Source organism: Cetorhinus maximus, chromosome 8 (assembly GCF_964194155.1).
Source record: "Cetorhinus maximus chromosome 8, sCetMax3.hap1.1, whole genome shotgun sequence".
NCBI lineage: Eukaryota > Metazoa > Chordata > Chondrichthyes > Lamniformes > Cetorhinidae > Cetorhinus > Cetorhinus maximus.
This window is the reverse complement of record NC_135886.1, coordinates 110753007-110825095: the sequence shown is the minus strand read 5'-3', so window position 1 is coordinate 110825095 and position 72089 is coordinate 110753007. Positions and strand designations below refer to the sequence as shown.

At 41.1% G+C, this 72089-nt stretch overlaps 1 protein-coding gene across 3 annotated transcripts; it reads right to left on the bottom strand.

Moving 5' to 3' along the window:
• Window positions 1-14350: 14350 nt before the first annotated feature.
• mtmr8 (myotubularin related protein 8) lies at window positions 14351-69947 on the bottom strand. Of its 3 annotated transcripts, XM_078547434.1 has the most exons (14): window positions 69786-69947; window positions 63986-64108; window positions 62523-62685; window positions 53982-54139; window positions 52493-52621; window positions 47280-47414; window positions 44613-44745; window positions 36822-36931; window positions 36070-36195; window positions 28342-28391; window positions 26225-26425; window positions 25350-25478; window positions 23538-23664; window positions 14351-16372 (listed from the first exon to the last, which is right to left on the bottom strand). In XM_078547434.1, exons 1-14 carry the CDS (start codon window positions 69807-69809, stop codon window positions 16049-16051), a joined length of 1932 nt encoding a protein of 643 aa, XP_078403560.1. In that variant the 5' UTR covers window positions 69810-69947; the 3' UTR covers window positions 14351-16048. The 3 variants fall into 3 exon arrangements, with proteins under 3 accessions (XP_078403560.1, XP_078403561.1, XP_078403562.1); XM_078547435.1 differs by lacking the exon at window positions 69786-69947 and having other exon boundaries at window positions 62523-62663; window positions 63986-64110; XM_078547436.1 differs by lacking the exons at window positions 62523-62685; window positions 69786-69947 and having other exon boundaries at window positions 63986-64081.
• Window positions 69948-72089: the final 2142 nt, after the last annotated feature.

Genomic DNA, 72089 nt, shown 5'->3' with positions numbered 1-72089 from the left:
AGGCGGCCAACAAAGCAATCATTCCAGACAACTATCCACTTCCTATGTTTCAAGAACCATTGGTATCATTTCATGACTCCACAGTTTTCACGAAGCTTGACATGTAACGGAACTAACTTCATATACTACTAGCAGAGCAAAGCCAATATCTTACAGCTTTTATTATTCACCGCAAAATGACCTATGGACAAAGCTCAACAACTACCGTATTCCAGAAGATCGTTTCTTCAGTCTTGTCAGATGTTGAGGGGATGCTCAACCTACTCGATGATGTAGTTGTCCATAGAAGGGACAAAACAGAACATGGTCAGCGGTTATCAGTGGTGCTCACTCAACTCACACAACACAAGGACAAGGTGCTTTACCCTCCGTGATGGTATATACATGCCGCTGCTATACCTCACTCTTGGGAATAGATTCCTCCATGAGTTGAACTGATGAAACCTTCTTCTTCAATCACCTACATTCCTTTGTGAAGCGATTCCACCTTAAACACGAGTTATGCTTTTTCCCTCAAACTGGGCATGGTGTGGTGAATCGTTCAACAAGGACAAATGCACATTCGCGGCATCCAAGATTGACTTTCTAGGGTACAGACTGACAGCAACTGGAGTACACAAGACAACATCAAAGCCATTTATGCACTTCCAAATCTGTCTAATGTGGAAAAGTTGGTATCATTCCTCAGTACTACAAACTTTGATCACAAATTCACCCCTAAGTATGCAGAGGTCACAGACCCTCTTTGAAAGCTGTGTAAAGATGCACAATGGGACTGGACAATCGCACAGCAAACAGCATTTGACACGTTAAAGGTGAAGGTAGCATCTCTGCCAGCACTTGAGTATTTCAACGCACATGTGGAAATGTATGTCACAACAGATGCATCAGAAAATGTGATTGGAGGTGTACTCTCAAAGTACATTGAAGGAAGCGAATGAACAATCGTTTATGCATCACACCCATTGTTTGAGTTTGAAGGCAAAAACTTGACTGGTGAGCAGGAAGCACTAACATCTATCTACATTTGTGAACACTGGTACTTGTATCTCTATGGTAGAACATTCACTCTCAGCAATGATCACCTTGCACTGACTACATTGTTAGCCACATCAGGATCTGATCATTGACCTCTACACATCTACAGATGGTCAGATTGCCTTCATCAGTACAACTTCAAGGTCAGATATCTCACAGGTTCACTGCATGGTTATCCTGAAAGTACTACAGCAACGTACATTACATGTTGCCCATGAAGGACATCTATGTGTTATTAAGATGAAACAACAATCCTGTGAAGCAGTCTGGTGGCCGACAATTGATTGTCACACAGAAGAGTCACTAGAAACTGTGTAGCATGTACACTCAAAAAAATCTGTTAAACCGTGTCCCTCAAATCTACAACTAACCCCATGGACAACAAAAGCATGGCAACAGCTCCAAGTAGACATTTTAGAAGAAGTGCAAGCAGCCCCTAGAAATCAACATTTTTTGCTTGTTGTTCATGATTTACAAAGCAAGTGGCTGGAAATTGCTACAACAAATTTCATAATTACCACTTCAGTCATTGACATTTTAGACAAATTGTTTACAAGATGGGATTTGTTGGAGACTTTCACAACAGAAAATGGATTGCAGTTTGTTTCCAGTCAGTTCGTGGAGTTCCTAGCAAGTTACAGAATTCACCACCATCTGACATTGCAATACAACCGGCAATCAAATGGTGGCATTGAATAATTCAACAGGGTGATAAAGGACAATGGGGGATCTAGTATGTGAGAGGGGAAAGCGTTTGAACAGTCCATTCATAACCTAATTCATACATATCGATCCACCCCACACACTCTGATCGGAAAGATACTGGCTGAACTTATGACTGGTCATAACTTTTGCATACCGCCGACCATGCTTAAGCTTTAACCGTTAACCAATGAGAATGCAGGGCAAAAGCAGAAGAAATCACAGTGACGCGGTAAAACCAAAACATATTTTGATAAGTGAACATGCACAAGGAAACCATGATTTGAAGTTGGAGTTTGGGTTTGCATCAAATGGCCAAATCGTAACCACAAACTCGTATCATCTCTATCAGGACCGAAGCAGATTAAGCAGTTGCTCGGTACCAACATTTTTCTGTTGGATGACAACACACTTGATAGTGAGCAGATGAGGATATTTCAAAGACATTGATTATGAGGATACATGACCTTTTCCGATGAGCGACCGCAGTGTTGATCATCCACATCATTGAGCTGATTGCACAGAACCACAACCTCAAGTTTGTAGATCGCAATGCCATCAACAACCTTCATATCTCAAAGACTATTTCTGTACTTAGAGTTCAGAGTGTCTGTTTACTCTAAGAAATAACTTGATGTATGTATGTTTGTTGTTTATAGTTTAATTTAAAATAAGGTCCTTCAACTTTACAAGGGGAAAATGATGTAGTAGTCAATTGTTCAACTGTTTGGTGTTTGATTGTGTCTGCCTGTTGACTGTTCTCTTTGTTGTTAGTCAAATGTGGGGCATGGTTAGAGAAACAGAAACTAAACAAAGCTAGAAGCTGCAAGCATGAGGGCAGATATTTTAAAAAGCACTTGTAAATAAAGCCACTGTCCAGACATAGAAACTGGTGTGTCATCTCTGTTTATCTCCGAGGCATAAAACACAAAAAGTGGGTCGGGGAAGGATGAGATAAAATGCACTCAATAGGGGAGGGGAAGGAGAAGCGACCCAAAACAAAGAATAGGGAGAACTGGAAGGGTGGGGGAAAAGAGGAAAAATTTGGAACAGGGAATCAGGGAGTTACCCAATAGGAGAAAACAGCTATAACAGTAGGGAACAGCATGGGAACATTATCACCTTGCATCAATTCTAATTTAGGGAAAATAAATACTAATCCTTAATTGCCATTCATCAGAATCCTTTTAATTTCTTATCTACAACAACTTATATTTATATAGCCCTTTTAATGTAATGAAACATCCCAAGTGCATCACAAGGAGCATTATAAAACAAAGTATGACAGCCAGCTACATAAGGAGATATTAGGTCAGATGACCAAAATCTTAGTCAAAGAGGTAGGTTTCAAGGAGTGTCTTAAAGGAGGAAAACAACATAGAGAGGCGGAAAGGCGTTGGGAGGGAATTCCAGAACTTGGGGCCTAGGCAACTGAAGGCATGGCCACCAATGGTGGAGCAATTAAAATTGGGGATGCACAAGAGGCTAGAATTAGGCAAGTGCAGAGATCTCAGAGGGCATAGTTTGGAAGAGATTCCAGAGCTAGGAAGGGTTAGGCCATGGAGGGATTTGAAAACAAGGGTGAGAATTTTAAAATCAAGATGTTGCTTGACCAATGTAAGTCAGGGGTGACAGGGGAACAGGACTTGCCACAAGCTAAGACACGGGCAACAGAATTTTGGATGGTCTCATGTTTATGGAGGGTAGAATGTGTCTAGAACGGTAGAATGTCCAGTGAAAAATGTGTGTTGTAATAGTTGAGTCTATAGGTAATGAAGGCATGAAGGCTGTGTTTCAGTTCAGGATTAGGTGAGACAGGGTGAAGTGAGACAATGTTATGGAGGTGGAAACATCTACTCTAACATCATTGTGGGCTACTATCACCACAAAGATTATAATGTTCAAGAGAAAGACCCACCACCGTTTTACAGCAACTAGCACGTGTAATAAATGTGACTTTGCTGACATTGCCCACGTAAGAAATATATAAGAGCAAATGCAAAACTTTGAAAAAGGATAGCCAGAAGTCATGGTTCATGTTTGAACTAATGACATATAAAAAAACAACAATGGGTGGTAGATGCAATTTTGTGCTGTGTTAAACGATGCCTTTTGGAACAAGTGTGTTGCCTGGAATTGGACATAATACTCAAGCTGAGGCCCAACCAGTAATTTATAGGGGTTTACCATAACTTACTTTCTTTTCTACTCTATTCCTGCTTTAATAAATCAAGGATCCCATTATTTTTTAAACAGCCTTACATTTAAGATTATGAAGGAATTTGATGGGATGAACAGAGAAATATTATTTCCCAATTGAAAATTCAGAGGGGAACTGGGAAAAAATTGTTCTAGTATGGCATGCTTGGCATTGGGGATAAAGACATATACCATTGCGTTTTCAAATTGCAGCATAAACATTTAAAGCAGAGGAAGCCAAACTATTCAGTGAGAGCAAACCAGCGAGATTAATTGTGGATGATTCTGGTAAAGCGAAGGCATAGAGAGCCAAAAGGTATCCTTGTGCACTTTAATCTTCTATAGTTCCAAAAATTTCTCATCAAGCAGAGACACAAATCTATTCCTGGAAAATATTTTTTAAAAATGATCTGAGATTGCTGATATTGCAGCTGTCAAAACAGAGCAGATCTTTGAGGGACAAACCCCTTTATCATTTCCAGTGGTAGCTGACCCTGTTAACTGAGTAATAAATGGTTAAATTGCAGAAGTCTGGATTCATTCATTTAGCATTATCTGCTTTGTAAAAGTGGTTATGTTAACCCTTTTTGCCAATGAGCTAAGCTCTATTTTAAGAAGTGTTCTTATCAAGGTATGAACATTACCTAGGTCACAGCGATGTCTGAAAGGTTTTCCCCTCATTCCAGTATTTCGGCTCAAGCACTTATATGCAATCAAAATAGCACTTTTGTTTAAGTGTGAAACCACCTAGTCTAGAATTAATATTCAAGATTTCTAATGCGTAGAATTTATCCACCAGTTAGTTAATTTGGTATCTAACTTGATATTCATAGAACAATATAGCACTAGAGGTCACCACTCAGGCCATTGTATGTGTGCCAGCTCTGAAAGAGCAAGCCTTGTAAACTTTTTTCCCTTCAACTATTTATCCAATTCGCTTTTGAATGTTTCTATTTAATCTGCATCAATCACCTTTTCAGGTACTGCATTCCAAATCACATAACCATACCGTGTTTAAAAAAGTGTTTCTTCATGTTAACTTTGATTCTTTTGCCAATCACGTCAAATCCATGTTCTTGATTCTGCCACTGGAAGAAGTTTCTCTTCACTTGGTCAAAACCTTTCATGATCTTGAACACCTAACTGAAGTCCCTCATCCCTGGTACCATTCTAGTTATTCTCTCCTGCAGCCTCTCAAAGTCCTTGCTACCCTTCCTAATTGAACATAATACTCCAAGGCTAAGGCTAAACAGTTTGATAAAGGCTTGACATAACTTCCTTGTTTTTGTACTCTGCTCCTCTATTAATAAAGCCAAGGACACCATCTTTCTTTTTTTTAAACATTGCTTTCTCCGCTTGTATTCAAGCTGACATGAAAAATGGTCAAAATGTTATAGCAGGAGAGCTAGAAGATATAGAGAAGTAAGTAAGCACCTTCAGGAGAGTGGGCAGAAATGACTGGACAGAATTTTTCATTGGTATGGATACAATGGGTTGAAAAACCACCTGTGTTTTAAATCTTTGTGTCTAAAAAAGGGTTAATCTGTCAGCCATCACTTAAAATGAGTTATGGTGTGGACAAGAAAAGTTTAATCAAAGAATTCTACACAGATTAGATATGCAACTTTATACTTTTATTACATTCACAAAAAGAACATTTTACCGCTTACAAACGCAAGTACAGGAATCAAAATAGATAATCACATATTGCTGGTACAAAATATTCAATGGCTTGATTCATAAAACATTCTTCAAAAGATATGCACAACTATATAACTTTTTCCCTTTTAGGGCACACAAATAAACAAGTTTGTTTTGTAATGTCAACATACATATTAATTAGATTTTATCTCAATGAGTCAGTTGGTAAAGGCAGTATATCATCCAACCATATACTACAGAAGCTCTAAGTTCCATTGCTGCTTTGCACTGAGTTAGATAATCTTGGCTAGGATTATATGCAGTCCAGTGCCTTTGAATAAGGAGAAACACAGATAAGATTCCCATTTCTGATAGTTATAGTGTTCCCTACTGGGATACAATTATGCAAATGATGACAGTCAGGATTGAGATTGGTTTTATGATTAAATAACCGGCTGAACTTTACTGCATAAAGAATAGTAACTTGGGAAACCAACAGTACATGTGAAACCATGGTTCAGTAAAAAAGGCTCCTTCAATAGGAGAAATTAAAACTAAGAAAAATAAATTATCTATCCGTTGTAGAAATTAGTTTTAAATACAAAATTAGACAGTATTGCATTGTCTTCTAATTAAAGACCAGAGCTAGCTAATTCAGTAGTGCAAAGGGTCAAATATAGTGTGTATGCTTTTTGTCCTAAATACCAGAAGGGCTCTGGCCACCATATGGTTAGAAGTTCTCTGTTGCTATCCAGTGCTGGCACCCGAAACTGACATCAGCCCCACTGTACACAGAAGTTGGGGTCTGTTAGTTTCTAGTCCCTTCGTCAAGTTAGTCTGTGAATTATCACAGCATGGCCCACATGACAATTTCCTCTTGTGAGAGATTTCCTAATAAAAGGGCTGAACTTTAAAATTAGAGCTAGGCCGGTCAAGGTTCACGTCAGAAAGCATTTCTTCACACAAAGGTGGTGGAAATCTGGAACTCTCTACCCCAAAATTTGTTGAGGCTAGCCAGTTTTAAATTTCAAAACTGAGGTCAATTAAGTTTTGTTAGGCAAGGGCATTAAGGGTTATGGAACCAAGTTAGGTAGATGGAGTTAAGATACAGATCAACCATGATTTAGCTGAATGGTAGAACCGGTTCAAGGGGCTGAATGACCTACTTCTGTTTCTATGTCCCAATTATTTGGGAGCGGAAAGGGTGCGGAGGAAAGGGAAGATGGGCAATGAAGGAGTTTACTAATGCCCAGAACAAAGATTTACTGAGTAATTAAATAAAAGGGCATGTGTCCCAGCATATTCAAAATAGATAAAAATATTTTAGAAAGGAAATTTATTTTTTACCAAACCAGGTTTGACAGACAAATATGTTTTCCTTTACTGACATCTTAATTGGCTCCTCACTTTCAAGTAATACCACATTGGACTAATTACATTAATCCCCAAAAAGTTGAGAATTTCTTTTGACTATACCAATCACATTTATAAATGTGACAGGAGATACCAAAACAAAATTCATCCCTATAATTTTGGTGACAGGAAAATTTCTGATGCACTTTATTGCCCTGCAGAAGCTGAAAAACTACTGTTGAAGCAATTTTGATATTAAAAAAAATCAATTCAATCCCATTCACTAAAAACAAGACTCATTTTCATTTTTAAATAAATTATTTAGACGCATTTCACAAGGAAAGTTGATTACTTTAACGGAAAGATAAAATACTATGGATACTGAAAATCTGAAATATAAACAGAATATGCTGGAAATACTCAGAAGCTCATTCATACCTGTAGAGAAAGAAACAGGGTCAACATTTAGGTCAGTGAACTTTCATCAAATATTACAGATTTTAGCCAAGTAGAGAGACAGGGAAAAGAGAAGTGTGGCCAGTGGCAGAGGGGTGGGGGGGGGGGGGGGGGGGGGGGGGAAGAAAGAGAAGGGTTGGAAAGAACAAAAAGGAAGATCTGTGACAGGTTAGAAAGCAGAAATGACAATGTCAAAAACGATGACGGTCAACATATCCTTTAATATTTTTTGGCGTGCATGGACATTTAAGTGTGGAGCTCCATTAAATTATTTTGCGTTGCCACACATGCGCAATAACTGAAAAGGGCCAACTTGTGAACGTCTGCTCAGGAACATTTGGGTTGCTGTGTAACTACCAAAGTTTCTTCTAAACTGTGCAACGGTGGAAGACAAAGAGGTGGTAACAGGACAAATAACCAAAAAATGGGTTTGGAGGTGTAAATAGCAACAGAAACACTGCCAACACCTGCTGTCTGAAATAAATGGGAATGCTTGTTATGATCTCAAATTTTTGAACTCAACGTGAAGCCTGGAAGGTTGCAAGTATCTAAATCGAAAGACAAGATGCTATTCCTTGAGCTTCTTTGGAGTGGCGGAGGCCAAATACAAAAGGTCAGAGTGGGATTGAGGCGGAGAATTAAAATTACAGGCAACCGGAAACTCAATGTCACTCTTGTGGACTAAATGAAGGTGTTCCACGAAGCTATAACCCAATCTGCATTTGGTCTTCCCAATGTAGAGGAGACTACATTGTGACCAAGAATACCATATACTAAATTGAAAGCAGTGCAAGTAAATCCTTGTTTCACCTGGAAGGAGTGTTTGGGGCCCTGGGTAATGGGAAAGGGAGAGGTGAAACAGCTGTCATTGCATTTCCTCCACTTGCATGGGGAAGACACTGTGGGAAGGGGAGCAGGAGTTGGAAGGGAGTTGAGGAGGGAATGATTTCTTTGGAATGCTGAAAGGGGAGGGCAAGATGTGTTGGTGATGACACTGTTAGAGGTGGTGGAAATGGCAGAGGATGATCTGTTGAACGTGGTGGCTAGTGGGGTAGGTGGTGAGGACAAGGGGAACTTTATCATGGTTCTGGGAGGGGTAGGAAGGGATGAAGCATCTATGAGGTTGAAGGTTGTAGGCTGGGAAAGGGGACAATCTCAAGAGGAGAGGAGGTCAGCGACTTTCTGGAAAACTATGATTCGATATTAGAAGATCCAGGGGAAGGTAGGAGACAGTGTCAGTGCTCTATTTCTAAAAGGTAGAGATCAATTTGACCAACAGCACCGCACTTATCAGCAGGACTAATGAAAATGTCAGGATTGGACCCAAGAGAACGGTGGGTCAAAAGTTCAGAGGGAGGTAGGTAAGGGCAACAGAGAAATTGAGACAACCAATATTAGGTCAGCAATTCCCTAGATTCAAGGGAGAGCAAGAGGCCAGAGAGAGGGGTCAAGGTGCAACAATAATTCAGAAGTTGGAAAAAGGGTTCACTGTATGGAAGGGGTATGAAGGGGTCAGAGGTGGATGGAAGGATCCTGGCCAAAGAGGTGGCACATAGGCAAAGGAAGAACAGCTCAGCATTGTGCAGTACTCAAAATTCATTGTGGTGGGAGCATAAGGGAATGAAGCTGAGATCTATCATTAGGGTCAGCGAAGGGAAACTCAGATGGGATAATGAAAAGATAGCAAAATAGTGAGGATGAAGGAAGGATGCGACCAGAGTAAAGTAGGATTCAAAGGATGTCAGTACCAATATATCTTCCTTTACTGTTAAAGCTTTTGGTCCGTGACAACTGAGAAGGAAGAAAAAGATTTTTGTTAAAGCAGAGGGTGAAATAGAACTGAGGACAAGGACAGCTCAAGAGTGAGTTAGTGCTGGAGAGGTTGATCGTATGCATGTGGTCCCACATGGCATTGAGCATGGATCTATGGAAGTGGTGAAAACAGTGACAGGAATGTTGAATGTCATGGAGTTATCTGCAATCATGGGTAGATCTGAAACATTACGGGTGGAGTTGCAGTTGGATTCTATTTGGAATATATCAGAGCCAGAGACAGTTGCTGAGGAAAGAGAGGTGGCTGTAAAAGTGAACTTGATCACACAAAGGAAACAAAAGGCATGAAGGTGAACAACGTAAGAGAGAGGCAAATAGAAATCCTACTGGAGGAAAGAGCAGAACTTCAAGGTGAGAAAGGAAGTGGCGGTGAATTAAATATCAGATAAAGGCAAAATACTGCAGATGGTAGAAATATGAAAAATTCACAGAAAATACTGGAAATACTCAGGTCAGGCAATGCCTGTGGAGAGGGAAACAGCATTAATATCTTAGGTCAGTGATCATTCATCAGAATGGTTTTAAATGATTTCCAATCTGTACCACTTGTCACATGGTGATCACACAAGTGATTGATCATCTTTCATCAGAAATTTCACTAACATTCTCCAAATGCTGACAAGTGATGAATTGATCAAGCTGTATTACGCATTACCTTGGGGTCATGGGGATCCTGGGGGTGTAGGGGTGTCTGGAAGGGCCCTGGTCAAAGAGGTGGTGCAGAGGCAAAGAAAGAACAGCTCAGCATTGTGAAGAACTCAAAATTCATTGAGTTGGGGGTAGAAGGATATGAAGTTGAAAAGTCATCATCATTTGGAGTATCACCATACAAACTTTGGCTGCTGGTAGTGTCACTATTGTTCAGAGACTGAGTTATTGCTGAACACATAATATCTAGCATCACAAAAGGGAGGGGGACTATCTGCAAAATGTATTTAGATGCAGTAGTTTTCCTATCCTCCATCCTGACCGCTAAATGGCCCTTTATCATCTGAAAACAGTGCACTTTAATCTCAGGAATTTCCCCAATGATCTGGTGGGTAAAGCCATCTAACAGGTAGTGCTGAGCACTAAGCCATGCAGGGATGAAAGTTCCAGACATGATTCACAATCTGTACTGTTTACCTGGGTATGAACAGACCTGGGGATAGCTAGAGGATAAAACAAAATCAGTCTGCTTTCCTGTTTGAGATTTCAATCCACTACCAAAGCGTCGAGGCCAGAATAAGACTCTGTTGGTTTGTCACATCTGACGCTTGGGCTAGAAAGGAGGGAATATCAGCTCCTCATCACTACCAATTGAACACTGCTGAACACTTTACCTGTGTAGTGCCATCTGAGGACTACATCCAGTTTGGCTGCAGTTGAATGGTGGAATAGATTGTCAATGATCACTGGCTCAATTGTATGGAGAATGAAACTTAGGGAGGTACTGGAGGGCGTCAGAGGCTTGTAAAAAATGTCCCTGCAAGGCTGTCTTCAAGGAGGGTAGAAAAGCCACAACTGGAGCTAGTGTTTCTAGCTTTTCATAATTTTGTTTAAGGCTACTGAGCAACTGAAAAATTTCAATTTGAGGAAAGCAGATTAAAGTTTATCTATACACACACAGGGGAGACCTGCTCGATGCAGTCTATGCTATTCTCCAATTCAGACAGCAGCAGTAAGGGCTGTGCAAATCTCGTTACCCCCACACCGCACCCCCCCCCATCTTGGATGAGAAGAGGGAAGAAAGAAAAAAATCAGCTGTGGTTCCTCCTCTGATCACTCCAACAGGAAATGCATAAGTATAAACATTAGCAGGGGTCAGGCTGAAGTTTAACTGATGTATCCTTCTCACCAAATGCGGTCAAATAGCATGACAACAAATATGACCAAGACTCTCATAAATAATGAGGATTTGAATAAGATGGCAAAGGACATCTGATGTTTGTGAAACTAAACTCCGCCAAAAATCAACAAGAAAGGAGGAGAAGGGGTAAAATTGGCAAGTGATGAATTGATAAAAATGCACAGGCAACAAATAGCCTCTCAACTACCCTGAACTAATTTTTATGTAGTAATCTCCAAGCTAAAACTTGTATTTATTTCCTTTCGTTCAGTCAGAAACATTTACCCGGCAGTATTGAAAAAATTAGGAAACCTTTTTTAAAAATAAATCTTCCAAAAATTACGACAATTAAGGAATTACACAGATCTTTTGAAGATTGAAACTGAGAAGCTACAGAATAGGAAGTTTTTTTAAAAAATTGTCTGTATATACAGGTGAAACAGATATTAAAAGTAACAAATTCAGCTTTGTGCTAATTAAATATCTCAATGTTCTCTCTAATTTCCCTTCACATTGTGTGGCCCATTTGTTGCACTTTCAGTCCGTTTAAAATTGCAATGCAGCTGCACATCTTAAAGGGGCCGCTTCTAGGCCATGGCCTATTTGTCCCGAGTGTTAAGTTCTGGGCATGGTCGCACATTTGCGCAGTTTGGAGGAAATGTTGATCACAATCATACAAGCAGCAGTAGTCACACTATTAGAAAACTGCTTAGAAAAATTCAATTTGGAGCTGGTCATTAAACATCTATTGATTGATATTACAACATGGAACTGTGGTCAAATCTAAGGCAAATTTTGATCATTTACTGAATAATTGTACAAAGTTTGAACAGCAACAGGATGCCTTCCCTTTTTGGGCAATATTCAATATTAATCCATAGACTAAAATCAAAGGGAAATACTGCAGCTGTTGGAAGTCTGAAATAAAACATTGTTCACTAATGTATTTGGCTCATGCCTTGATCAATACTTCTATGACAGGCATCAGCTATCCAATGGAACTCATACAAAGCAGAAAGCACAAATCAAACAATGATCTGCAAACAAACTACATCATAATAAACTGAATTTTGAAAAGTCCCTTTATTGACGATAGATCAACTTAAAACTATTTTGCTGATCGATTCTGATCTGAAAGATGACTTTTAATAATCGAAAGAAAAATAAATAATTTAGAAAGTTAATTATACAAAATGTCATTGGGTTGCCTTCATTTTGGGTAAAATTTCTAAGTTTCTTAAAATGTACCTAAATACAATTCAAAAATCAACTAAAATCCAATGTGGCACTGTCCATAAAACGATTAAGAAAGGAATAAATGTCAACTGAGCCAGATCAACCAGAAGGTCTCAGGTTCAATTCTTATTCTGTGCTGTTAGTTGATTTAATTTAGAACAAAAGAGAGCTCCAAAGGGCCTCAACACCCTGTCTGAGGAAATGGGAAGTTAGTCACAGTTTTTACTAATTGAAATCCAGGGACCCCATACTAAATTGTGCACACATCTCTGAGAAGAATGTCAAATGAGTAAAGAATCTGGCTTGCTCCCACCACCAGTTAATTAGGCTGTTGGCACTGTGTAGACTCAAATGTAAAAATGCTACATAGGTGATGTATGGGCAGAACAGATGTGTACCCTGGTACTGAACCCAGCACTCATTGGTGCTTTCAGGAAAGAAGGCAAAAAAACTAGATGGTAAAGAAGACAGAATTACAGAATTGTCACAGCTTATACTTTGACATTTTAGCTCCTATAAACTTACCAGGTACCCAATAATCCTATTGACAGAAGGGCCTGAATTTTTCTGCCCGCGATCGGCTTCACACCGCCATTTTACGCAGGCGGGCCAATTAAGGCCTGCCCAGCGTAAGACACGAGCCGTAGCGCTCAGCACTACCCGTGCGGGTCGGGGGCGGAGGGAGAGTTGGGGCCAGCGCTTTCACACGCGCTTCAATCTCCCTGAGGCATGAAGCTGCCTCAGGGTGATTGAAGCAGTTTGTAAAAACATTTTTACAGGGATTAAAAATTTAATGAGACATGTCCCCTCATGTCACATGATATGAGACATGCTTTTATTTTTCATACAAATTTTTATTTAGGTAGTAAAAGCTTTAGGAAACCCCATCCCGCTCGTGGATGAAGTTTCCTAAAAAACATGAAGGCCGCTTGGCCTTTTTGTCTGCCCGCCAACCTGAAGGTTGGACAGGCAGCTTAAACAATGACATTAACTAATTTGTTAATGGCCTTAATAGGCCTATCAGTTATCGGCAGGCGCACAGCCAACTTCAGCGTCCGCCCGCCAAACAAAACATCGATGATGTCGGGACACACGCCCGACGTTGTTGCTCGTTATTTTACGTGTCGGGCCCGGCCCTGCACGCCGACTGAAAAATCCTGGCCAAGGTTTCAAACACAAAAAAACGTAAAATCATATTTTATAATGCAAGGCTCAGTGGGAACGTAAGCTGTGAGGAGGTCCAAAAGAGGTTTCAAAGACATATAGACAGGATTAGAGGGTTGAGTGTCTTTGGAACTCTCTTCCTGAAAAGGTGGTGGAAGCAGAGTCTCTAAATATTTTTAAGGCAGAGGTGGATAGATTCTTGGTAAACAAGGGAGTGATAGGTTATCGGTGGTAGGCGGGATCGAGATTTGAGGTTACTATCAGATCAGCCATGATCTTATTAAATAGCAGAGCAGGCTCGAGGGGCTGAATGGCCTACTCCTGCTCCTTGTCCGTATGTTCATATTAAGTGAGTGGACAACAAAGCGACAAATGAATTGTGAGGTTATTTTGGTAATAAGAACGGAAAAGCAGGATATCTTTTTGAAAGGTGCGAAACTTTTAAATGCTGATGTTCAGAGGACTTGGGTGTACTCATACAAGGAACACAGATATAGGCTGCAATAAAATAGCTGCTTTTCATAGTCTTTAAAAATAAGTTACTAAAAGCAACTTCCCTTCTCCCAAAACACAAATTAATCTGATTTCATTGTTATTTTTAAAAGTCTGATTTAACTCGCTTCAACCGTACATGCACTGACAGTCAGCAATTAAGTGGTGGGAATTCTTCTCATTTGCACCAGTATAGTCCCCTTTTAAGTGGGTGACCTAGAGGCTGAGAGAAGGGAGTGGTGCTATACAATCCAGGGTTTACAAGAGCCGATGAGCAAATATGTGCACTCCCAATGTGAGCTACAGTAATATCAATCACAATGACTTGTGTATAAGCAATTCCCTTACTTTCCAAATGTCTAGTCAAAGAAATGGATCGATGCAGGGTTTAATAAAATCCTAATCATGACAACTTTATGATTTATTTTATAAAATTCTAATCATTATTCAAATATTTTCTTCAGAGAATATGGTCAGACTTTAAGTAGCCTTGAATAAATAGCCATTAGGGAAACTCAAACTCTACAACATTTTACTTACAATTTTTTACTTATTTGCTTTTGGCAAGACCCCAATAAAAAATCTGTACTGTCAGCACATGACATTGTAACAGATGAGAAATTTGCACATCTGATATTATCTAGGACACACATTTTCATAGGTCATGAGAGCTCCTCCCAAAAGAATTGTAAAGCATGGCTTCTTAGCTCTTTTAGTTCCTTAGTGTGCCCAATAAGGATTCGCAAAGAGATAGCACTCTAGCTGAGATTAGGTTAGTTGTTTAGTATCCCAGAAAATGACAAAGAAACTTTGGAAAAGGAAAACCTAGAATTTCACTTTCAGATAATAAATCACAAAATATATCAAACATGTTAGAAAAAAGCAAAGCTTTGACAACCTACATATATAATAGATTAGAAAATAAACTTGAAGGGATGTTTCCATATGATCTCAAAAGAAATCAGCGCTATTATGGCAAATAAAGCACCAAAACTACTTTTAAAGCAGGCAAAATGTGAAGTAATAATGTCTCACAATCACTCAAAGAGCTGGAAAATATTTTGCCATGAGCAATACTGTTCATAAAAAAAATAGAACAGGACAACCCAATGAGAAAAATTGTCTTGCAAAAACAATAAAGTGAAATGCAACCTCTTCCAGTGACGTAGCCCATAAAGGGTCTCCCCAAAGCAGGCTGGTTCTAACCCATGGCCAGAAATCCATGGATCAATCCTCACATCCCCTCTGTGTGCCCAGTTGCTTGATCTCAGTTGAGGCAACAACTGGCCTTAAAAATCTGCCAGAGCTCCTGTCCCTAATTACAATGCAGTGACTCTTGCTGAGAAATGCATGTGGCAGAGAATTATTGTAAACTTAATTAGACTCAAATATCAATGGAGAATAACATGTCTTGTTGGATTATACATCAAATGGGCACTTGGGTAAGATATCAGATGTGGCAGCATGGAGCCATTTCTGAACAAAGGTAATAGAATGGCATGAGGGGAGAAAGCTGGACAAAGAAATTAAATAGGAAAATTCAATCATAATCTGTTTATTCATTAGAAAGTATTTAATCTAAAACTTTAAGAACTTTCAATTTAGAAAACATATGTACAAAGCAGCCAGTTTAGGTTTCTAAACAGTTTACCACACCCAACATTGGTTTCTTCAGCAATAATACTCTCAAACACTACAATTAAGCTACTTATTGAGATTGGTCCTTTAAAGTCTAAGAAATACAGTAAGACAAACTTCCAATAACTGGACAGATTATAGCATCTGAACTTCGCCGCTAGAAGCATGCGAGGAATTCAGGTGGAAAATAACGCAATTTCCCATCCATTATGGACGTGCCCAAATTTCAAAATGGACTTTTGGCAAGTGAGGATCCATACCAGGAGCGTGATTTTGTAAAATGTTCCCTTTGAAGTACATCCTGATATTGAAGCAGTCAGGTTCCCTGACAGATGTTGAGCAATCTTCCCTTTGTTAAAAAGCTATTTGTTGGCATTTTCCCTTTCTGACACTTTTGCAGAGTGATATTTTATATCTAGACGGATACACTTGTGAACAAAGACTTACAAGTTCTTTGGAAATAAGTAATTATTTTTCTATTGCATCTTGGGGTATTTGATGGTTTTCTTCATCGACTTGTACGTTCAACTTGACTAACCCAGGGCAGTCAATGTTATTCAAAGTAGACTGAGGTGTGAAAGATGAGTCTATCACATTGTCCCTCTCTTTGCTCCCATCAGAAATAGTTTCTATTACCTCTTCTGAGCCATTTGCTAACAGAATTTGCTGTTCTTCCATATAGTCCTGAGGAGCACCAAGTACTTGTGGCTGGGAGGAATCTTCCTCAATGGAAAACTTCATAGGTAAGATAAAGGTAGTATCAGAATGTGACTCATCCTGTAGAGTTAGTTTCTGGAACATGAAAAAATAGAACGAGGAATGAGAAAAGTAACAATGCACGTTTACTTAACTCTATACACTAAAATACCAATTATAAATCAACATATAATAATTTACATATTAGTCAAGTGTTCTATCTTTTTCCTAAAATAGCATTAGGGATACAAGCTGGTCAGCATTGATATGATTATTTTTTCTCTCTACTTTAAAGGCATGTCGAGGATACAATTCAAAGTGATCCAAATGGGCAATAGATTTCCCATAGTCAAAGGCTTGGTCTAGAAAATCTAATTTAGCAATTAATAATGAACTTTGTATTTAAACTGATGTGTAACAGGTCAGATTTTCAATAACAGTGTGACAGAGTTCCAAAGGCAGAAGAAACTGTGTGGAGTTTTTTTTTACTGGCAATTTGTGCTCTTTTTTGAATGGCTACTCTTCCTGTGTTCCTGGTGTAATCAGAGAGTCTGGTTGAAGCACTGGCACCAATCCAGCTGCTCACCAGACACGGAAGCAGTCACTGTCAATGACAATAGTTCTTACAGAATTATGCAAATGAGACCAACGTTTTTGACATCCCAATCTGCCACTATGTTTGCTATTTGCCTGTCCATTGCATATTATGTGCAGAAAGGAAGTCTGTAATTGAAAAAGATTGTAACGGTAAGGTGGGCGGGCAAAAAAAAAACTGCATTTTTGATGGTACTGACTTAGCATTCTGTGGTTTGCTTACGCCACTGTCCAATTGTCTCACGGTGTTGCAAAAGGTTAGCATCCATTTACAATTTCATACCACATTCATCTTTCGGATGAGATGTTAAACCCCATCTGCCTGCTTGGGTAGATGTAAAAGATCCTATGGCACTATTTCAAAGAAGAGCAGGGGAACTTTCCCAGTTGCCTTGGCCAGTATTTATTCCTCAATCAACATTACAAAAAACAGAAAATGCTGGAAAAACTCAGCAGGTCTGACAGCATCTGTGGAGAGAGAAACAGAGTTGACATTTCGAGTCCGTATGACTCTTTTCTCTCTCCACAGATGCTGTCAGACCTGCTGAGTTTTTCCAGCATTTTCTGTTTTTGTTTCAGATTTCCAGCATCCGCAATATTTTGCTTTTACAAAAAACAGATTATTTAGTCATTATCACACTGCTGTTTCTGAGAGATTGCAGAATGCCTACTGGCTGCCAGGCTTCCTACATTACAAGTGACTACTTGGGAGGTGCTTGCTGCCTTACAGCGAATAAAGGTAGATAAATCCCCTGGGCCTGACATGATATTCCCTCGGACCTTGAGGGAGACTAGTGTAGAAATTGCAGGGGCCCTGGCAGAAATATTTAAAATGTCCTTAGCCACGGGTGAGGTGCCAGAGGATTGGAGGGTAGCTCATGTTATTCTGTTGTTTAAAAAAGGCTCCAAAAGTAAACCAGGTAATTACAGGCTAGTGAGCCTGACGTCAGTAGTAGGTAAATTATTGGAAGGTGTTCTGAGAGATCGGATATATAATTATTTGGACAGGCAAGGGCTGATTAAGGATAGTCAGCATGGCTTTGTGCGTGGTAGGTCGTGTTTAACGAACCTTGTAGAGTTTTTCGAGGAGGTTACCAAGAAAGTAGATGAAGGAAAGGCTGTGGATGTTGTCTACATGGACTTTAGTAAGGCCTTTGACAAGGTCCCACATGGGAGGTTAGTTCAGAAGGTTCAGACACTTGGTATCCATGGAGAGGTTGTAAACTGGATTCGAAATTGGCTGTGTGGGAGAAGACAGAGGTAGTGGATGATTGCTTCTCAGACTAGAGGTCTGTGACTAGTGGTGTGCCTCAGGGATCTGTACTGGGACCATTGTTGTTGTCTATATCAATGATTTGGATGATAATGTGGTGAATTGGATCAGCAAGTTTGCTGATGACACTAAGATTGGAGGCGTTGTGGACAGCAAGGAAGGCTTTCAAAGCTTGCAGAGAGATCTGGACCAACTGGAAAAATGGGCCAGAAAATGGCAGATGGAATTTAATGCGGAAAAGTGTGAGGTGTTACATTTTGGCAGGTCAAACCAAGGTAGGACATACACAGTAAATGGTAGGGCACTGAGGAGTGCGGAGGAACAAAGGGATCTGGGAGTTCAGATACATAATTCCCTGAAAGTGGCGTCACAGGTGGACAAGGTTGTAAAGAAAGCTTTTGGCATACTGGCCTTCATAAATCCAAGTATTGAGTATAGGAGTTGGGATGTTATGGTGAGGTTGTATAAGACATTGGTGAGGCCAACTTTGGAGTATTGTGTGCAGTTCTGGTCGCCTAACTACGGGAAGGATATCAGTAAGATTGAGAGAGTGCAGAGAAGATTTACTAGGATGTTGCCGGGTCTTAAGGAGTTGAGTTACAGGGAAAGATTAAACAGGTTAGGACTTTATTCCTTGGAGCGTAGAAGAATGAGGGGAGATTTGATAGACGTTTACAAAATTGTGATGGGTATAGACAGAATAAATGCGAGTAGGCTCTTTCCACTTAGATTAGGAGAAATAAACACGAGAGGACTTGGCTTTAGGGTGAAAGGGGAAAGGTTTAGGGGGAACATTAGGGGGAACTTCTTCACTCAGAGTGGTGAGAGTGTGGAACGAGCTACCATCTGACGTGGTAAATGCAGGCTCACTCTTAAGTTTTAAGAATAAATTAGATAGATACATGGATGGGAGAGGTCTGGAGGGTTATGGACTAGGTGCAGGTCAATGGGACTAGCGGAATAATATTTCGGCACAGACTAGAAGGGCCGAATGGCCTGTTTTCTGTGCTGTAGTGTTCTATGGGTTCTATGGTTCTACATTTCAAAAATTACTTCAATGGTTGTAAAGTGCTTTGAGACAGCCAGTGGCCATGAAAAGCACCATGTAAATGCAAGGAGTTCAGGTACTTTAAACAGGGTTATTCTCAATGGAGCTGGAATGTCAAAATACCATAGTTGCTGCTCTAATTTTCTTCATTGCATATGAAAAAAAAACTTCAATTTTTGGAGTGCAAGACTAATTGTCTGTAGCTGCTGACACCCTGTAACAGGATCACATTTGTTATTGTTTCCGTTAACCTTAAGATTGGCAGGATGTTAATTAGTTGTCATCGGGGTTGCACCTCAATTCTGTGAGACAGTTTCCATCAACAGTTTGCTAAGTTTGTTCAGTAAGTACTGAGCCATTCACAGATAGTTAGGGGCACTAGTGACTTTAGGGTTTCCATGCTTCAGGGGAAAAAATTAAGAGTAATGGTTCCCAATTGTGATTCAGCAATAAATCACTGGCAATGTGTGAAAGTGGACATGTACAGAAAGCTGCATAGCTTGCTGAGACATCTTGCGAATATGATAACTTACGTGATTTGAATTTCTGTGGAAAGTACCGTTGTGAATGAAAATTTATTGGACAGAAAAGGATCCTTCAAAAGAAGAGATGAAATTTCTCTCTCAATAGCAAAAACTGTAATGAAAAATGGACTGCCTTTAAAGAGATGGTTCAGGTATTGTCAAGTTATATTCCCACAAGGAGGAAAGTTAGGGCAACCAAAGCCAGAGCTCTCTGAATGACGAAAGAGATAGAGAGCAGGATGAAACAGAAAAAGAGGGCACATGGCAGATGTCAGTTTGATAATAAGTGAAAGACAGGCTGAATATTGAAAGTTCAGAGAGGAAGCGAAAAAGGAAATGAGAGAGGCAAAGAAAAGACCGACAGCTGTCATGATCTGTGACTCCCTGGGTGTTAAATTAACATTCTGTGGAGATTGTAACATTTAAGGCATAGGATGACCAATGCTTGTTACATTAGTTCCTGCCTAGAAACAAGGATGGGACCCTCAGAGTTGATAGGTCACTAGATCAGTTTAAGGATCAGTGAACAGCTCTTCTTGAGGTAGTCAGTTTGAGGCAGACTGCCAGCCAACAAGTGCCACAGAGACAGGGACAGGCAGAGGTCCCAGTTAAGTTGAATTAAAAAGTTAAAGGACTGTGGGGAGCAGACTTTAAGTAAAGGGGGCCATTGGGACAAAGGTACCCCTCTTGGAGCAGTGGTGTTCTGCTTGGCACGGCCATAGATCTGAAAGTGTGCTTGTAAGCTAGTGTTAAGTGCACTCAGGAATCCAGGGAGAAGGAATCTCGGAAGGCGAGACTGAAACCCTGTGAGGTGGGCCATTGTTAAAGCCATCCAAGTGGGAGCGGTGTTTGTAGAGAATTTCAAGGCAGAATCTTCAAAGGTGGAGATTGGCAACCCTCGTGAGAAGGGCGAAGTTTCAGGAGATTGGCTGACTCATAGTGGGACTAACATCTGGGTGGTTTGTTGAGAAATCCATAGAATCTGTTTTGGTTTCGCCTGACATGTACTCTGTAGTGTGGTGTGTCCGACCACAGTTCATCTGTTAATTCACATGTAACTCATCCTTACCCTGAATGTTAGAGTATAAGATACATATTGTAAATTTTCATCTTTCTTAGCTTCAAAACCTGTGGAATCTTGTGGTTTTATTCCAAAAGCAGGTGTCTTGAATCTCAACCTTTATCTATTTTAAACTAAATGTTATTGGTTCCTAAGCAGATTTCCTCCCACGTCCCAGGGTCTGGCCAAGGATCGTAAAGCAATCAACATAAAATAGAATCCAAAAAGTCTTATACAGGCATATAAATAATTAAAGGGGAGTAAGAAAAGGGGTGGGGCTGATTATGGATCAAAAAGGGGATATAAGCATGGAGGCAGAGGGCATAGCTGAGATACTAAAATTAGTACTCTTTGCCTGTCTTTACCAAGGAAGAAGATGCTGTCAAACTCACAGTGAAAGAGGAGGTAGTTGCAATACTAGATGGACTAAAAATTGATAAAGAGGAGCTAGCAGAAAGGCTGGTGGTACTTAAACTTGACAAGTCAAACAGGACTGGGTGGAATGCATCCAAGGCTGCTAAGGGAGGTAAGGGTGGAAATTGTGAAAGTATGGGCCATAATCTTCTACTCCTCCTTACAGACATTGGTGGTGTCAGGGAGATGAGAATTGCAAATGTCACACCATTGCCCAAAAAAAAAAGGATGCGAGAATAAACCCGTCTAAACTATATAATAAACTATAGCCTAGAAACTATAGGCTGGACACTTTAAATGGGAGAGCTTTTAGAAACAACACTCTGGGATAAAATTAACAGTACTTGGACAAATGTGGATTAAATAAGGGAAGCCAGGATGGATTTGTCGAAAGCAAATTGTGCATAATTAACTGGATTGAGTTTTCTGACAAGGTGAACATGGAATTCCAAAAGCATTTGATAAAATTGGGTGGGGTGGGCAGGGGGTGTGGGAGGGAGACAGGAAAGTGGAGTTAAGATCACAATCAGATCAGTCACGGCGTTACGGAATGACGGAGCAGGCTCGAAGGACCGAACAGGGTGACCAACCATCCCGTATTTTATGAGATCCTCCTGTAATTGAGGCAATTGTCCTGCGTCATGGGCTGTATGTTGCCAGGACAATATTTGTCCCATATTTCAGCCCTTTAAATTTAGCGTAAGCACAGTATGCATCTGCACTGCTCTTGATCTGACACGTCCTCTAAGGTTATCACAAGCAACCCCCTCATCTTCACCCACTGCCACAGGTTCATTTCCCCTTATAAGTTTGTCAGCAACCCCTGCCCACTCGTATAGTCCCCATGCCAAAATGTCCCTTAATATTTTCCCTGAGAATTAGTCACCCTGGGGCCAAATGGCCCACGCCTATTTCTTATGTAAGATGCTATTTAATACACTTGGCGACAAAGCTGAAGGCCATGGAAAAAGGGCAGTGGCAGCATGGATATGAAGTTGGTTTAGTGAGAGGAAACAGAGTAGTGATGAATGGTTGTTTTTCAGGCTAGAAGGTGGCATACAGTGGGGTTCCCTGAGGTTGGTACTAGGGCCACTGTTTTTCTGGATATATATTAATGACCTAGACTTAGGAATAAATTTCAAAATTTGCAGATGGCAAAAACTTTGAAAGTATTGTGAACTGTGAGAAGGATAGTGATAGGCTTCAAGAAGACACAAACAAGTTGGTGGAATAGGCGGAAACGGGGCACCACACTTTAGCAAAGATGTGAAGGCTTTAGTGAGAGTGCAGAAAAGATTTGAGAATAAAAGCAAAATATGCAGATGCATTAAAAACAGAAAATGCTGGAAAAACTCAGCAGGCCTGGCAGCATCAAGAGGAGCTGTATTGGACTTGAAATGTTAACTCTTTCTCTCTCCATAGATGCTGCCAGACCTGCAGAGTTTTTCCAGCATTTTCTGTTTTTATTTTTGAGAATAGTTCCAAGGATGAGCGACTTCAGTTATGAGGATAAGTTGGAGAAGTTGAAGTTGTTCGCCTTAGAGAAGAGAATGTTGAAAGGAGACTTGATAGCAGTGTTTAAAATCATGACAGGTCCAGACAGCGTAGATAGGGAGAAACTGTTCCCATTGGAAGAAGGGTTGAGAATCATAGGGCATTGATTTAAGGTAATTGGCAAAAGAACCAATGGAATAAGTGGTTAGGTTCTAGAGTACGCTGCCTGAGTGTGTGGTGGAGGCAGACTCAATTGTGGCTTTCAAAGGGAATTAGATAAGCACCTGAAGAGAGAAACTTTGGAGGGCTACAAGGAAAGAGCAGGCAGTGGGACCAGCTGAATTGCTCTTACAGAGAGCCAACACAAACACAATAGGTCATCCTGATTCTTAGAACAGCATGAATGTGAATCAGACACCAAATGAAGGCAATACTGTACAGACGCAGTAATTAACACAAATGAAGATTTAAAAAAATAATAAAAACCTGTGCTATCACTGTTTGTTCTTTAAGATGCAAAAAACTGCCTTGTGGTAGAAATGTTAGGACAGGGAGTAAGGCTCGTTAGGCTGTACTAGCCAGTTGCTAACAGAAAAGAGGTCAGTGCATGAGACCCCAAGGTTATCTGCACATAGGCAACAGAATGGTCCCACTCAATCACATGATGGAGGGGGATGTACGCAACAGGCGTAGAAACACTGGCTGTAGAACACAAGCACTGTGACCAAATGTAGCACCCTAACTCAGTACAGAATGCAATCTGAATCTAGGGCCTTTGATTTATATGACTTGGTAAGACACCAAGCAGTGCCTTGTATCATGGAGCCCCAATAGAGCAATTTTAAATTTCTTACTTGATTCAGATCTGCTACAGTTCCCTCCAGCTCTATTTTCTGTTTCATTGAAACATGTAGACAATCCAGGACCGACTGTCTTGGATGCATTCCTCTATCAAAACGGTTATACATACCACACCAGAATCTTGATAAGAAAACAGATTAAGTCTTATAAAGATAGTGGCACTTCAGCAAATGGCAGTAAGCTTTTGCAACAAAAACACCATTAACTGCTGCTAAACATGTATTAACGGCTGAGGATTTTCAAAGAATATATAAATAAATAAAAACTTACGAAAAAAGAACCTCAGAAGATAAACTTCTTTTTATTACAAATCAAAAGTATGACAATAAAAAATTAATAGTCAACATATTAGGAGCTCAATAAAAGGAGACTTCATTTTTATGAAATGACTATTAAAGTCACTCAACCCATCACGATTGCATAGTTTGTAGATGGTCCAATGCACCAAACCAGATGTGCTGGACATGTTGACAATAGCCATGGAGTTTGGCATTCCATAAAGGAGAAAATAATATCAGATGATTCACAGAGATACTCTCACAGCATTAGCTTAAAAGCAAAGGAGGAAAATGTTTGCCAATTATTTTAGTTGAAGGACAACATGTGATGCAAGTGATTTTTTTTCCCAAATCCCACATTTGACCCATGTAAAAAAAATAGGGAAAGAAAATGATTTCAATCAGTAGGAAGATAGATGCCATCAAAATAGAACTTCCTTACCAGATGCAAATATGTTATATAAAGTTATCAAAAATGGTGTAGTTTCTTAATTTTCTCCCTTCCTTAAGATGCTGACTAATACTGGATATGGTTTCATAGGTGCTGGTCTCACTCTGGTCAAGTGGCCATTCTTCATGTATGAGTCTTATTAAAATGTGAAGAGCAATATGGCGAAGCCAAAACACAGATACACATATTGACCCCAATATTTACTTTAGGGCCAGGATGAGAGCTGGCAGGTAAGAGCTGGAGTGGAGAGCCAGGAAGGTTATCAGACATCCTGCAGAAAGTCAACCACAGGATCTCTTTCACAGTTTTTTTTTCCCCCCAACAGGTTTTCCACCAGTCAGATCGACAGGGTGGGAAAACAGCCGAGGATCAAACGCTAGGTAAGTCTGACATTGTGATGGGTGAAGAAAACCGGACATCATCTGAGGTAGGGGTGAGCCAATTGTAGCAGTCTTATTTCCTGCAGGAAAGTTTTTTGGGTCTGGAGGAAAGACTATTGTATCTCCTGGTCCACAAGCAGTGCTTTAAAGGCACATACTTTATAGATACAACCTTCTTGGCTCCTCTTATTTGCCAGAATTCCTGAAGACCAGGAATTTCAGTATCCACAAGTTAAACATAAAAATGTTGTTGAAGTGATGGCATGCAGCTTCCTTAAAAGATTCAAGTGATCAATTTGCCTCCTGACAGTAGGTTGGTTGGTTACCCAGCCTTTCCCCTCAGCAACCTGCCTCCATCGGAAGTGGATGGGTTGAAGATAGGTTTGAGATTTTGAAATAATTTGCCTTCCCATCCACCACTCCTTGGGGGTGTTGCTGGAGCATGATCAACTAATTGATAGGCACAAGACCAATTTTAATAACCTTACTTTCTTCTCCATCTATCTCCCAACTCACTCCCAAGTGCAAGTCTGGTTACAATGGGCTAACTCAGCGACAAAATATTTTAGCCAAATGGCCTACTGTTACACAAGATACTGCTTTCAATTAATAATTGATCAAGATATCATTTTCAAATATATTTGAACACTGTTGCAAATACTGAAAAAAAGTTTCAGGTTCCTGAAATACACTTACTTGAAATTAAAAGGTGCAGTATTGGGCTTCAATACAACATTTACTGCACTGGATTTATATAGGGGATTCTGGTAGAGGTATTGCTTCTCCAATAGGAATGGCCACAAGGAATAAGTCTTCTCTTTAAGTCTATAACCACAAAAAAACAATTTCTAAAGTCATACCAGCAATCTAAACATCTAATTGGATTGGACATTTTAAAATTTATAGTGCAATCTCAAGGTTTTCAAATTATTTGAAAACAAACACAGTAACAACTATAAAAATTGACATTTAAGTACTACCTCCAAATCAAATTGACCCCTTTTCTCCTGAAAGCACCGAAATTTTACTGAGAAACAGTTGCCCAAGCTTTGCAGCTCAGTTACTTCATCCAAATTGCCACTTTGCAAATGTGAGCCTAGTCACCAACTATCAACCACTCAATTGTGAGGAGCATCATAGGCACGACCAATCACAACTTCACATGTCATGCATATGGATGCATGTTCAAGGTGAGAAAATTATACAGCATTTAGGAGTGGGAGTTGCTTTCTAGTCAAGGCTGTTGCATTTTCTGTAGCACCCTCATTGACCTGGCTAAGATCAGTTAACTCAGCACATTTCAGGAGTTCTAGTTTTATTTCCTCCTTTAGGTTGTCATTTCAAATTAATTAACGCTAGTCAAGACATTTGTTGTATTGGGATAGGCAGTTTATAACTAGCCATTAAAATATCGAAGCAGGACCCAGAGCCAATTCAAATCACGTTACTTACGACAAGTGATAGCTAAACACAACATTAGTTTAGCAATAAACATAAATTCACTAGGGCTTTCTGTACCATAAAGGCTCTAGGTCTAACTTATTTATAACATGGACAGTCTTAACGCTCACTTTAACTCTTGACGTTCTTTCTGGCAGTTTCCAATGAAGTTGCCAAATTGACAGGAGAAGACATGGTCATGGATCTCCAGCAGGTACTTCTCATTAAACTCAAAAGCACACGGAAACAGTTCCATCAGATGCCAGGTGCATTCAATAAACTGGGTAAATACAGGAGAAACTTCTTTCGGGTCACCCTCTAGATGCCCACATCTGTGAAAGGTAAAAAAGAAACTGAGTGTCTCCAACCTTACATAAAATTAAATCCATGATTGAAATGATACTTATTTTCCCCTCCAACCTACTTCCCTCCTGACCTGAAGGACTGAGAGATGTTTTCACATATGATCTGAGACCTTGCCAAAGTTCATTCTCTTTACATGAAAGCCTACATCACTGTAGGCTGCTCAACTGCCCAAGCTCAATCCTGTCCTCACTCAAAGTACATCCACACATTTTCTTTGCAGGAAACAATGGATTGTGATCAGGAGCAGGGACCTTGGATGCACCACCTCCAACTCCCTCTATCCCCAAAACAGCTTGGGAGTTTAATATATACAGGAAAGACTTATCGAACAGCGCCTCATTGGAGCTATTAGGACAGGTGACCAAAAACTTGGTCAAAGAAGTAGGTTTTAAGCAGTGTCAATAAGGAGAAGCAGCAAGGCAGAGAGGTTTAGGGAATGAATTCCAGCTTGGCAGCTTAAGGCATTGTTGAAATGAAAACTGGCCATTCACAAAAAAGCCAGAATTGGAGGAGCACAGGTATCCTGGCGGGCTGCAGGGTTGGAGGAGGTTACAGAGCTCAGGAGGGATGAGCCATGAAGGCAGTTGGAAACAAGGATGAAAATTTTAAATTTGAGGCTTTTCAAGATTGGCAACCAACAGGAGGGATGGGTAAATGGGACTTGGTGCAAGTTACAGGCAGAAGAGCTTCGGATGAGCTTAAGTTTATGGAAGGTGAGTTACCAGCCAGGAGAGGCTTGGAACGGTCGAGTCTAGAGACAACAAAAGGCATGGATGAGTATTTCAATAGATGTGAAGTAAAACTGATTAAATTAGAAATATCTGAATAGTAAAGAGACCAAATTAGGCCTGACTTTCTGCCCCTGTAACACAGCATTAGGACTCCACCAGGCCCTGCTGAAATACAAATTTACTGGAACAAAAAGAAACATTTGTATTCGTAGAAAGAACACATCATATTACTAAATTCACACAATATATTAATATTAGAGAGTAGTGTACATAAGAAATAGGAATAGGAGTAGGCCATTCTACCCCACAAGCTCTCGAGTAGGCAGGCAATAGTTATTTTATGCCAACAATATATCCCAAACTTCAAGTATTGAGAAAGGAATGGTAAGCAGAGAGCATCTCCCTCTTCTTCAAAATAGTACCGTATCATCTGCCCTTTCAAGTGGACAGGTCCACAAGATCAACAATCTTCATTGCAGTACCTTTTGCACTCAAGTACAGGAGTGGCATTAGAACTTGCACTTCTGACCAGAGCGAGTGTACCACCAAATGAACAAATGTAACACAACATTTGGAATAATTGGCAAAACCCACAAAACTATTAGTCACACAAGCTTGAATTTTCCTTATAGTTACAACTTCTTTTTTGCATCACCTCCAACTCTTACTGAATACAACTTCACAGACATTGTTCACCCATTTCACATGGGAGGCTCAGTAGTTGGAAAGAATGACTGTAAGGTGAGGCGGGGAAAGAAACAGGAAGAATGAGCATGTGAGCAAGAGAGAGAGGAGAGTTGAGAGGAAAGGGTATTACAGCTGAGCGAGATCTCATCCACATTCAACGTCCAACCATCTTTATTTTTCAGCAAGAGTCACTTGACAGCAATCAGGAACAAATTTCTCCTCTAGCCCAAAAGCATTTATGGTACCTCACTACTGCCTTGATTGAGATCAACTAATTAAGCAGGTACCAGAAATTAGACCTGGAATTTTTTGCCTTGTATGACTTTAGTACTAGACTTCTGACTAGACCATGTGATGGACACCTTTATCCACTAGGATATCAAGGGAGCACTACCATTATTTTTCAGGGAAGCTAAATGGATCAATACACAAAACACAATTACCAATGAAAAAGCATTGCTTACCTTTGGGAGAATTTGTGTCCCATTGAGATCCATTCTTTTTCTACAAGAACCTTGAAAAGTGTAAACATATAATTACAATGGTACAATCGCGAGATATGAGTATTTCTTGTTGATAACCTTCCTAATTCACCAGCAATGGAATACACGATTTCCTTTTATATTTCAATCAGCAATTTAAGAGCTGTACCACATTTTTGTATTTACATCAATTTAATATTCCTCGGAAGTATTTTATTTCTTTTTAATTTTTTGCGTAAAAGGCATCCTTTTTAGCTCAGGCTTTGGCTTCAAACTTCCCAGCAGTTCCCTCATTCTAAATCTGGAAATGTCAAAAACTGTTCGATCATGAGCAGAGCTTCCTCCTCAAAAGCTATTCTGTTGCTAAGACCATCTTCTTTTACTCCTAAAACACTGCCAGTCTACAGCCGAAACATTATCAAAACTCTCAACCACACTTAAGGATCAAATTTTCCATGGATAAAAGAGTGTGAGCAGTGGGACACAGGATAAAAGAGCGCAAGGAGAGCGGCGGAGACACAGGATAAAAGAGCGTGGGGAGAGCGGCAGAGACACAGGATAAAAGAGCGCGAGGAGAGCAGCGGAGACACAGGATAAAAGAGCGCAAGGAGAGCAGACCTGCGTGCGAAGGGCAGCGGCAGCGCGAGATAAAAACTAGCAGCAGAGAGCCCCCTCAACCTGTTTATACCTGTCAGAGCCAAAGTGTGACATCACAGGAAAACAGGTAGGTGATTGTTGGGTATCTCTTCCGTGTCTCTTTTGATTGGCCAAGTGGTCTAAATCAGGAGACATCATTACAGCTGAAGAGTACAGTTAAGAAGTTCACGTTTAAAATATTTAACACCCAAATCAATTAACTAAATAGAATAGAGACGGCTGGACAGTTGATGTGTTGCAGCTGTAGTATGTGGGAGCTGGTGGGCGTCAGTGCAATCCATGGTGACCACATCTTTGTGGTTGTGCTGAGGGATTACGAGCAGCTCAGGGCTAAATTAAAAAGCAGAACCACAAAGGTAATAACCTCCGATTACTACCTGAGCTATGTGCAAATTGGCATAGGGTAAATAAGATTAGAGGTAAATGCGTGGCTCAAAGATTGGTGTAGGAAAAATGGGTTCCAATTCATGGGGCACTGGCACCAGTACTGGGGAAGGAGAGAGCTGTTCCGTTGGGATGGGTTTCATTTGAACCACGCTGGGACCAGTGTCCTGGCAAATCGCATAACAGGGTTGTAGATAGGACTTTAAACTAATGGGGGAGGGGTCCATTGAAGGGGAGTTTTAAAAAATCAAAAAGAAACGAGAGAGCAGAGGTGCAGCGAAGTGAAGAGGCGAATGATAATCAAAGTGTGACAGGAAGGGACAGAAAATATAAGTAGAAGAGTACAACAGAAATTAGAACCAGAGTGAGTAATAATGGCAAAACGCTTAAGGCTTTTTATCTGAATGCAGGTAGTATTTGTAACAAGATATATGAGTTGATGGCACAAATATAAATAAATTAATATGACTTGATAGCTATTACAGAGACATGGTTGCAGGGTGAGCAAGACTGGGAACTCAATATTCAAGGGTATTCGTCATTCCAGAAAAATAGGCAAAAAGAAAAACGAGGTGGGGTAACTTTCTTAATAAAGGAAGGTATCAGTGCGGTGGTGAGTAGTGATATAGGTGCAATAGATCATGCTGTGGAATCAGTTTGGGTGGAAACAAGGAATAACAGGGGAAAGAAGTCACAGGTGGGAGTCATCTAAAGGACCCCGAAGAGCTGCCTCACTGTAGGACAAAGTATAAGTCAGGAATTATGGAGGCGTTTAAGAAGGGCATTACAATTGTTAGGGGTGATTTTAATCTGTATATTGACTGGGCAAATCAGATTGACAGGGGTAACATGGAAGGCGAATTTGTAGAGTGTTTCTTAGCACAATACGTTGCAGATTCTACCCAGGAACAGGCTATTTTAGATCTAGTAATGTGTAATGAGGTAGGATTAATAAGAGATCTCGTAGTTAAGGATCCTCTAGGGGGTAGTGGCCACAACATGGTAGAATTTCAAATTCAGCTTGGGGGCGAGCAACTCGTATCTCAAACCAGTGTCCTCAACTTAAATAAGTGCAATTACAGAGGTATTAAGAAAGAGTTGTCTAAAGCAGGCTGGGAAAATAGACTAAGAGGAAGGTCAGTGGATGAGCAGCAGCAGACATTTAAGCAGATTATTTCATAAAGCTCAGCAAAAATTTATCCCGGTAAAAAAGGACTCGATGAGAAGGATGAACCATCCATGGTTAACAAAGGCAGTCAAGGAGAGTATCCAATCAAAAATTAAGGCATACAAAATGGCGAAAACTAGTGGTAGGCCAGAGGATTGGTGAGTTTTTAGGAATCAGCAACGGATGGCTAAAAAGCTAATAAAGAGGGAGAAAATTGATTATGAAAGTAAACTGGCAAGAAATATAAAAACAAACAGCAAGAGATTCTATGGGTATATGAAAAGAAAGAGTGGCTAAAATGAGCATGGGACCCTTGGAGGATGCGACTGAAGAATTGATAACAGGGAACAGGGAAATGGCAGATAACTTAAACCAATATTTCGCGGCAGAGGACACTATAAACGCCCAAAAGTATCAGATAAGCAAGGAACTAATGGGAGACAAGTCGCCAGGATCCGATGGCCTGCATCCAAGGGTTTTAAAGGAAGTGGCTGCAGAGATAGTGGAGGCATTCCACAAAATATTCCAGAACTCACTGGATTCTGGGAGGGTCCCAGCAGATTGGAAAACCGCTAATGTGACGCGCCTGTTCAAGAAGGGAGGGAGACAAAAAGCAGGAAACTACAGACTGTCAACATAACATCTGTGGTTGGGAAAATGCTACAGTCCATTATTAAGAAAGAAATAGCAGGACATTTAGAAAAGTTTAACTCAATCAAACAGTCAACATGGTTTTATGAAAGGGAAGTCATGTTTGACAAATTTGCTAGAGTTCTTTGAGGATATAACAAGCAGATTTGATAAAGGGAAACCGGTAGATGTAGTGTATTTGGATTTCCAGAAGGCATTCAATAAGGTGCCACATAAAAGGTTATTACACAGGATAGGAGCTCACGGTATTGGGGGTAATGTATTAGCATGGATTGAGGATTGGTTAACACACAGAAGACAGAGTCGGGATTAATGGGTCTTTTTCAGGTTGGAAAGACGTAACTAGTGGAGTGCCACAAGGATCAGTCCTAGGGCCTCAATTATTTACTATCTATATTAATGACTTGAAGGAGGGGGCAGAGTGTAATGTATCCAAATTTGCTGAAGATACAAAAATAGGTGAGAAGGCATGTTGTGATGAGGACATAAGGAATCTGCAAGAGGATATATACAGGTTGAGTGAGTGGGCAAAAACTTGGCAGATGGAGTTTAATGTAGGAAAGTGTGAGGTCATGCACTTTGGTAGGAAGAATCAAAAGGCAGACCATTATTTAATTGGAGAAAGACTCCAAAGAAGTGTAGCACAAAGGGATCTGGGTGTTCTTGTGCATGAAACACAACGTTAACATGCAGGTGCAGCAAGTAATTAAGGTGGCAAATTTTGGAATTTTGGCCTGTATTGCTAGGGGGTTGGAGTTTAAAAATAAGGAAGGCTTATTACAGCTGTGCAGGGTGTTGGTGAGGCCTGGAGTACTGTGTACAGTTTTGGTCCCTGTATTTAAGAAATGATATACTGGCATTGGAGGCAGTTCAAAAGAAATTCAGTAAGCTAACTCCTGGGATGAAGGGGTTGACTTAAGAATGGCAAAACTGATTAGGCCTTTTTTCATTAAAGTTTAGAAGAATGAGCGGTGATCTTATTGAAACATAAAAGATTTTGATGAGCTTGACAGGGTAGATGTTGAGAAGATGTTTCCACTAGTGGGGGAACCTCGAACTAGGGGACATAGTTACAGAATAAGGGGACACTCATTTGAAACTGAGATGCGAAGGAATTTCTTCTCTCAGAGGGTAGTGGATGTCTGGAATTCTCAACCCCAGAGAGTTGTGGAGGCTAGAACACTGAAAGAGGAGGTAGATAGGTTTTTGAAATATCATGGAGTTGAGGGCTATGAGGAGCTGGCATGAAAGAGAAGTTGAGGACTGGGGCAGATCAAGCATGATCTTATTGAATGGCAGGCAGGCTTGAGGGGTCGAATGGCCTATTCCTGCTCCTATTTCTTATGTTCCCATGCTTTACTTGCAGTTCTCCGTGCCTCATTACCTAACATTGATACAGCACTTTGAAACCTGCAACCTCACACAATGGGACCCACTCTCATCACTCCACTCGTCATCCTCTCAATCTTACAACCACATCCTCTTCCAGTTTTCGTGATGGTGAATACTGTTCATTCCCCTCCATTCTTGCTTGTCCATTTTTTCTTGTATTATGCCACTTTTCTGGAATTCTCATATCATCACTTCAGCTTGCCATCTTATCCCCAACTACAAAAATCCCTCCATTTTGGCTGTGCCTTTAGCCTCCTCAATTATTTTTCCTAACTGGTGGCTATCCTTTTCTACTTTGAAAAACACCCAACTTATTTTTTATTTAAAAGAAGAAAATGTACTTCCACAATGTAAATTGTTATAGTTTAAAGTGAAGGAAATTGTAGGATGAGTACTTTCTGCTCAAAAGTAATCATCTACTGGTCAGGATCGCACACTCAACCAAAAGCATGGTTCACAAGGGGTGACAAACTCACATGGACTTCTTTATTATTTAAATGTGGTCTTAGAAACTTATATTGAAAAAAATAACATGAAATACACAGACACAAGATTTTTCCCTATACACACACACGCTGCAGTAAATTCCTGTGTCAACATTTATAAATGAAAATTGCTCATATACCTTGTTACACTATAATTACATCCTTCACAAGTGGTAGAGCTGCAGGGTAGGTTGTGGTATAATTAGAGGATAAGTTCACAGCATAGGGCAAAAACATTTACACTAAGCCTAAGCTTTTGAGACAGGGGCCAAGTATAAAAAAAATTCGAAGCATAGGCAATTCAATGCATAATTTTTGTCATGTTAAATTTGTCGTCCTTATCTCAAAAAAATTACATAAGTCACAATAATTTATCAGTCATTAACCCAATTAACCCATGCAAGAACTATGAAAAAACAAAGCTGCCAGGATACAACACAGCTGGAAAGTCACCATGTATTTACTTTAAAACTAATTAAACAATTCCATCAACAATATCTGCTCAAGGAAGTGGTTTGCAAGCTTCTCTGTCGTGACCTCCCTGGGGATCTCCTCTCCAAGCACATGAAAGACAGTGCCAGGTTTTTGCAGTAAAAATAAAAGTGAGGCTGTCAGTGCGCAACATTATTGGAATCAGTCAGAGAGCAAATTCTGGCAACCACACATTTTCATTTAGACGCATAAATCAGGAGGTTACAGTCCAAATTGCTTGCTCTTCCAGAAGCTTCATTATATTAGTAACTCGCCAAGGGACTCAACGTTGAAGCACATGGAACAATTTGAAATTGAGGCATTTACATGATACATACACATCAATGTTCTCTCTAAGCTGCACAGAAACCCAGAAGTTCCCACGCAGGTTGAGCACAACTGAGCCTCTAAGTTACGACAAAAAACAAATCAGGCGGGTTGTTGATACCCACTAAGCATGCCAGAAATGATTAGGACTTATTAAAAATGGAAGTGAATTTTTAAAATAGCAGTCTCAGTCTTTATTACTGTATGACAATCCCTCTGGCACTGAAAATTAACTTTTACATATCTAGAGACACATTCCTTCAGATTTTAATTCTTATTGCAAATTTAAGTTTATTTAACATTGTCTCTTATCTCTCAATAGCATCATTCTTTCCCTCTCTTTCTGTGCATGATTTTATATTCAATTAACTATTCCAACCTACCCTTCCTGAATTATGCTCTGCAATCTGATTGGTTAAGGATTATCTTGTTCAAAAAGGTCATTGATTCCTTGTAGAGGGTACTGTGCTGAAATGGATTTCTATTAATGCTACTCCCAGTGCAAAAGCTCACAAAAAGTCTGTGGGCAAGCATTAAGTATAATTAACAACTAGTGCTGTTTGTTCACCACTGACTGTAAAACTTGGGCCAGTGTAAAATATCCCCCAAATAAAAACTATCTTTGTAGAAAACATTCAGATTAAAACATATATACCAACTGAAATTGCTAGTGCTATTAAGTTAACAAATACAGGGAAAATATAGAAAACAGAAGTGAAGACATTTGCAGTAAAGTAGTTTAAACATTTTCTTTAAAATGGGTAGGTGAGTTATTCAGCGCAAGAAGTTCAAGGAGATTCACCAGGATGTTGCCTGGGCTGGAGCATTTCAACTATGAAGAGAGATTGGATAGGCTGGGATTGTTTTCCTTGGAGCAGAAAAGGCTGATTGGAGACCTGATTGAGGTGTACAAAATTATGAGGGGCATAGATAGGGTAGATAGGAAAAAACTTTTCCCTTTAGTGGAGGGGTCAATAACCAGGGGGCATAGATTTAAGGTAAGGGGCAGGGGGTTTAAGAGGGGATTTGAGGAAAAAAGTTTTCACTCAGGGGGTGGGGGTATTTGGAACTCTCTGCCTGAAAGGGTGGTAGAGGCAGGAACCCTCACAACATTTAGGAAGTATTTAGGTGAACATTTGAAATGCCACAACATACAAGGCCAACAGTTGGAAAATGGGTTTAGAGTAGATAGGAGCTTGATGACAGGTGTGGACATGATGGGCCGAAGGGCTTCTTTCCATGCTGTAAACTCTATAACACTAAGAGTTATTCAGCTCAAGAAGTTCAACTTCAATTTGTGCTGATCTCAGTCAATACATAGCAAGCACGCCACAATTGGCCTTAGTGTCACTGCATCAGGGAGATGGAAGAATTATTTGAGGAGAATACTGTTCATCATTATCCACAAGTGCTGTGGAAATGTATATATGTGGGTGTTGAGCATGGGCAAGATTCCCCAAGGTAACAGCATTTGACACTTGTGGGCTGTGATTTTGAAAGTGTCAATATTTTAAGAAAAGGATAACAAAGAAAGGGTTAAATATGAAGAAAAAATAGGTATTTAAATTCATACCAATTTATTGCAGCTCCCAGAACAAACATTAAAAATAAGTTTCCCCATTATCCTCTCCTGAAGGTGCTAACCTACGCTGGGATATGGTTCCCTGAGTATCATCAGATCTTCAGCACCTCTGCATTGTTTCATATGTGAACCTAGAGTTTTGACAGGTTACTTGATGATGAGGATTTCACAGTGAGAACAGAATTTGGCATTGCTGCGTCTACACATGCACATTTTCCTGCAGAAGTGATGGAATAGCAATGAGAAGGAATCCAATGTAGTTTTCCCCACCACTTCCTCAGGGCACTGAGAAAAATTGTGCAGACCGTGCTACCTCCTCCTACCACCCTCCTCGCCCCACCCCAACTCCACAGTTGATATTAACCAACACAGGACAGATTGATAATTCAACTGGGCATTATCTGATCTGCAAAGCGCAGAGCAATTCTATTAACTATTGGCCCAAAGACTAATTTTGTTAAATTGTAAGATGCGTTTTGATCAGTTAGGAAACAGAATACAGGCTGTAAATCACTTAACCAGGTTAACTCCTTTTGAAATAGCCAAAGTAGCCAAAATCTTTAACACTTTAGTGCATTCATGAACATCCTCACCATAAATCCCTTTATTGTCCTGTAGTAGGAATCCAGGAGAAGAGTAGCCAGTGAGCAAACTTGAGCAGTACGATCCCACCCATCAGAACAGTGAACCAACACACTAGCATTTTCTTCAGCCACTGCCTAACATTAACAATGAACAGAAAAACAAAGTAACTTTAAACAGATAAATTCCTTTATAAATATCATATTATTGCATTTTAACAGAAACACCAATAATTATCAAGTCATCAGCGAAATAAAGTTATCCTACATGACAGCAAATGCACTTCAAAAGTTGTATTAGAGTGTTCTGAAAACTTTATTGCTATACAAATCTGATTCTTTCTAATATACTAATATTCAATTAAAGCAGAACTGCAGCATGGCAGGGAAAGGGGAATGTATATGAAGGACTACTGTCAGATTTAAGAACTTCACAGTCAAAACAATTTGAAAAAAGCTTGTTCATGGGTTAGTGCAACTAGTGGAACCATTTAGGGAAAGCGCCATGGTGCAAGAAAAAAAAGAGACAGACAATAAATTCCACTTTGAAGAAGAGGCTGCGAAGGTATGGCTACAGAAGTTCACTGTAATGCAGCTTTTGAAGATGTGGGAGACTGACCAGGCAGAAGGATTTAGGCAGAGAACTAAGGAGCTCAGGATCATATAAATTGAAGTCTCTACCATTCAGTCAGATTACAATTAAGGATTCAACACCAGCTAGAAAGGGGAAGAAATCTGGCAAAAAAAAAAGCTCTGGCCATTACCTTTACTAGAAAGACACCAGCATCCATGACCGCTTTAATGTGACGAAGCCACCCAGAATTTTCTAAACCAGTGAGAAATTCACTCATTGATGGGGCCTTCAGTTCACATACTAAAAAAAAAACAAGAAGCTATATTTTGTAACTGTTATAAAACCCATGTTTTATATATTAAAAATGACTGTTTATTGGGCTGAAAAAACCAGTTAAGTACAAAGACTGAACAGCAGCATTTTTTTTTAAAGTAACTTAAGCAGCAGCTTCTAAGATGGCCATACATTTGCATAACTGTTCCCTACAAATTCCAAAGCCACTAAAATGGAGTCAGGCGGTCTAGAAGAATCCATCAGAGAAAATCAATTTAGAGAAATGCGAATGACCCATCTCCTGACCTATTCACAAAACATCCAGACAGCACCTGTATATTTAGCTGGGTGTGAAACAAGCTATGAGGCACAATCACTTTGGACAATGGACATTGGCTATTGGCTGAGAAGGGAGTCTTCCAGCCATAATCTGATCATGTCTAAACCATGGACCTGGAATCAACCTGCTACGGCCATGTTTGGGTAACTGGTCAGTTGATGAAAGGGGATCATGTGATGAACCCTCTGTGTTTAAAAAAACTGCTTTTCTCCAGGCCAGTCAGAACAGAAGAGGGGATGCAGAAGAAGGAGGACCATGAGTGGGCATTCTCTTTCTCGATCCCAACCTGTTGTTTGATGGCTGTATGCCTCGGGCAGTGTCTAAAAACCAACCTAGCAGCTGCTGAGTCCAGGAGACCAAATAGAAATTGTCTGCAAATTGTCTTTAAATCATCCTGTCGTAGAATTTTGAAAGACCCCCCGAGCCCAGTCTGAAAACATCCAAGGATTCAATCTACCAAATCTGTACACAACTGACTTTTGACTTTTAAACGACTTAACCTATGCTCCCACTTTGTAACTTACTTGTGTGTGCATGAGAGAGTTGGAACATTTTTTATTTAAGTCGGGTATTAAGTACAATAAATACTAGTCTTTTAAAAAAAACTAGAAAAAAATGTGTCTCACAGCACTTAAACTCTCACGGAATAGGCATGCATTATTTTAAAAACACCAGTTGCAGTCAACTGAGGAGTGAAAGAAGAGGGGAGTCATTCTATCACTTCTCACCTGACTGTAAGAGCAACATTCTTTTTTCCCCTGGAACAATGGAACAAATGAAGATTAAAAAGTACAGATAAAGCTGTTTGAGGTCCCCAAGCTTGGAGGTCAACAGAGAGCTGCATTTTCTGATGTAGGAGCATGCTACTTCAGCTCCTTTATAATATGTTTTGTAATCATAGCATTGCTACCTTCATGGCTCATCAACACAAAATTAGCAGAAGATCCGAGGGCATGTCAACATTTATAGAGGGCTCTCCCATACCGAAAACTTTCAAAAGTACTTAGCAAATATAATGACAGAAGTCCTATAATAATGAGCTATTTGACACAAATTTTGGGCATTTTCCAAGTGTAATCATCGAAGAGGTATACTTAACTGACAAATTGAGAATTGATTGTCTCTATACATTTTATGAAAATGTACTACTGAACATTCCCTGTACTGGGGAAAAGTAGGCAAGAAGGAAATAAAATGTTACGTTAATACTATTTCTGTCTCCACAGATGCTTCCAGACCTGCTGAGTGTTTCCAGCATTTTGTTATTTTATATCAAATAAAATCTGGGTTTCACTTCTGATCAATATCCAGCAATTGCAAATGGAAAATATTACAGTGTGACTCCGTTTTAGCTGCGGGGTTCTTCATAGCCAAATGATCTGTCAGTACCAAGACTGCACAATGTTCAGCACCATTCGCAACTCCTCAGATACTGACGCAGCCCAAATGCAGCAAGACATGGACAATATCTAGGCTTGGACTGACAAGTGGCAAGTAACATTCGTGCCACACAAATGCCAGGCAATGACTATCTCCAGCAAGAGAGAATCTAACCATCGCCTCTTGTTATTCAATGGCATCATCACCGCCGAATCCCTAACCATCAACATCCTGGGGGGGGTTACCATTGACCAGAAACTGAACTGCACTAGCCATATAAAAACCGCGACTACAAGAGCAGGTCAGAGGCTAAGAATCCTGTGGCAAGTAACTCACTCCCGACTCCCCAAAGCCCATCCACCATCTACAAGCAAAGGTCAGGAGCGTGATGGAATTCTATCCACTTGCCTGGATTAGTGCAGCTCCAACAACACTCAAGAAGCTTGACAACATCCAGGACAAAGCAGCCCGCTTGATTGGCACCCCATTCACAAACATTCACTCCCTCCGTTACCAACAGACAGCGGCAACAGTGCGTACCATCTATGAGATGCACCGCAGGAACTCATCAGGGTTCCTTAGGAAGCACCTTCCAAACCCCTAACTACCATCTAGAAGGACAAGGGCAGCAGATACATGGGACCACCACCACCTGGAAGTTCCCCTCCAAGCCACTCGCCACCCTGACTTGGAAATATATCACTGTTCCTTCACTGTCGCTGGGTCAAAATCCTGGAACTCACTCCTTAACAGCACTATGGGTGTATCCATACCACATGACCTGCAGCGGTTCAAGGCGGCAGCTCACCACCACCTTCTCAAGGACGATTAGGGATGGGTAATAAATGCTGGCCTAGCCAGCAAAGCTGACATCCCGTAACTGAATAATAAAAAAAAAGGTGCACCCATGAGGTAGCATTTCAGCACAAATCAGTGCCTGCAGAAAGGGAGAGAATAAAAAGAGATAAAGTCAGGATGAAATAAAAACAGATAATGTTTTGGACAAGCACAGTTGTTTTGACATTACAGATCAGAGTGCATGTAATTTAGTAAAGAGAAGTGCAATCTTCTTCTTAGGAAGTCCCTCAGGGTCAAGGATGACCTGCTTCTACTCTAGTTCAATGGGTTCTGAGATGGCCGAAGAACAATAATAGTCTAAAAATGGCGAGACATTTCTGCACAATTTCAACTATTTTCTAAAATAATTAATTTGCTTCTTTATTTTATGAAAGTTGAGTTTTAATTGAGAGACTGGGGAAACTGGGCCTGTATTCTCTAGAGTTTCAAAAATTGAGAGGTGATCTCATTGAAAAATACAAAATACTCAAGCATATATACCCAATGCACAAATGTTGAGATGACTAAAAGCTAAAATTTCATCGTCACCATTTTGTATCAGGTCTGTCTTTGTGATAATAGGATTAAAGCAGAAAGAAAAGAGGCAAAATACTGAGGTTATAACCCATTCAATAAATTACAGTACAGTGGAAAAACCTATTCTGCACCTCAGTCCACTATACAAACTGCAAGAACATTCCCACAAACCAGCCAATTTCAATCACATATATTCCACATTAACCAGACATGTATTATGTGCTTTGATAGACCTGGAGCTAAGTTTTAAAAATGAATTATATATGCAATATTTAAACATTTTTCAAATGAACAGGATGAAACTTGCATCTTCTCTGATGGCCCAGAGCAAGGCTTCTCAACCTTATTGTTTCCAAAGCCCCCCTCACAGACCCTTGCAACACAAGTATCTCGTCCTGTATAAAAATTATACAATTAAACATATATGTTTTTATTATTGTTTTACTTGACGTGAAATATATGGCATAGCACCAGCAAAAATTCTATCAAGAAATGGAGGCATTTTCAACAAGCACATGCACATGCCATCATAAGTGTTCGTCCTGGTTGCTAAAGTTTTCATGTCGTTGCTGATAAATCCAGTTTTACATAAGTAGGCTGTACTAAACATGACCAACTAGATCACACCTGGAGTGGTGTGTGCAATTTTGGTCCCCTTACCTTCGGAAGGATAATACTGCCATAGAGGGAGTGCAAAGAAGGTTCACCAGACTTGTTCCCAGGATGGCAAGCCTGTCCAATGAAGAGAGACTGGGGAAACTGGGCCGGTATTCTCTAGAGTTTCAAAGATTGAGAGGTGATCTCATTGAATCCTACAAAATACTGAAAGGGATAGACAGGGTAGATGCAGGTAAGATGTTTCCCCTGGTTGGGGAGTCTAGAACCAGGGGACACAATTTCAAATTAAGGGGGAAGCCACTTAGGACTGAGATGAAGGGAATGTTTTTTTTTTACTCAGAGTTGTGAATCTTTGGAATTCTCTATCCAAGAGGGCTATGGAAGCTCAGTCATTGAGTATGTTTAAAGTGGAGATTGACAGATTTCTAAATACCAATGATATAAAGGGACAGGGGGATAGTGTGGGAAAAAGGCATTGAAATGGATGATCAGCCATGATCCAACTGAATAGCCTACTCCTGCTCTTATGTTCCTAGAACACGTTTGGTGCTGCAGAAGCCGTGCTATGTTCAGTTTCACTGATCACAAGACTCAGGGTCATACGATCCTGCTCCATATGATATCTAAATGTAATATCTCCAAATCTGCAGATGACACAAAGCTGGGTGGGAGGGTGAGCTGTGAGGAGGATGCAGAGATGCTTCAGTGTGGTTTGGACAAGCGGGGTGAGTGGGAAAATGCATGGCAGATGCAGTATAATGTGGTTAAATGTGAGGTTATCCACTTTGGTAGCAAAAGCAGGAAGGCAGATTATTATCTGAATGGCTATAAATTGAGAGAGGGGAATGTGCAACGAGACACCAGTCGCTGAAGGTAAGCATGCAGGTGCAGCAGGTGGTAAAGAAGGCAAATGGTATGTTGGCCTTCATAGCCAGAGGATTCAAGTACAGGAGCAATTACTGCAATTATACAGGGCCTTGGTGAGACCACACTTGGAATACCGTGTGCAGTTTTGGTCTCTTTATCCAAGGAAGGATGTTCTTGCTATAGAGGGAGTGCAACGAAGGTTTACCCGACTGATTCCTGGGATGGCAGGACTGACATATGAGGAGAGATTGAGTCGGTTAGGATTATATTCGCTGGAGTTCAGAAGAACGAGGGGGGATCTCATAGAAACCTATAAAATTCTAACTGGACTAGACAGGGTAGATGCAGGAAGAATGTTCCCGATGGTGGGGGAGTCCAGAACCAGGGGTCACAGTCTGAGGATATGGGGTAGACCATTTAGGACTGAGAGGAGGAGAAATTTCTTCACCCAGAGAGTGGTGAGCCTGTGGAATTCGCTACCACAGAAAGTAGTTGAGGCCAAAACATTGTATGTTTTCAAGAAGAAATTAGATATAGCTCTTGGGGCGAAAGGATATGGGGAGAAAATGGGAACAGGCTATTGAGTTGGATGATCAGCCATGTTCATAATGAATGGCGGAGCAGGCTCGAAAGGCCGAATGGCCTACACCTGCTCCTATTTTCTATGTTTCTATGTGCACACAAGCATTTCACAGTAGGGATCAGTGAATGATAATTAGGACTGAGAATCTGGCTGACTTTATTTTACACTTCCGACAAATGTTGGAGGCACTCTTACTGCTGTTTGACTCAGGACAGCTAACTAAGCATGGCCTGGAGGTTTAATTAGGACACTCCTATGCTTGTATACACACATCTACATCTATTACACAACACATTGTCAGTGTAGGCATACTGTGCAACAGGATGCATTGCCAAGCAATACTTTGGTTAGACTGTCACAACAGATCAGCTTCGATTTCTGTTATTAAAATATGCAAAAATAATGTCTAGCCTACACACACCATGTCCATGAAAGTAAACTTATTGAAAACCATTTGTATAGATTCCCAATCAAGCCAGGGGCTCTTATACCACATCTGCCATTGTTTGTACCAATAGTTATGCCTGTTTTTATGCCCTTGCATATATTTTATACATAGTCGACGGTGTTTAATGGATATGCCTTAATGCAAACATAAACTCCGCAAAAATTGTTAATGTTCATTACTCGGATTGCAGTGAAAGAGAAAACCTAATAACAAAAGGGGAGATTGTTTAATCTAGGAAAAGAACAAGCAACTGGATTGAAATTATATACACGTACACATTTTATTTACAATAGATTAACTGTAAATCCGCAATATTTGTTCGGCTTGGTCTGTGTTGAACATTTTCCCCCCATTGGAAGGAAAATTCTGAGAATGTTGTGATTCATAAAAATGTCAAAAAGTGAGCAGTACTAAAATTGTGATCAAAGATTGCTGGACACAAAGATGAAAAGATATGGAAACTGTCGACAGTGAGTTGAATGAATGAATGAAGCAGGGTAAAGTTGTACATTTCCCTACTGAAGAAAATGGCTGAGAAAAACAGGCATATGTTAAAAGCAAGTTTTAGAGTGGTCATAACTAATCTGGCCCTTATTGGTTTTTAAAAGCAGAGGTGAACGAGCTTTCATTAACTTATAGAAAACAATTAAGTAGCATGGGGGCACGGGAAAATGGGGAAAGGTTTGTGTTCGAGTAACAAAAACAATCAGAATAGTTTTGCCGAGGATATTTTTGGTGTTTGGAGAAAGGGAAATAAAGGGTTTGTAAGATTTATTGTAAAAAAATACACTTCCTCTAGCTGGGGATAAATAAAGTCATGGTGTAACTGATTCTGGAACTTTCAGATAAGACTTTCCATTTATAAATTAGGATCTCAATCCAGTAACTATTTTGGGCAGACCCATTGAAACTTTCTTGCAGATCCCCGAGGAGAGCTGCGGAGCCACAGTTAAGAACCCCTGGTATAGGCAATAAAGCCGCCTACCAGTATATTACAAAGCCTGATGAAAGGTCTTTAATCTGAAACATTGGCCTGAATTTTGCACCTGTCGGGCATGTGCGGTTGGCGGGCCTGGAAGTGGACGTGAAATCTGCTCCAGCCCACATTGGTGAAGAAATGCGATTTCGTGCTGGCTGACTAATTAACTGGCGGCCAGTGTGAAACGCGCACCAAGAGAGGCTCAGCGCTGCTTTGGGTGGGGGGAAGAGGAGGAGGAGAGGGAACAGGGCAGGTGCCGAGAGAAGTGAGAGTGCAGATGGACGGTTTACAACGAGCTCCCTGAAGGCTGACAACTGCTGTGGAGCTGCTTCAGGGAGTTGCAGCATAGTTCAAAGGATATTTGCACATAGAAAATGGCACAAACTATCTTCAATGCAACTACAAACAACTGACAACAATACTCCTAATTCCTCAACCTTCGAACATCTTCTGGGCATTGTATCCTGCCCTGAATCGAGAATGACGCAAAAATGTGAAGGTCGCTTAGCCAATTGGCCTGCGCGCCAAGCGTAAAAGCGCACAGGTCACTAAAAATCCCAGTCGACTGGGGGCTTTAATTGGCTTAATTGGAATTTTAGATGTCAATGGGCACGCATCCTATTCCCGCGTGTGCCCGCCGACCGTGATATGGCGTGACATTTCTATGACGGCAGGACGTCCACCCAATGTTTCTCATTCGATTTTGCACTAGTTCGGTTCGGCCATGCATCTGATCACAGCAAGTAAAATTCCAGCCATTAATTCTGTTTCTCTCTCCACACATGGTATCTGTCCTGCTGTATGCTTCCAGCAATTTCTATTTTTCTTTCTGATTTCCATAATCTGCAGTATTTTGCTTTTGTGTCACAAAGTCATACAGATCAAAAAGGCTCAAGATCTGTGCTGAGCTCACTGATATTTGCCAGAGCAGAAGCTGCACATCATAGCTTTAGTTAAGGATACTTCAGCAGTTAAAAGTACCAGTGTAACACTAAGCCCTAAAACCACAATGACTTCTATTTTCTGTTTATTCAAAGAGATTAATTTATGAACCAGCAATTCAAAAACCTGTTTGTTTTTAATAAACAAATAATAGCGGGAGTAGAAAAGGAGCATTACCTTCTAAAAGCTTTTGCAAACTGTTTCTCATCACATGTATGTTCTCAATACCAATAAACTGGAACCTAATGTTGGAATAATAATCTTCATTTTCATATCCCTTCCCAGCAGCTCTGTTTGCCATGGCATTCAGCTATAAAAGAAATCAATACTGTGAACATTTTCCCTGTAATCCTGGCCTATTTGTTTTCCAATATGGATTTTTATTTTCAGCTCTTGCTGAGGCATGTATTCCATAGTTATCTGCTATAGTTATCAATTTGTCTTGCTCCACGGGTTAATACAATTTTTAAAACGGAATTAAAAATTTAGGAAACCATTCTACCTTTTGTCCCATCATCGCAAGTTATAACATCAAATGGCATTTTCAATCACCACTTAAAGGAAGTTTCTAGCTGACTCTTTTAGCAGCATTTCAGCAGTATAATGACTAGTCTTGGAGGGGCCTACAGCTTTGAGCACCCTGAAGAATAAATTTGTACCCCAAAGGTGTATAGCATACGTTTGTGACACCCTTAATTGACATGCTCCTTGGCATTAGAAGGCATCACAGCCGAGTCTCATGCTGTCTTCAACTGTCATCCACACATATGGGATGACAGTGCATCTGCGTGTTTTTGGGTATGGGGTCACACTATGGAGGCAGTTAGCATGCAAACTTGGTGCTGCCTCCTCATTTATCTGTGCATTGTTCTGAGCGGGACCCATGTTTCTGGCCTCAAAGTGCTCAGTAGGGGGCAGAGCAGTGTTCACAGACAGCACTTGATGCAGTCTGCTCCTCGAAAAGAGAAGCTGCATTGAATCATAGGAGCCTGCTGCTGACTACTATGGCTGCAGTTCTAAACAAGGAAAATGGCCCATGGATGAGGCACTGAAGGCCTTAGTGGTGGAGGAGATTTGAGGATCTCAAGGACCACCCTCAAAAGGGAACGGGAGATCAATTCCCAGAGTCTGGCCACAGAGACAGAGCAGTAGTGCCTTAAGTGCAGTGGCCTCACGCAGTGGTCAAGATCAGTGAATACATCTTCAAGTGACATCTCATACCTACCATTCCATCAACTTCTCGTGCTGCTCAATGTATCACACCCCCATTACTCATCCATCAGTAGTCCCAAACACTCAGGCGTAACATCCAGATACTCCACCTCACACTAATTCTAATGAGTCCAGCCTCACACCCAGCTCCCACATACCTCCAGCTATTCAGCTATGGCAGACACATCACCCAAACACAAAGCAACACAATCACTGACATATTTCCCTCTCTAGCAGGGCAAATTGGCCCATAATAGGAAGAAATAGAGCAGAACCAGTGGGGGACAAGGACACCTACATCCACAGAGTTGGCAGCAACAGAGCTTGTGACATCCAGCATCACTGAGAACCTCAAGAATGATGGTATGTTACTGCCTTACGCCCCTTCTCAACTCGCAGCTCCCGCATCCTGCTATCTGGAATGATGAACAAGATGCAGATGATTTGTCTATGGTCCTCTTGTTTTTTCACCCTTTCCTCACCTCAACCTTGCCCTTCCTGATTTCCTTCTCTCAGGTATCTATAAACTGCTGCCCACTAAAGCACACCCAGGAGGAAGAGAGAGAGCATTGATCTGATGAAGATGCCCGTCACTTGACATGACATAGCCATCAGTTCAAACACTGGCACTGTATCTCAGAGGCTAGTATAGGATTTGGATCTGCATGTGCTGAGTCACCAACATAAGTGGGCTGCAGCCAGACCTGGGGGAAAGGACAGTTCATATGCCAGCATACTCTACAGCAAGGTCGCAGATAAGTTCTGCTAGACTGGACTCAGAGGAAGACTTGATAGAGTGGCATACAAAGAAACACTGATGAGGAGGCGAACAAAGATGCTGAGTGCATTAGCTAGCCTCCAAACTGCCTCCTATCACTGTCAAGGAGCACGGAGGAGGCCAGCTTGAACTTGGCTGAGGGCATTGCAGAGCGTATCCTCTCCACAGCCTATACCCCATCTGCCTATCATGTTGCAGACCAAGAGGCAATGCAACTGCAGCTCCCATGTCTGTTGCAGCCTTTTGTAGTATGATCACCAAATCCTCTGCCCTTCCTGTGTGGATGCAGCAACACTTAATGTCCAGTCCAGGAACTCACCACTATACCTCCAAAAATCCAAGGCTTCGCAACAGGAAAAGTTATTCTCAATTGCCTTACCTGAAAGTTGGGTGTCTGGCCCTTTAAATAACACTACTGTTGGCCCCTCCTGCCCTTGAACGCATATCAAGTGGTGTGATCAGTAAATATGTTGAATGAAGCTGTTTGGTTCAAGTTTATAAGGAGAGCATCAAATCAGCCAGCAGGGCTGTTTGATATCATGGCTGCACCTTTATGGACGTGTCCAGTGCAGCACGGGGGTGCCCATGCCATCACTCTTTCTAGCACGGGTCATTGCGCCAGAAGTGGCTGGACTCCATGCTCCACTTGGAAAGCCTCTAGATTCCATAGTACCCTCTTCAGTGTTGTTACGGATTCAAGTTTCACACCTTTACGTCTTCAATCACGAGATATCAATTAGGTGGGAACCGCAGATGATTTTCCTCCACCCCAGTTCAGAAACACTAAAGCAAACCGTAATGGATTTCAGTCCATTGAGTCAATGTCTATTGAATCATTTGGTAAGTAAAAATACCTTTGGTCTTGTGTCTACCACATACATGAAAGAGCTTCCTGGATTGGCCTTGCTGATGGCTTGTAGCATCTGTTCATCCTCCACACACCTGGTACTGAAACCTGACAAGGGCTGACTACATCGACAGATGGCAGCCTGTTGAAACATTGAATTACATTAAAGATGGGGGTGGGAATAGAGAAACAAAATTCAAATTAAACAGTAAATAATGATTTATTAGCAGCTCATTTGGACAAACCCATGTCCTGGTCTGGAATGAAATATAATTTCTATTACTCAGTCTAGCTGATTACTTTTAATTGATCCATGCCACAAGTTATATACAAGCCCAGTCTTATTTTATGAACAAACCAACCTGAAGGACAAAACAAAGTGCAAAACTAAACATATTTTTATCAAGTTTTACAAGAGGAAGTGATTAAGTACTAACCATAGTACTGCAATGGTTAGAAGAATATGCAGTTTTAAAAAAATAAAGGCTTGCTTAAATGTGGAATGCATTACCCTGGGGAGAAAAATGGGCGGAATCATTTGAGGGGTTTACAGGCACAGAAACAGGAGTAGCCCCTCAAACCTGTTCCTCAATTTATTAAGTCATGTTTATGTATATCTTACTCCATCAACAAAAGAAACATTTAATACACATCCCTAACAAAAATTTGTCAAAGTCAATGCTAAAATTGTCAACTGGTCAAGCCTCAACAACTTAATGAGGGAAAGAGGTTCAGATCTCGTCTTTCTATGAAAATAATGCTTCCTAGCATCTCCTGTTAACAGCCCAGGCTCTAATTTCAAGGTTGTGCCCTCTTATTCTGGATTCCCCCCCAAAGCAAATGGTATTGGAGGGTTGGGGGAACTAACTCTTATTTTCTATATATCTCAGATTTTAAGCAAAATGGGTGGAGATCAGAAATAAAAACAAGTGCTGAAAAAAATCAGCAGGCCTGGCAGCATCTGTGGAGGGAGAAACAGAGTTAACGTTTTCAGATCAATATGACTCTTCTTCAGAAGTAGAGTTCTGAAAATTAAATCATATTAGACTCAAAACATGAACTCTGTTTATCTCTCCACAGATGCCGCCAGATCTGCTAGGTTTTTCCAGCACTTGGTTGCCTCCTTGGTTTCAAGGACAGCTGAAGAAAATCAAGGGGGTGGAGGATGAACAGTCAGAGGTTGCAGTCCATATTGGCACAAAGAACAAAGGTAGAAGAAAGAGGGATAAGCTCCTCCAGGCAGAGTTTAGGGAGGTAGAAAAGAAATTAAGATCCAGGACCTCAAAAAAATAGTAATATCTGGATTATGCTCAATGCCGCACAGAAATAGGAGGATAGAACAGATGTATGCTGGAGAGATGGTAAAGGAGAAAGGGTGATAGATTTCTAGGATTGGGCTCAGTTCTGGGGGAGGTAGAAACTGGATAGGCTGAGCAGGTTGAACCTAAACAGAGCCAGAACCAATGTCTTCACAAGGCGGTTTGCTAATGCTGTAAGTGACGGTTTAAACTAATTTGACGGGGGGGTGGAAACTACTGTTAGAAAGGAGAAACAGGGTGTACAAAGGATCGGGAAAGAAAGGTAGCTCTAGAGTAAGAAATAGTATGGTGCAATGTGAGGTCAGAGTAAAAGGAATTACAATAAAGGGCCCTAATCTCCAACTAGTCTTGGAAAGTGTTGGGCTGCAGAAATTAGAAGAAAAAAATGCCTACTTAGCTGCTGTTGAAAGTTACATTATCACTTCCGTTCACCGGAACTACTGCTTCAGGCCTGCATCAAAAGACTCCTCTTAAGAGGTTGCGGGGGGTTAGGTGGGGCGTCCGAGGTCGGGGTTGGGGGGGGGGGGGGGTTGGTTGGAGGGTGGGCAGTGCTAGAGGTCAGGAGGCAGCTGGTCACAGGTCGGGGGGTTGTGGGGGGTGCCGGAGGTCGAGGGTGCTACTCAGAAGTGAGAAGAGGTTTTAATTCTTTGAACTTTTTCTGAATAACTATTGGTACAACCCTGGAGGAACCATCCGAAGTTAATACTGCATTATCGGATGGTTCCCAGCGCAGCGCAATTGTCCAGAGGAAGTGCGCACTTCTGGGCAATTGTTGTGCATACCCTTACCTGGGAACTTCCTAGAGTGATTTCCCCACTGCACCTTTGGGGTACCGCCCAAATCCGACACTGGGGAGCTCGGATGTTACGGGCCAACTGCCAGGTTTACTGTGCATTCATGTATAAGTTTGGTAAATAATATTGATTTGCTGCAGGCAGTAGTATCTACATAGAAATATATCATGGCAATAATGCAGATCTGGATCAAAAAAGGTAGAACTGGGTACTAAATATTTCTGGATTCAAGGTGTTGAAGCAAGACAGGGAAGGAAAGAAAAGATGAGTATAGCAGTATTGATAAAGGAGAATAATGCAGTGCTGGTGATGTCACTACTGGATGTATTCAATAGGCCACCATGTAGTGGGAAAGATATGGAGAAAAAGATTCATTGGGAAATTACAATGAGGTGCAAGAACTATAGTGTAGTGATAATGCAGGGGTGGGGTTCAATTATCCTTATATAGACTCGGATCGTAATAGTGTAAAGGGCAGAGGGGCAGAGGGGGAGAAGGGTTCTGAAGTTTATTCAGGAGATTTTATTTTAGCTATACATTCCAGACAAATGAAGGGGAAAGCATTGCAGGATCTGGTTCTGGAAACGAGGTGAATCCAGTGTCAGTAGTGGAACATTTAGGGAACAACGATCATTGTGTCCCAAGGTTTACGTTAACTACGGAAAAGGACCTGGAGTAATCCAGAGTAAAATTACAATTAGAGGAGGGCCAATTTCAGTGGGTGGAGAACAGGCCTGCTCCTGGCAAATTAGAATCAAAGATTGGCAGGCAAAACTATAATTGAACATTGGTCTGCCTTTAGTGAAGCGATGGCTAAGGTATAGTCGAGACACATTTCCAAGGGGGAAAGATAGGACAACCAAAGCCAGAGATCCCCAGGTGACAAAAAAAGAGCAAGAGAATAAGATAAAACAGAAAAAAGGACATATGAAGGATGTCAGGTCATTAATTAAAGTGAGAACAAGGGGGAATACGGGAAGATCAGCGGGAAAGTGAAAAAGGAAATGAAGAAAAGAAAGAGTATGAGAAGAGATCGGCAGCTAACGTAAGAGCGAATCCAAAAGTCTTCTATAGATTTATAAATTATAAGAGGGTTTTAAGGAGGGATGGTGTTGATTAGGGACCGAAAAGGAGATGTATGTGTATAAGTAGAAGGCTTGGCTGAAGTACTTAATGAGCACTCTGCACCTATCTTTACCACAGAAGAAGATGCTATCAAAGTCAGTGAAAGAGGAGGTAGTTGAGATACTAGATGGGCGAAAACTCAATAAAGCAGAGGTACTAGAAAGTTTTGCTATACTTAAAAGCTAATAAGTCACTAGGATCGAATCAGATGCATCCGAGGATGCTGAGGAAATTAAGGGTGGAACTTGCAGAGTAAATTAATTTGAAAAGGTGGCAGCACCAGTGCACTGGCAGACAACTAATGCAATTCTTGTATATCAAAAGGGAGATAGAACATGTCCAGGGAACTTCAGACTAATTAGTTTAACATCAGTGGTAGAAAGGATAATGGAACAGAAAAGATTAAAAGAGTAAAATTGAACTAAAATTATATTAAGATTACAAATCAATACACCACTCCTACATTACAGGCACTGAAGCACATATAAATTTCATCATTTAAGTACTTCATCGAGGGCCCAAAACATGTGAGGAATAGGGCTACTTGGGTACCTTTCCGTCCTGCATTTTATGGGGCTAAATTTAGTTGAGCTTGAGTTTCCTCGATTGCTCTGGGCATGGTGGAGGTGGCCAGTTCTGAAACTGGGTAGATTGCAGAAGGGATTTTCCAAATTTAGTACAAATATTAACTTTGCTTGTTTGCACTGCCTCCAGTTGGGAAAGTACAGCATGGCAGACACATGACTAAAGGCAGAATATATGGAGATGGAATAAGTAGTAGGATAGATAGCAAGCTGGCTACAAAAAAGAGAAAGAGTGGGGGTGAACAGGTAGTTACGCAGATTGGCAAACTGTGCTAAGTGGGGCTCCAAAACAATTGTTGCTGGGACCACTGTTCCCAGTATTTTCATAAGTATTTGGACACTGGTTCAGAAGAACCACTTCAAAATTTGTAGATAACACCAGATTGGTGTGGAGAGATTTCTATTTAATACAGAGAGGACTGGGACAAAATACACAAAGATATTAATAAACTTGCATAATGGAGTTGTAATTCGCTATTAAACTTCAATACAGATAAGCGCGAGCTTATACATTTTGGTAGGAAGACTAAAGACAGCACATTCCGAAGAAGGATCATATTGAATTCAAAACGTTAACTGTGTTTCTCTCCCACTGATGTTGCCAGAACTGTTGGGAGTTTTTCCAGCACTTTGTTTTTATTAGAGACCACATAGTACTTGGGCCACTCTCTTGAACGGGCATGGTGCGCCATTGGTCATTCTAGTTTTATTGTTTAATCTCTCTGTAGCGGTTTGATACAACCGAGTGGCTTGCTAGGTGATTCACGACTCACCTTGACAAGGACAATAAGGGATGGGTGATAAATGCTGATTTTGCCAGCAACGCACAAATCCCATGAATGAATAAAAAAGCTGGAAGGAAATTACTCTTTATGCTCTGCCTGTTTCCCACATCTCCACTGAACTGAAATCAGATCTCTCTCATCCCTTTGGCTTAGAGAGATTTCATGGCAATAAAATTACCCATCAAGAATCAGGGCATTTAAAAAAAAAGTTACATCACGAAATATTACATTAAGCTGAGTCATCCGAATGACTCTGAAGCAGAGATAGGAAAAGATTGCATGTATATAACACTTTTCATGACCACCAGACATCTCAAAGAGCTTTACAGTGAATGAAGCACTTGTGAAATGTAGTCACTGTTGTAACACAGGAAACGCGGCAGCCAATTTGTGTCCAGTAAGTGCCCACAAACAGCAATGTCATAACAACCAGATAATCTGTTGTGATGTTGACTGAAGGATAAAACATTGGCCAGGCCACGAGGGATAAATACCCTGCTCATCTTTGTTAATAGTGCCATGCAATGTTTTACGTCCATCTGGGGGTAGACGAAGCATCGGTTAAAAGTCCCATACAAACAAAGGAACAAATCAGGAATAGGCAGACACTTACTTTGTTTTCCTTGAAAAAATATGAAAGAACAGGAAATCGCCCTCTACTTCTGAACTTCGAGCTGCCCACTATTATTGGTTTGCTTGCTCCTTTTGGGACACATAGAAATGTCGAATATGTATTACAGGTCTAGAAGGAACCAAAACAATTGTATGGTAGAATTTGTAAAATACATATGGGAGCTTTGCTCAATGATTTTTATAAATAAGCACTTCAAAAGACAGACTTATTTTGCTGTCAAAGTACAAAGCTAAAGAAAATTTGAATATAACTTTTAATTTCAAATGGACAAATTATTTCAACACCAACTTAATATTTATATTGTGCCAACAACATCGTAAAACTTCAAGGTGCTTCATAAAAGCATTATCAGGTAAAATTTGACAGTAAGCCTCATAAGATGATATTAGAGATATTGAGTTGTGCAGCACAGAAGGAAGCCATCTGTCCCATTGTGCCTGCTCTTTAAATGAGCTATCCAATTAGTCCCACTCCCCTGCGTTTTCCCATAGCCTTGCAATTTTTTCCACTTCAATTGGTTACTTAATTTCCCTTTGCAAATTATTGAATTTGTTTCCACCACCCTATAAAGGCAATGCATTCCAGATTAAATACTGTACTACCTCAACTGCAGTACTGGCAGAAATGGGATAGCAAAGCGAGTGTATGGAGAGCAGTCAGACTATCAGTGGAGGTTTTCTTAAAGTTAGCTTCAGTCAGTGCCACCTTGTAGTAGTAGAAAAGTGAAATTCAAGTTGCTCTTTCGAAACACCAAAAATAGGGACTAAAGGGTGTATTGATTCAGCTCCTGTAAACCAGGTGCAAGGCATCAAAAGTCAAGACGCCAGAAAATACAGAACCTTTGCAAAAACAAGTTTTGCAACTCAAATTCCTCAAAGAAACAAAGTAGTCGAGGACAGAGTGAGTTGAAAATGCGATTATCTTTCAGATTTAGGTTTTTTGGGTATCTGGGTTTAAATAACCTAATGATGAAGCAAAAGCCTGGATTTTTCCCCTCGCATTCCAGAGGTACATTACTTGCTGCTTAATAATTTTAGACAATCAGCTTTTGGTACTTAGAAGTAATTGTAATTCTTCCTGTACAAATCTGGACAGTGTGTGCTAGAAAATTATTACAGATGGGCCCAATCTAGTTCTCATCTAATAATCACTCACACACTTTTGATCATGAGTCAACAAATAGGAACTGTCACTGATGCTTTTTTTCATTCTCTACCAAGCCTAGAGATACAGATCAACTAAAGCACTCACTCTGCTGCTCTGGCTGAGATCAGTAAAATCATCAGATCAGGACTCAGCACAGATACTAGGATCTTCTGATATGTAGTTCCAAATCATACAGGGCAGTAAGCTAGACAATGGATTGTAGAGATGCTCTTAGCTAACAATCTGATAACTGTGATCCCACTGAAGTGCACATACACATAAGAAATAAGAATCGTAACAGCAGGGAATCATTATTACTCACCTCATAACTTTCATTTACATCAGTCTGCTCCCAGTGTTCATTTGGTACTCCCATACGCTGAAATTCTTCTCTTATATCTATTATTTTCCAACCCATTCCTCTGTCCATTTCATTCTGCTTAGGGTTGTATGAGAAAGCATAAAGTTCCTCAAACACAACTGAAATGCAATCAAAATTTTTGAGAAAATTATTAGACGCTAAACTGTTGCTGTATAAAAGGAATGGTCTCAACAATCAGCAATAAAGAACTCCTTGTCTACACTATAATTAAAAAATGTTGGGCACCATTCTATTATCTTCCATGTTTTTCTGGTCTGCCATGTCATCTACGTATGTGGAAACCCATCACCATGTTGAAAGTCTCCAATTCAAGTCACCTAGCAATCTACATCTATCTATAGGGTTTCTATCTCAAATATAAAATGCATAATCTCTCTCCATCAGAACACACTCCACTATTCAAATTCAGAGAGCTTTGATGCAGGTTAGCAGATCCAAAGCTTGGAACACAAGTGTGTGCTTTGTGATAGTGAAGCTTAATCAGTTAAAATCATGCAGGTTAAAAAGATCTCTGATTAATGTGCCCCTGAGGGATTACACTAGGACCAAACACCCATTTGGGTTTTCCAGTTGATTACCAGAGAAAGAATTTCTGCCCCCAATGAGAGGTTTATCTGTCTAGCTGTGCGTGAGGTGTTTTAGCAGAGGTCTGCCTCCTTTGTAGCTTCAGGAACTTAGTATCAGGAGTCAATATCTCTGTAACCAGTTCTCTTTTTTGCCATACATCTATCCAACAGGTTGTTTCTAGACATTCTGTGCATCCCTAGGAGTTCTGAATTAAATAGAATTATTCAGATGCATGCCTTAGATGCCACAAATTTAACCTGAATTGAGACTATATTACCACAGAAAAAGGACCTGAGTGCACCACTCAATACTGAAGTGACCAGGTTAAAATTGCCATCCACTGGAATTCCAAGCATTAATATAGTTCAAAGGCTATATGCCCGAATTGTTGAATTTTCCAATCAACACCTCAGATTCCATCTTGAGATATGCAAGACCATCACCGCATTTGAAGCATTCATCATTATATCTCACTGGTTAACCAAATATTCAAAATAGTAAGAATTAGATCACCAGATGAGTCTGCCAGCAGATTTCATTCTAAGGGAATGCCCAATAACTGTTATTTCAAAGGGGTCCCACACCACCCACATACCCTGTACCAACCCCCTGCCAAACTCAGTCTCTAACATTCTCTCCTTTTTTCCTATAAACCCAGATTCTTCTTGAATTCATAGGTGCCAGATGCCCTCAAAACCTTGCCCAAGTATCCATTCTTGAGATAAAAACAAAAAGCTAAAAGCTACTGCGGATGCTGGAAATCCAAAACAAAACAAAAACAGAATTACCTGGAAAAACTCAGCAAGTCTGGCAGCATCGGCGGAGAAGAAATCAGTCAACAATCAGTCAGAAATCAGCCCCCCCCCCCCGCCCCCCACCCACCTTAAACCAATTTATATTTCTCCCTTGTTGAAACTATGCTGCAGTTCTGCCGAAGGGCCATGGAGGCTCGAAACGTTGACTGATTTCTTCTCCGCCGATGCTGCCAGACTTGCTGAGTTTTTCCAGGTAATTCTGTTTTTGTTTTGTTATCCATTCTTGATGTGGTCCTGTTCAAGTCATAAAAGTTATCACACCCAACCCCAGTCGTGTCTTCATCAAACATGGATGATTAGTATCCAATGAGAGGGAAACTCTTTCGAGTTACCAACAGTCACAGATTGCAACTTCTTTCGAGTACAATCACAGTTCTTGGTTTTCTGGGAGTGGGACACGAACCCACAACCCTCTGATTCAAAGGCGAGGGTGCTATGAACTGAGCCACAGCTGACACCTCTCCAATGAGAGGGAATTCTGATTGTAGCCCTTTCCTAGCCAAGTGGTACTGTAGCTAATTAAAGTGCCCCAATTGCTGCCTGTGTTAAATATAACAATTGCTACAGTCACCAATTTCTACTAAGTCAGCATACACGGGGGATTGAGTCCATGACATTCCTTACCATAGAACCATAGAACACTACAGCACAGAAAACAGGCCATTCGGCCCTTCCAGTCTGTGCCGAAATATTATTCCGCTAGTCCCATTGACCTGCACCTAGTCCATAACCCTCCAGACCTTTCCCATCCATGTATCTATCTAATTTATTCTTAAAACTTAAGAGTGAGCCTGCATTTACCACGTCAGATGGTAGCTCGTTCCACACTCTCACCACTCTGAGTGAAGAAGTTCCCCCTAATGTTCCCCCTAAACCTTTCCCCTTTCACCCTAAAGCCATGTCCTCTCGTGTTTATTTCTCCTAATCTAAGTGGAAAGTGCCTGTTTAATTCAGTTACATATTGTTTTTTAGTGGATGCTTATTCTAGAGAGACTTTCTCACTGCTCAGGAACAACCTATTCTTGTATTACTGAACAATCTTATCCAAATATTAGGGGAGGCGGTGGTGTAGTGGTGTTGTCACTAGACTAGTAATTGAGACAGGGTGATGATCTGGGTTCGAATCCCACCACGGCAGGTGGTGAAATTTGAATTCAAAAATCTAATGACGACCATGAAACCATCGATTGTCATAAAAACTCACCTGGTTCACTATGCCCTTTCAGGGAGGAAATCTGCTGTCCTTATCTGGTCTGCCCAACATGTGACTCCAGACCCACAGCAATGGGTTAACTCTTATCTGCCCTCTTAACTGCTAAAAATCCTAAAAGGAACAAAACATTTCAACACACCACCCTGCTCTCATGCCCACATGTCCATCCTTGGCCTGCTGCAATGTTCCAGTGAAGTTCAACGCAAACTGGAAGAACAACACCTCATCTTCCGACTAGGCACTTTACAGTCTTCTGGACTTAATATTGAGTTCAACAATTTCAGATCCTGAACTCTCTCCTCCATCCCCATCCCCTTTTTCCAATAATTTATCATATTTTTTACAAATATATTTTCTTTTCCCTCCTATTTTTAAATTTATTTTGATCTATTATTTCATCTCCATCTTTTAGCTCATTTCGATCTCTTCCCCCCACCCCACCCCCACTAGGGCCATCTGCCACTAGCTTGTCCTGCTTGCTACCCTTAATGTCCCCATTAGAACATTCCTTAGATAATATTACCACCGTCAACACCCCTTTGTCCTTTTGTCTGTGACATCTTTGGCAGTCTCTTCTTGGCCTCCACCTATCACTGTCCCCCTATCGAGCTCTACCTGTCCCACCCCCCTCTACCAGCTTATATTTCATCTCATTTCTCTATGATGAAGGGTCATACTGACTCGAAACGTCAACTATATCCCTCTCCGCAGATGCTGTCAGACCTGCTGAGTTTTTCCAGGTATTTTTGTTTTTGATCACCATCACCATGCCTGTCCCACCTGCAGGACAGACCCAGCAGCAAAGGTGGCGGCAGTCGAGAGGGAGTTGCCCTGGGAGTCCTCAACATCAACTCTGGAGCCCATGAAGTCTCTTGGTAGCAGGTCAAACATGGGCAAAGAAACCTCCTGCTGATTTCTACTAACCATGCTGTTGACTCTTAAATGTCCTCTGAACAAAGGGTAATTAGGGAAGGCCAATAAATGCTGGCCTAGCCAGTGATGCCCATATGCCATGAATTAATTTAAAAAAATTACCACATGCAGCTTCCCCTCAGCTGTTGAATCAGTGCTCCTCCATGTTGAACACCACTTGGAGGAAGCACTGAGGGAGGCAAGGGTGCAGAATGTACTCTGAGTGGGGGATTTCAATGTCCATCACCAAGAGTGGCTCGGTAGCACCATGACAGACAAAGCTGGCTGAGTCCTATAGGACATAGCTGCTAGACTGGGTCTGCAGTGGGTAGTGAGGAAACTAACAAGAGGGAAAACGAGTGACCTCATCCTCACCAACCTGCCTGCTGCAGATGCATCTGTCCATGACAATGTTGGTAGGAGTGACCACCACACAGTCCTTGTGGAGACCAAGTCCCATCTTCACACTCAGGATACCTTCCATTGGGTTGTGTGGCACTAACATTGTGTTAAATGGGATAGATTTTGAACAGATCTAGCAACTCAAGACTGGGCATCCATGAGGTGCTGTGGGCCAACACAGTCTGTAGCCTCATGGCCCAGCATATCCCCCACTCTACCATTACCACCAAACCAGGGGATCAACCCTGCTTCAAAGAAGAGTGCAGGAGGGTCTGCCAGGTGCAGCACCAAGCATACCTAAAAACGAGGTGTCAACCTGGTGAAGCTACAACAGAGGACTATTTGCATGCCAAACAGTATAAGCAGCAAGTGATAAACAGAGCTAAGCGATTCCACAACCAAAAGGATCAGGTCTATGCTCTGCAGTCCCGCCACCTCCAGTCGTGAATGGTGGTGGATGATTAAAACTCACTGGAGGAGGAGGCTCCACAAATATCCCCATCCTCAATGATGGGGGACCCAGTACATCAGTGCAAAAGATAAGGCTGAAGTATTTGGAACAATCTTCAGCCAGAAGTGCCAAGTGGATGAACCATCTCGGCCTCCTTCAGAGGTCCCCAGCATTAGAGATGCCAGTCTTCAGCCAATTCGATTAACTCCACATGATATCAAGAAACGGCTAAAGGCACTGAATCCTGCAAAGGCTATGGGCCTTGACAATATTCCAGCAATAGTACTGAAGACTTGTGCTCCAGAACTTGCCACTCCCATAGCCAAGCTGTTCCAGCACAGCTACAGCACTGGCATCTACATGGCAATGTGGAAAACTGCCCAGCCATGTCCTGTACACAAAAAGCAGGACAAATCCAACCTTGGCCAATTACTGCCCCATCAGTCTACTCTCAATCATCAGTAAAGTGATGGAAGGGGTCATCAACAGTGCTATGAAGCAGCACTTGCTTAGCAATAACTTGCTCACTGATGCTCAGTTTGGGTTCCGTCAGGGTCACTCAGCTCCTGACCTCATTACAGCCTTGGTTCAAATGTGGACCAAAGAGCTGGACGCCAGAGGTGAAGTAAGAGTGACTTGCCAGCAAGGCAGTATTTGACCGAGTATGGCATCAAGAAGCCCTAACAAAATTGTGGTCAATGGGAATCAGGGGGCAAACTCTTCGCTGGTTGGAGTCATACCTAGCACAAAGGAAGATGATTGTGGTTGTTGAAGATCAATCATCTCAGTTCCAGGACATCACTGCAGGAGTTCCTCAGGGTAATGTCCTAGGCCCAACCATGTTCAGCTGCTTCATCAATGACCTTCCTTGCATCATAAGGTCAGAAGTGGGGATGTTCACTGATAATTGCACAATGTTCAGCACCATTCGCAATTCCTCAAATACTGAAGCAGTCCACATTCTAATGCAGCAAGACCTGGACAATATTCAGGCTTGGGCTGACGTGGCAAGCAACATTCGCGCCACACAAGTGCCAGGCAATAACCATCACCAACAAGAGGGAATCTAGCCATCGTCCCTTGATGTTCAATGGCATTACCATCGCTGAATCCCCCACTGTCAACATCTTGGGGGTTACCATTGGCCAGAAACTGAATTGGACTAGCCATATAAATACTGTGGCTACAAGAGATCAGAGGCTAGGAATCCTGTGGCGAGTAACTCACTTCCTGACTCCCCAAAGCCCGTCCACCATCTACAAGGCACCGTCAGGAGTCTGATGGAATGCTCTCCACTTGCCTGGTTGAGTGCAGCTCCATCGACACTCAAGAAGCTTGACACCATCCAGGACAAAGCAGATGGCTTGATTGGCACCCCAGCTACAAACATTCCCTCCCTCCACCACCGAAGCACAGTGGCAGCATTGTGTACCATCTACAAGATGCATGGCAGGAACTCACCAAGGATCCTTAGACAGCACCTTCCAAACCCACAACCGCTACCATCTAGAAGGACAAGCATAGCACACACATGGGAACACCACCATCTGGAAGTTCTCTTCTAAGCCAGCCACCATCCTGACTTGGAAATATATTCTCATTCCATTATTGTCGATGGGTCAAGATCCTGGAACTCCATCCCTAACCGCACTATGGGTTTACCTACACCACATGGACTGCAGAGGTTCAAGAAGGCAGCTCACCACCACCTTCTCAAGGGCAATTAGGGATGGGCAATAAACATGACCTAGCCAGCGATGCCCACATCCAAAGAATGGGAGTAAAAAACAAAATCATCTTCGAGTTCTCTGCCGAAGGAATCTACAGCGCCACAACCACCACAGGTAGGACAAAGAGGCAGGTTCCAAATCCACCCAAGTCAGAACCTGGATTGAAGCCGGTGGTGTTGGCACCAACCTGATCCACACCAGCTAAGCAGGCAACTGACCCACTAAGAAGTCTGAGTTGCTACGGCAGCGTACACTTTTACAAGCATCTTGTAGCCTGGAGTTATGGATAGCAGTGGTCAAGGCTCCAACGTTCTTTCCATCATGTGGCTGACCAGGAATCCCTCCTGCACTTAATGCTTGCCAGTGGTGTATGTTGGAAGGATTTACAGGTTAATATTCAATCTGTTTGGCCACATTTATGAATGGACCTTCCTTGGCCATCAAGTCCTGGAGTGGGACTTTTATCCAGAGCTTCTGTCTTAGAGGCAGAGACGCTACCCAATGACCTCTTGTCTTTGCCAAATATCCTTCTAAAAATTTCTACATGTTTCAAAACAATAGCATGAATTAGAACATCGAAAAGTGACTAGAAATGGACACAAATTGCCCATGGTGAAGTGTGATAATAAGGATAGGTATATGATAAGGAGAAACACCAAGAAAGTTAACAATTCAGGGAACATAGCTAATTCTTACTACTTTACAACTTCAAAATAGAATTATACCAATGATGTGAAAGAACAAAATCTTCAGCTATCAATACAAACACTGATAATTCTGAACAGACACAAACTTGTGGCTTAACTGCTTTGTAATCATAGCAATCTTAAAATTAATAACATGGATGGTTGAGCCTATGGTAAAGCACAAAAGCTTTAACATATAATTGCTAAACTTAATCAGAAATAATCTTTGGATCCCTCCATTTTATAGTAAAAATACATTTACAAAAATCTTGAGTTTTTTTTAAAAAGCCTGATCCCACCAGACATCCTGAGCTTCTCACTTCATATCCTCTCCATCACAAAGAATGCCCATCATTCTACCTCTGTAACTGTGCTCATTTTCATTCCTACCTTAGTCAATCTGCTGCCAAAACCATTCCCCATGCCTTTGTCACCCCAGATTCGACTGTTTCAATGCTCTCTGATCAACTTTCAATCCAGCATAAACTTCAGTTTATCCAAAATTTTGCTCAAGGTGTTGAATGTCACATCAAATCCTATGCATCTATTACCCCATTTTCACTGACCTATATTTAGCTCCCAGAGCAACCCCACCCACTCCAATTTCAAATTCCCATACTGATATTTAAGACCTCATCCTTTTCCATCTGTAACCTTCTTCAGCCCTACAACCTACCAAGAACTCTACATTCCTTCATCTCTGGCCTCTCCCGCTCCCTTCATCTCAACAGTGATATTTGTGCCATCTAAGCCGTAAGCCTAGAATTTCCTCTACCCCTTTGCCCAAGTTTTTATTCACTCCCTTAATATACCTTCTCTACCACAGAAGGCTGTGGAGACCAAGTCACTAAATATATTTAAGAAGGAAATAGATTGATTTCTGGACTCTAAAGGCATCAAGGGGCATGAGGAGAGAGCAGGAGTATGGTGTTGAGAAAGAGGATCAGTCATCTGGCGGATCAGGCTCAAAGGGCCGAATGACCTACTCCTGCTCCTATTTTCAATGTTTCTCCTTTGGCTCAGCATCAAATTTTGCTTCCTTATGTTTCTGTGAAGCTCCCTGAAACATTTTTTACATTAAGGATACAATATAAACCTAAGTTGTTTTGGCAATCTCATACATTGCCATTTATCAACCAATGCTGGCATAGGTCAGGACCCCAACAATGCCTGACAACCTCAAAAGAACCAGTACAATTTTTTTCTATTTTTCTTCTCTCTGCCTTTTCTGAGTGACCTTGTCAATTTAGTTCGAGCTAAAGGTAGTATAAACCGTAGAGCCATATCAATTAGGAATTGGGCTAAGGGTAGCCAAATTCATTTGACATTAGATCGTTACAGTCAGCATAAGAAACACTTTCATCCCATTTGTCTGGGTTTGTTTTGAATTTAGTTTCCAGAAATAAAGCCCAGTGTTTTCTCACACATTGCACCACTAAGAATAAATTATTTTGTTGCTCTACTGCTTGGGGATATTGCTGTATGCAGAATGGTTGTCATGCTTACCTACATAAACAGTACTTAAAAGTAATTAATTGTGTACACACTTTTGAGGTGTAATAAGATACTATTTAAATGTATGTCTTTTTGCAAACCACATTGAATATACCAATAGGAACATCGTCAAAACCTTACAACAATGAAAGAGATGTCATATTAGTTGTTAAAGCTTATACTCGGCAATTTACACACGGAGGTATTGTACCTGGCTGTGATAGTCTGAGAAGTGAACTGTAAACATCGTGACAATCATGTTCTCGACAAATAACGAAATGAGCAACCCTGAAGTTCTTGCAATGAATCAGCAATGGACATCCTGTAGAAGTAAGGGGCAGCTTCTCTATCGCTGAAATATGATGGTGCAAAATCTGTGAAGTATTATTTTAAAAAATTATAAATTAGTTTCATCAATAGTCTATGAAGTGTGTACTTTCCTCTATTTCTTCTATTTGCGAACAGCAATTTTAACTGCAGCCCTCTGCATAGAGTATTTCCAATTCTCATTTGTTAGATAAACTTGTCAATTAAAAAGTTAAGTGAAAACTGATTATAACTGCCATCTAGTAGGCAAACACACTACTATGGCACTCATCCAGGAGAAAACAAAAAAAAAATTAGGATTCCTATCCCCGATTGCTATTAGTGACTTCCGATTTAAATTAAAAAATTTTATTAAGTATTAGATCATGTGCAGCTGTGATGCCCTCCGTGCTCAAATAGCCTGAAAATACAGATAGAGAAGAGGAAAATCATGGAATCATTTGCAGACAAGGATTCTACATTTAGTACATTTCTAATCTATGTGGCTTTTCATTGCCAAAGAAGTGAGAAGTGATGGGTGAGTGGGAGTTCAGGTGAGACCATGTCTGGGCAGCAGAACAAGGTTCGGCTTATAGAGAGTTGTGAATGAGACATCAGCAAGGAAGAAATTGAAACAAAAATAATCAAATTTAGCAGCAACCCAAACAGGTATAAGAGTTCCAGTGGCAACTGGGGTGGAAACAGGTGTTGTTGAGGAGGTGAGAGAAAAAGCTATTCAGATGAGATATGAAGCTGAAATCTGCATTAAAAAGGGTACCATGATTTTGCAGACAGGTTCATTCCCAGCAAATTTCAAATGTTCCTTTCTTGTTGCTGCTGGGCTGAAACAATATCATCTTGCATTCTCTTGTCTCCTAGCTACATCGTCACTCATAACATCGAAATTCATCAGTTTACTACTCTAACAGATTTGAGAAAAGCATGAGCTGCCTCTCTCAATCTTTCCATTCTTTTACAAACTTCAAGCATTTAATAATCATATTTTGCAACATCTAGGCATTATTTTCCTTCTCTTTTAAACCTTGGTGTCATGTATAACTTTAGTCATTCACCTTGGTTTCACAAAACATTTTAAAATTTAACAAAGATTTCTTAAAGTCATAAAACTCTTAATTTTATGAAAATTTCAGCCCTGAATTTAACACAACCCACCAACAGGAACAGGACAGTTTTGGGTCAAAGAGTTGTTTTGCACATCACATTAAAGTCAACAGAGTATAAAAATCAGATGGTGCGTCAGATTTAAATTTACTCCGCTCCCACCAGATATGTTTGTTAAAATGAGGGTTTTTGCTTTTAAATTGAGTAGTCAGTGCAAAAGTAGTGAACAAACATGTAACTACATACCCATGTCTCTCTGCGAACCTCTGGTGACGATTCTACATAAATCAGATGGGTTGCAGTCAAATAAAGCGTTCCTACAGCTGATTTCTTAGAAGTAAACCGGTCTAGCAACTTTACTTGCTCTACCTGTAAGAAATGAAAAGGAAAAATTATGATTGCCCGATGGTTTAGTAGTTAAATTCACACTAAATGAATTTTCTATCACTGAACAATTGCCATTGTATGACACAACTGACTGGGTATTGCCGGTGCTGAAGAGCAAATGTTGGTCTTATCAAAACAAAAATGCTTTGAGACCATTTACGTCAATAGTAAACAGACATACAGAGCTTTTGTTTAACGTCTCATCTACAGAATGGACCTTCCAACAACGGAGCACTCCCTCAGTTCTTCACTTGTGTCCGTCGTGATTATGCTCAAATGCGGCTTGAACACAAAACCTTCTGACTCGGGCAAGAGTTCTACCATTGATCCAAGCTGATACTTACATTACTTGCTATGGTTGATTTATACATGTGTGTCAATTCTAGTACTTCTGTAAACCAAATTATAGTTTACCTGCCAGTCATGCAAATTAGGAGTATGATAAGCCACATACAGTCACACTATCAGCAACCTTATACATCTTTTATCACAAGCCATTTGGGGCTACAGAAACGCTTCCCTTCAACTTTTTCCATTAGAAATTCCTGTGCCTACCCTTATAATGGAAATGGCCTACATAAATTTGTCATGTTGTAACTACATTGACCTACCAGAGGGGGACATTACAAAATTAAACCCAGGTAGGTTCAATCAACATTTTCAGGCAATTTTTACAAATGTGGACATCGGACCTTATAACAGTAAGTTGGCAGAAGTGCAAGATTTTTAATATATTTCAAATAAGGGCCGAATTTCATCTGTGCGATATCATCCTTCCTCTAATCCCACTTCACTCCATTGCTACAGCTGCTCTATAAGATTGACTGCTGTATATTTCTACAATAAAAATTTCACTTTTTTCCCCACTGTTACGAGATGACATATCAGAAATGAAAAAGTAAGCTTAGTTTAGTGAAAGGCTCATTTTCCCACACACATCAGAGTAGTAGTCGACAACGACCTGGAGCTCAGTTTCGGAATGAGTGCACAGACAGCATCATCTGCAGACTAAAGCGCCATGACTAAGGTTAGAACAATTTTGGTTTTGGATCGAAGGTGAAGCAGGCTGAACAGTTTTCTCTGAGGAAAAGAGTATTCGAGGACCAGGATCTCAAATTCTAAACTAAGGTCATGTTTTACCAGGCAGCAGTGATTCCCACGTTCCTATATGCTTCAGAAACTTGGACAACCTACAGCAGGCACCTCAAAACACTGGGCCTTCGCAAGATCCTCCAAATCTGGTAGCAAGAAATGTGGTCCAACAGTAGTGTCCCCTCAAGACTGACAAGCCAACATACCCAGCAGCCAGGCCCAATCCTCAAAACCAGCTCCTGGGTTACCTGAAAAACATACTGCACTTGAATATTAAATTTACCTTGTCTAGCACAGAATAATTTTAACGATAAAAGTTGAAGTATTTTGTTTAAAAAACATTGCCAGGGTGACAAGGGCTTGAATAGGCTCTCAATTAAAGCAGCAACATTGTATCAGCAGTCTGCTCCTAATCACCAGAGACCAAGAAACAAGGAGGCATGGCTTGGTGAGTGAGTGGAAATCGGCCAACTGATTTTGGTTAAACAAGAAGTTTGTAAATATATATGTTTCAACATGAAATGGAAGCGTACGTCAAACAAAACAAGATCCGTCCAGTTCTGCCCACAGGAAAATACAGTAGTAATCTCTTAGAATCAAAAGATGCACATAGAAAAGGGGTTGATTATGAACTACATCACAATTTATATAGTAACATTAACGCATCAACCTGAATTTCAGTGCATTATATGACTATTGTGGTACAAGTTATGGAATCTCTTGGCCTTCATACTGTTTCAAGAGCTACCTACAGATAAAAAAAGTGTTAATTTTCATTACAGCTCATTAGAACGGTAGGAAAATTCTCTCACTTGCGACTGTATTTCAACAAAACAACATATGGTCATGATAATGAATGGAAAAACACTATTGCATCCGGAAATATTGGACTTTAAAAATAAGACCGGAGTTTTTAAAAAAAGCCACTGGCTAGAATGCTGCAGGGTGACTCCCTAAGAGGTAATGGAACCCCAGCCTGTTGCCAGACAAGGTACTTCTAAAGACATCCAGAAACTAATTGCTCCCTCCGGTAGAGGCAATGGGACATAATAGGAGATGAGTATCATCTCATCAAGAAATCCTGTGAGCAATGCCCGACAGATTTGTGAATTCGCTTCTCACTTGGAATATACAAAGAAGGGGTTAAAAGCGAGCTGAAAAGCTGCCCTGGTGTCTGTCTGTTGGTGGGTGTTCAGAGAGAGAACAAGTGCTGGAAGTTTGACTCAGAAGTAACAGCCACAAACATCACCCTTGCAAATCGCCATTTTGCAGGTATCCCGATCGCTCTCCCTCTCTACCGAATTCAACACTACTGGAACCTCGAGACCAACTATTCATCTACTGGAGTCAACTCTACTGGAATTTCGAATCGCAACAGCCACAACACTCAATCACCTACTCCCCATGAGTCAAGGACTGTTCTGTATACATTTTTTTTTGTATACGTGTATATATTCAATTACTTTGAGCTAAATTCTTACTTTTAACCCGTATGACCATATATGCATATGTTTTATCCTTTCTTGACTTTAGTAGCTAATAAACTTACTCATACCTTTAACTCAAAGTCTGATTAAATTGGCTCCTTCAAAACCTGAATGATTGGTATCCAGTATCCAACATCCATCTTGTTGTGACCAACAGGGGGGGGTGCTGAATAAAGACAGGGAGCCAGTTCATCCCTCCTCACCCAGGGCATAACAATTTGGGGGTGTCCCAGCCAGATGGTGACAAATTGAGGGGTCTTGCCTGGATCAACAACTTTTGGGAACCTCACCTGGGGGTGAGGTCATAACGATATTTATGGGTATACAGTGATAAGAAATTAGAGTAATGTTTTCTGTTTAAGGGACCCTGGAATATTAACACACTCTGGTTCTAATTTAAGATTGTTAGTTGCCTAAAGAAAAGCCGTGATTATAGCAGATTTTTCTTTATTAACATTCAATAGTCTCCAGGCTTTTGGCTGCTACACAAAAACAACATGCATTTATGTAGCACCACCAACATAGTAAAACATCTCAAGATGCTTCATTGCAATGTTATGAAACAAAATGAGACAAAGAGCAATGTATGGCAATAATAGGACAGGGCGCCTGGTTAGAAGTAGGTTTTAAGGAGCATCTTAAAGGAGGAGAGAGTGAGAGGTAAAGAGGTGGAAGTTTAAGGAGGGAATTCAGAGATTAGAACCTTGTCAGCTGTAGGTACAGTCAACAATGATGGAGAGATGAAAATTCGGGATGCTCAAGAGGCCAGGATTGTATAGAATATTCTACACAGAAACAGGCCATTCTGCCCAATTAGTTAAATTTGGTGTCTGTATTCCACACAACTCTCCTCCTGCTCCATCTGCTGCATCAAAGCCTTTCACCTTACCTTTCTATTCCCTTTTCACTCATCAACTCTGCCCCATTTCCTGCTATTTCCCGTGGTAGTAAATTCTTCATTCCAAAAGAAATGTCTCATTTCCTTGCTGGATTTATTAGTAACTATCTTGCATTCATGACCCCTGTTTTTGGATTCTCCCAAAAATGGAAATCCTCATCAATGCCTTTATTTAAAATCGAGACTATTCCAATCCCTGAATAGCCCATTCATGATTTTGAAAGACCCCTATAAAGGTCACCCCATGTCATCTCTTTTCTACCTGTCCAATTTTTACCAACAGTTGTCACCTCTCAAATTGGTTTTCATTTTACGCATTCTCCAGTCCTCCTGCATTTTTTAAAAACTCTGGAAACACACAATACTCAAGTGCAGCCTGACCAGGCTCTTATAAAAATTGGAGAAGTATAGTGATTGGAGGGTTGCATGGCTGAAGGAGGTTCTTATTTTTCTTAGGCAGTCTCTCGGGACTGAGGATGATTGCTTCCTCGCCGGTTTGATGGGTTCTGTGCTGGCTGATATGTCCAGTGTGTGATTAGGATACTCTGCCAATTCAGGGCAGGTGGTGTTTGAATGGTTGTACAAATGGCTTGTTTGGAGGTTTGTGCGCTCTCACCGATGCTTTGACTTTGCCTCTGCATACACTTGACAAAGTCTCTTGTTGTGTTCGGTGCCTTTGAAAACAAAACTTCTCAATTTTCACAAGCTGTGAACTACCATGAATCAATGGGGATGTTTGCTGCCTTCAAAGGAGCATCCCTAAAATGGTTCTGCTGTCCTCATGGAAGTGTCCTGCCAAGACCAAGTTCTGGGTAGAACAGCAGCTTCAGGATTCTGGTGTCAGGCATATGAACATGTCCCACCTAGCAGAGGTGGTTTTGTTGTGATTACCACCTTGATGCTGGTTATGTTGGCTTGGGGGAGGACGCTGCTGTTGGACCACTTTTCTTGGTACCAGATTTGAGGATCTTGCGAAGGCACAGCTGGTGGTGCTACCTGCAAGTTTTCCAAGCCTTCGAAGCTCATAGCAGAAACCATAACCTTAGTTATGGGTTTGAGTTCTTGGTCCTCAAATACTCTTTTCCTAAAAGGATACTGGTCTACCTATGCAAACTATGCTGCCTCCAATGCAAAACCAAAACCACTCGAACCTCAGTCATAGAGTTTCGGAATGCAGATGATGCTTGTGTTAGCTCACTCAGAAACAGAGCTCCAGGTCATAGTTGACTTCTTCTTCCAAGCACATAAGAAAATGGGCCTTTCACTAAATACCCAGAAAACTGAGGTCCTCATTCAACCAGTTCTCACAGTAGAGTGCCTATCAAATGTCAATTAAGATCAATGGTGAGATCCTCAATTTTGAGTGGTGAATTGCCAGGGGTTCAGGGGCCACAGTTCTGACAAACAGCATCAGAACACTCTGGTTTAGCAAAATCAATACAAACAGGAAAATATAAAATGGTGATCGCATAGGCCCTAGTTTGAAAACCTACTGATTAAACCATGAATGTAGATTTATATCTGAACCTTGTGCATACAACAAAACACCAGTATCCTAATTATGCATCCTGTGTAGCTTGAGCTGCATTAAATACACAAGTATCTTCAGCAGCATGATGCCATATGTTTAATCAGATAACAGCTAGCTTATTCGGCTTCACTTTAACTAAGGCGAAGACTCTGATAAATCAATGCCAACTTGCGCTTTCACTATGACATAAACAGGGGGCAAAAAGTGAAGGAAATGAGTTGGCAACGAGAATGGAAGGAGGGCCCAACAATCAACTCGTCCCCAAAACTAGAGATTAGGATACAAATGAACATTTGTGAAAACAGCACTACCCATTCTGCTCAACCAGGTTAACTGACACCACTGGCAGCAACACCGCCTTGGAAACATTTCAACTTTCTCAACTCAAATCTGAGCCCCCCACTCCATTTACCAACTAAGTTGACAAGATTGCTTGTTACAATAAACACCAAATAACACAGTCGGGTGTACTTCTGTTCCATAAAAGTTACTTCTACCGAACTAAGCTTAAAACATCAGGAAACCTGGGGCACGTCAAAGAAACGAAAGGCAGATGGCAGTTGTAAATGAGGGAAAGAGACAATCTCGGCGACTTGAAGCCGCAGCAGCCACTTGGATTTACAGGGCTGAGGGGAGGAGTTCTCCTCCTACCTTGGGCGTTAGAATGTGTTCCATTGTGAGGAAGCCACGGTCAGGCGCTCGACTAAGGAAGCTGAAAACTTCGAGCGACCATTTCTTGCTTTAAACAGGATTCGAGTCGTCAACACCGTTAACATCCGCCATGTCGGGCAGCATCACGTGACCCGCGCCTCCATCCAGATCTCGCGAGACGTCCAGCGACCCCCCCCCCGCCCCACGTCATTCACCAGCCCTCCCCCAACCAGTTCCGACTCCGCCCCGTGGCCCAGCCCTGCAGCCCGGCCCTGGCCTCCCCCCAAAATCAGGACCTGCCCCCATTTGACCCCGTCCTACAACCCAGCCGCACTCCCGGGGAGGGTTTAATCCGGGGAGGGTCGATCTGCGAAAATTTAACCGGGGGTGGGGGTTTAATCCGGGAGAGGCTAATCTGCGAAAATTTAATCTGGAGGGGGTTTAATATGGGGGGGGGGGTTAATCTGGGGGAATTAATCTGGGAGGGGTTAATATGGGAGGGTGTAACCTTAGAGGGGTTAATCCAGGTGGGGCTAATCTGGGAGTGTTTAATCTGGCAGGTTTATTCCAGGAGGTTTAGTGGGGGTTAATACAGGAGGGGCAAATCTGGGGGTTAATTATCTTTAATCTTGGTGGGGTTAGTACAAGAAGGTATAACCTGGGAACTTTAATCGGGGTCGGGGGTAATCTGGGAGGTTTAATCAGGGGTGAGTCTTGGAAGGCTTAATCTGGGGGGGGGGGGGGGCGTTAATCTGGGAGGGTTTAATCAGGGTGGTTTAACCTGAGAAATTTTAATCTGGGAGGTTTAATCTAGGGGGGGTTAACCTGGGAGGGGTTAATATGGGAAGGTGTAATCAGGGGAGGCTAATCTGAGAGGGTTTAATCAGTGTGGTTTAATCTGGGAGGTTTAATCTGGAAGGTGAAATATAAACTAGTTTAAGGGGGGGTGGGACAAGTAGAGCTGGAAAGAGGGCCAGTGATAGGTGGAGATAACCAAAAGATGTCACAGACAAAAGGACAAAGAGGTCTTGAAGGTGGTGATATTATCTGAGGAATGTGCTAATTAAGGGTAGAAAGCAGGACAAGCAAGGTACAGGTAGCCCTAGTGGGGGTGGGGTGGGGTGAAGGAATCAAAAAAGGCTAAAAGGTAGAGATAAAACAATGGATGGAAATACATTTAAAAATAATGGAAGTAGGTGGGAAAAGAAAAATCTATATAAATTATTGGAAAAAGAAGGGGGGGGGAATCGGAAAGGGGGTGGGATTGGAGGAGAGAGTTCTTGATCTAAAATTGTTGAACTCAATATTCAATGCAGCAAACCAATGCAGCTTCACTCTGCTCTCATGCCCACATGTCCGTCCTTGGCCTGCTGCATTGTTCCAGTGAAGCTCAACGCAAACTGGAGGAACAGCACCTCATCTTCCGACTAGGCACTTTACAGCCTTCCGGACTGAATATTGAGTTCAACAATTTTAGATCATGAACTCTCTCCTCCATCCCCACCCCCTTTCCGATTCCCCCCCCTTTCTTTTCCAATAATTTATATAGATTTTTCTTTTCACACCTACTTCCATTATCTGCACCTTGCTTGTCCTGCTTTCTATTCTTAATTAGCACATTCCTCAGATAATATCACCACCTTCAACACCTCTTTGTTCTTTTGTCTGTGACATCTTTTGATTATCTGCTCCTATATCTGCTTGCTTGTCCCTACAACCACCACCCCCCACTTCTCCCCCCACCCCCCCGCCCCCAACCTTAAACCAGCTTATATTTCACCCCTCTCCTATTTTTACTTAGTTCTGTTGAAGGGTCATGAGGACTCGAAACGTCAACTTTGTTCTTCTCCGCTGATGTTGCCAGACCTGCTGAGTTTTTCCAGGTATTTTTGTTTTTGTTTTAGATTTCCAGCATCATTTCAACACCTCTTTGTCCCTTTGTCTGTGACATCTTTTGACTATCTCCACCTATCACTGGCCCTCTATCCAGCTCTACTTGTCCCACCCCCCCTTAAACTAGTTTATATTTCACCTCTCTTCTATTTTTACTTAGTTCTGTTGAAGGGTCATTCGGACACGAAACGTTAACTGTGCTCCTCGCCACAGATGCTGCCAGACCTGCTGAGTTTTTCCAGGTGTTTTTGTTTTTGTTTTTGTTTTGGATTTCTAGCATCCGCAGTTTTTTGCTTTAATCTGGAAGGTTTAATTTGGGAAAGTTTAATCTGGGAATTTTAATTTAGGAACGTTTAATCTGGGAGGGGCTAACCTGGGAGGTTTAATTTGCAAAGGTTTAATCTGGAAGGT

Coding starts and splice junctions, on each gene's coding strand:
- mtmr8 (XM_078547434.1), bottom strand. CDS start 69,809: ATGGAACACATTCTAACGCCCAAG. Junction 54,140..62,522: donor TCTCAGACTATCACAGCCAG/GTACAATACCTC, acceptor ATTGCATTTCAG/TTGTGTTTGAGGAACTTTAT. Junction 47,415..52,492: donor ATTTTTTCAAGGAAAACAAA/GTAAGTGTCTGC, acceptor ATGTTTCAACAG/GCTGCCATCTGTCGATGTAG.